The 72,089-nt window shown below is 34.1% G+C and overlaps 4 protein-coding genes and 2 pseudogenes across 4 annotated transcripts in view; all 6 read right to left on the reverse strand.

Annotated features, from left to right (window-relative positions):
• Nucleotides 1-12,049, reverse strand: part of LOC121391463 (cyclin-dependent kinase 1-A-like) — a 24,668-nt gene extending 12,619 nt beyond the window's left edge. The window contains exons 1-3 of the mRNA XM_041523091.1: nucleotides 11,984-12,049; nucleotides 11,874-11,942; nucleotides 881-941 (exon numbers count right to left, since the gene is read on the reverse strand). Coding sequence (XP_041379025.1) covers nucleotides 881-941; nucleotides 11,874-11,942; nucleotides 11,984-12,049 — 196 coding nt within the window. The remainder of the gene's footprint in view (nucleotides 1-880; nucleotides 942-11,873; nucleotides 11,943-11,983) is intronic.
• Nucleotides 12,050-27,065: 15,016 nt separating this feature from the next.
• On the reverse strand, nucleotides 27,066-36,828 carry LOC121391465 (annotated as a pseudogene).
• A 2,191-nt stretch (nucleotides 36,829-39,019) lies between these two features.
• On the reverse strand, nucleotides 39,020-46,265 carry LOC121391466 (cell division control protein 2 homolog B-like). The gene is given in 10 exon segments (XM_041523092.1): nucleotides 39,020-39,031; nucleotides 39,948-40,046; nucleotides 40,097-40,238; nucleotides 40,286-40,490; nucleotides 40,573-40,613; nucleotides 40,615-40,677; nucleotides 42,035-42,180; nucleotides 42,305-42,407; nucleotides 43,085-43,165; nucleotides 45,988-46,265. Coding segments are annotated over 10 exon segments (1,170 nt in total).
• A 3,681-nt stretch (nucleotides 46,266-49,946) lies between these two features.
• Nucleotides 49,947-54,150, reverse strand: LOC121391467 (annotated as a pseudogene).
• A 2,906-nt stretch (nucleotides 54,151-57,056) lies between these two features.
• LOC121391468 (ras-GEF domain-containing family member 1B-like) lies at nucleotides 57,057-60,376 on the reverse strand. Its single transcript, XM_041523094.1, has 10 exons — nucleotides 60,221-60,376; nucleotides 59,907-59,957; nucleotides 59,565-59,624; nucleotides 58,548-58,685; nucleotides 58,114-58,179; nucleotides 57,996-58,064; nucleotides 57,863-57,946; nucleotides 57,712-57,814; nucleotides 57,156-57,196; nucleotides 57,057-57,101 (listed from the first exon to the last, which is right to left on the reverse strand). Exons 1-10 carry the CDS (start codon nucleotides 60,374-60,376, stop codon nucleotides 57,057-57,059), a joined length of 813 nt encoding a protein of 270 aa, XP_041379028.1.
• Nucleotides 60,377-64,961: 4,585 nt separating this feature from the next.
• On the reverse strand, nucleotides 64,962-70,018 carry LOC121391469 (2-amino-3-ketobutyrate coenzyme A ligase, mitochondrial-like). The gene is given in 13 exon segments (XM_041523095.1): nucleotides 64,962-65,071; nucleotides 65,124-65,171; nucleotides 65,223-65,298; nucleotides 66,371-66,472; nucleotides 66,519-66,628; nucleotides 66,679-66,761; nucleotides 66,849-66,895; nucleotides 66,897-66,936; nucleotides 66,981-67,086; nucleotides 67,413-67,532; nucleotides 67,902-67,992; nucleotides 69,531-69,620; nucleotides 69,785-70,018. Coding segments are annotated over 13 exon segments (1,257 nt in total).
• Nucleotides 70,019-72,089: the final 2,071 nt, after the last annotated feature.

A 72,089-nucleotide genomic window follows, 5' to 3' on the forward strand; every position in this document is an offset into this window, starting at 1 on the left:
AGCCACGTTATCCAAGAAGAGATAGAAATGCTCCCAATCATTATGCACCTACCATTGTTCACTAGAATATACCAAATTCGGGACGAATTCTTATGGAGAGAATGGTAATGTAACAAGTGTAAACCATTGTGCTATACATTACTGTAACGATTGTATTACAACAAACCTTGCTGTTGAAACCCATTTGTATATACAATACTATATGATAATGTGTGAAATATTGTGTAATCTCTAGAACTCTCTAGAATGTTCTGTATGATTTTGTATTTAAGTAGATATCACTTGTCGTTGAATCATATATAAATCTATTATAAGTTTTTTTTCATAAGTATTACTATTTTTGAGTTTATAACAAAAGATAGTCTGCTAAAAACTCAGCTCTCAAGCGGGTTACACAGTAATGATACATAAAATATTAATGTTATAATATGTTCTTAAGACTGTACTGTATCAGGTAGACCTGACTTGTCTAAATCACTGAAATAAGGATGATTGTATAGGAGTCTTTGCTGACATTCCCTTCCAGGATTATAAACCAACAATTTGCTGATAGTAAAGACACTAGAATTAAAAAGGATCCTGAACAATAACTCACCATTAACAGGTCACAACCTGCTGCATCAAGTCGAGGACAAACTTGTTTTATTGTCTTTCCAATACATTTAGAGAAATTGGTTTAAAATTTGGTAGTTCAGTTACATTAGGCCATGTTGTATGGTGGAATATGAAAAAATGGATCAGTGTGTGGTGTGTGGTTGTGAGAGAGAGAGACAGAGAGAGAGAGTTGATATTATTTCGAGCCAATTCTATTAGTGAATAAATCACATTCTGTTCACTTCACAATACTCACACACACTCACACTCTCACTTACGTCACAACATTGGATGTTGAACTTTCCTTCACATATCGAAATCTCTCTAATAGCTGTATATGGGTACACCTTCTTCCTCACTCTCAAGACATATTTTCTTCAAGGTCACAAACTTACCAGTAGCTTTATGTCTAGCCTTTTAAAACAAGTAAGAAATATAGAGTGAAAGAAGGCTTACCTTGTAAATGACGCCATAAGTCCTTTCTCCAATCTTTTCACAATCTTTGTATAATCATCTATATACATGACTTACTATTTTTTAAATAGTATCTTCTCTAAGACTTGGCCCTGCTCAGGTAAGTACTGGCGCGTCTTCTTTGAATTCTGCTAACTGATGTAATACTCTTCTAAGTCGACCCCTCTAAAATGTGAATCTAACAACGAGGATAATAACACTAACCCCTATGATTAAGAGTTAATGAAACACCTTAGCATTAGCTAATTCTAGTTGATGTGAAGTGGTTCTAGTTCAGAGACAAGACGCTGTCCTTGTGATACTAACTTTGTGTTCTCTTTCTCTTAAACTTGTCCATCTTATTCTGTACTGTGTTAGAGGTAGGTAGCTAGTACAGGAGAGAATAAAGGTCACATGAACATTACATCATTACTCACCAATGAACTAGTGGTTCGTGGACTAGACTGTCTTGGGACAACACCTCTAGTAACAGGACTACTGGGGTGAGAGGTATGTCCACAGACAGAGGTGAGGTGGTCTTGTCCATGAGTAATGTCTACAACTGGAAACTTTTATTAACTAGAAATAATATTTTAAATTTTATAGTATAGATTTGTATACAGTTCATTATTATATAATTTATTATAATTTTTATTAAATACATTACCAATTATAGTATTGTATAAACAATGTACTTTACCAGTTCACAATAGCCAAGGAGAGTAGGCTACCACACCACACAGTACATAAAAGTTTGTTAAAAATACCTAGGGTGTGGTCTTAGTTAGTGGGGCTGAAATGGAAGAGCATCAGTTCTTTAGAGATAGATTGTGTTCACTGACTACTAATCGACGACCAGCTAAGAGACCTCAAAGGATTGTCTTAAAACTGGACTCGGTAAGTGGGAGAGAAGGTTTCTGTAGAGATGAGGTAGTCATTGTATTTAGGGTCTTGCAATGTGAAAAATGAACTTTCAAAAAACCATTCTTTTAGTACTATAAATTGATATACATACTTGATATAATACCAAAGACAACACAATAATGTAGCTCCAACTTTCTTTCTGTAGACAAATAATTTATTAACATCTGTTTGGTACACTAGTGGTTAAAATTATCTTTGCACTGCCATGTGGGCAAAAGGTGAGACGGTGAGTAGAGCTTGTGTGTCAATTATATCTGTCACTTGTCTGAGGTCAGTGTGGATACACTAGCATGTCCCTGTAGTGAATTGCGCTTTGGTTTTTTGGTGTTAACAGGTATGACTGGTTACATCTCTGCTGTCCCCATTTTCCAGAAATACAGCATAGCCTTTCTCTCACATCATAGTATTGTAGATAATGTCTGGTGTATACCTGGTAATAGGGGAAAATTGGTGCGAGTTGACTACATCTGGGCATGTAGTGATATGTGCTAGTCGCCCATATTGGAATGGGCGGTGGCTGGGGGCCCTTTGTATCATGTTTTTTTGCACTATAGGCCTCAACTATTATCAAGCTATCAAATAAAGTTCAAGATCCACCAGGTGATTTGCATGTATAATTGCTCTTGCTAACATGGTTATTACTTAGATCCCCACATACAGTGATTTGATTGTTGACTTGCTACAAGAGTCAAGAAAATTGGGTAGACGAAAGTACTAGTGTACCAGACATTTTTTTGAAAGTTTTCAGCTTGCCATCCTCATGTGAATGTCGGATGTCCCCAAGCGCTTGTACGATACAGTGAAAGTATTGCCACACCAAACCAACATCTTTAAGAGGTAGTAGTTAAAATTTGTGACCAGCTCTTGCCTTGTACAGAAGTAAAAAATGTGTACCAAGAGTTAGAACCCCTGGTCCTAAAGGTATATTGTATGTTTATTGTTTACTGCATTTTATATAAATTATGTATGTTTGCTATAGTAGGTACTGTATTTCCTTAAGGAGCTACAAGCCTATGGCCTTAATGAAGAGCTGTTGGCCGAAAGTTTTCAGTCGGGTATTAAGTGGCCAGGAACAATCCCTGGTGTGTCATTTAAGAGGAGTCCCTGATTATGGATTTTTACCAAGATTTGCACTATTTCATCACAAGATGTCCTCAAACGTCCACTTTGACAACCTAGTATCACTAGGAAAGTTTTATATTGCAATTGATACAAAATCTGGGGAAGATATTTACGTCCTGATAATGCTTATCGTTTTATTGAAAGGATTGTACATCCTAATCAACCTCGAAGTTCTATAGTAAAGTATGGTCTAGAAGATATTCAAATAAATGCAGTTCAGCGACAAGTAAAGGAATGCACGGAAACAGATTTCAAAAGTTGGTGGCTACTGTAAATGCATTGGAAGATAGAAAAATGTGAAACAAATAAAAGAATTACAATGTACACAACATGCTCTCAGAGATGTCACCAATGAAATGAAAGTGATTAAAAGCAGTATATTAGAGCTGAGGAAAGAGGCGTCATCACTGGAGACAGCATGTAAATCTGCAATCTGATTGTGTTTAGAATTGGTTGAAAATAGTTTACTGAAAGCTCTGAAAAACACTTCTTTATGCTCAATGGAAACTATCTCACAATAAATTATAAAATACTAAGCTCTTAAAACACTTCATGTTTGATAGAAATTAAATTATAACATTAATATTTTAAAATAAAAGTATTGATTTTATCCAAAGCACCAGATGGGTTTATGCATGTAGAAGAGATGGTAAAGAAATAAAACTGAAAGAAATAAAATTGTATTACAGAGTGTCAGAGGACTAGCATTTATTAAATCTCCCAATAAAATATCTCTTGAAATAGAATCAAAATAACTATTATTATCACATAATAAACAAATTGATATAGCTTTGTTGTCGAATCATAATCAACAATCTTGCCATCGTACCATACTTCTTTATGTGTAACTACAAGCTCAAGTTTTGTGACTACGAATTAATTTTCCTACTTAAGGAAAGAGGGATTACTTGATATTGAATCACACTTGTTAGCAGCTATGAAATCAGAACAACTCTGGATGATTTCCATTTATGGGGCGTGTGGTTTCCGTGGACTGAGAGAGTAAAAAAACTATACAAATATCTGGTTTCAATACTTTCTTTCTTATGTTAATCTGTGTTATTAATAGAGGTAAGCTTTCTGTGGAATTCTCTTTATCCCTACTGAGATCTTCCTTGTCTTATTTCTGACTTGCCTCACTTAATTCCTCTGGTGTTGTAATGAGGGTCTGGGGACGTCTGGATCTTTATTCTTCTGCTTTCGGAGATATCTGCTGAAGTACTTGTCTTCTGACATGTACTTTGAAGAATGTGTTCTTCTTTTTTTTTCACCTCTTCTTACGTCCTTCTCCTTACGCTCCTTCAACACTTTCCTCCCTGGCTCTACAGCCAAATCCAACACTCTTTGTTGCTTTTCCTCAGGTAATTCCTTCTAAACTATTGCATGTCTTCTTTTCATGGACTTCAAATAAGATTAGATCTTGTCACACTTGATGCATGTTTGGGATTGCAGTGCTCAAATAATCATTAAGTGGACATAGTATGGATTCAGATATCATTACTGGGCTCCAACTTATTGAGAATAGCTTTTATGTTTGACTCTGGGTCCCAATAGATACCACCAGGTAACTGATGGTGAGCATAAGTGGAACAGCTTTTCTCCATAGCAGTGGTGAGGTGGTCTTGTCCATGAATAATAATTACACATTGGAACTTTATTAACTAGAAAAGAATATTTAAATTTTATAGAGAATAGATTTTGTATAAGTTCGATTATTAGATACAATTTATTAATATTTATTTTAAATACATTACCAATATATAGTATTGTATACAACAATATACTTACCAGTTCACAATAGCCAGGAGTAGGCTACAAACCACACAGTACACAAAGAGTTAAAAATATCTAGGGGTGTGGTCTTAGTTAGGTGGGGCTGAAATGGAAGAGCATCAGTTCTTTAGAGATAGACTGTGTTCACTGTCTCCTAATGGACGACCAGCTAAGAGACCTCAAAGGATTGTCTTAAAACTGACTCGGTAAGTGAACAAGAAAGTTTCTGTAGAGATGAAGTAGTCATTGTATTGTAGACCATAGTTAGTTTCACAGCAACAAGGACAAACATCTTTATTACAAACTAACTTTGGACATGAAACGATAAAAATTCCAGCGCAGTTCTTTATATACTTCAAGCCCTCGACCAATCAGATTCGATATTTGTCCGCTAGCAATCTTTAAATAACAACAATTCGCGCTTTTATTTATTAGCAGTAAAATTAATAGATTCATTAATTAGATCATTGTTAATAATATTCTCATAGTAACCTCAACTCCTCCACTGTTTATACTATTGAAAAACCAAAGAAATCTCATTGTATTGGTAAGTAATATAGTGAAAAGTCTTGAGAGATTATAATTTCAGGTTTAAGACAATGCTTGGTCTCACGGCCACCTCTTTCTCTGGAACAAATAGCAACACCTTCTCCTGTACCTATTGATGTCCGACCATCTTCCTTTAAGTAGTAAAGGTCCATTATGTTGGATATCAACCATCGTATTAACAGTATGTCCTTTATTACTATGTTTAAATTGATAATGTTGTCATAGTAACAGGTAAATCCCTTCCAATTACGACCACAAAATTTATGGATTTATCAAACTAAACAGGACAGGGAACAAGTAATTTTATATAATTTAGTTATAATTTTATTAAATCTATTTAATTTTAGAATACTACTCCATGTTCTATAATATACCTCATATAATTGGACGTTAATCTTTAACTACAAGGACAGCACCATCTTATTCTATGAGAATTAAAACAACTCTACCTCTTGGTAATAAAAATTGGAATAAATTCATAAGTCTGAAGTTCAGGACACTTGTTTGTAGCCCATACTAATAATACTTTAATGACCTTTATATTGTGGACACACCTCTACTAATGACATTGTCCTAAAGAAGTACAGTGTGACAGTCTGAGATCACCATATTTTAATACTGATCCTATCACTAAACCTTAAACATTAAGTATGTGGCTTAAGGTTCAGACTGTCACACTAGACTTCCATAGTGCCATTATAGAGATGTTCCATTTAAGTATGATCTTATATCTTCTAATAGGCTCAACTATTCAACCAGCTCCTAACAGTTACAACACACTAGAGGCCACTAATATTAAACTGACATCTATCCTTCTTACATTATACCACATTTACCATCTCGCACAAAAGATCAAGTCAGCATTATCTTTAAAACTATAATATTAATGTTCTATTTAAACAGAATCTACTCCAGGACCAGCTCACTATCATCCTAATATAGACATCTGTACATTAACAAGTCCAGCATATACTATATAAATAACATTATATTTTATATTGTTAATACAACTGTATGTCAGTCAACATTTGAGATAAAACTTTCTGTATGAACACTCCTCTATCTATATATAGTCTAGCATTGCCTTCTCTAAGTGAAAGGGCAGAAATGCCAGTTATAATTCATACATTCACTTCTCTGCAAAATGTCCATATATGGTAATATTATTATAATAATCACACATAGTACAATAACTAAACTAACTATTATAATAACCTTACTACTAAAATTATAACACACACTAGTATACTATTAAATGGTTTCATTGAAGTCAGTTATGATCTCTGACATTGTTGGACGTTCTCTACGACTCTCTTTCAAACATCGTTCAACAAGAGCTTTAAACGCTTGTCGTCTAATACTGTTAATATGAAGTTGTCTCTGAGCTACCTCAGGAATACGACAGATCATCATTTCAATCAAGACAACACCATAACTGTAAAACATCCATTGCAGGAGAATGGTCTTTTGGTACACCAGCTTCTGGAGCAGAATAAACTGGATTACCTGGATTGACTGTACGACCAATCATTGGTTGAAGATTAGCTGAACCATAGTCTGATACCTTGGCTCTCTCCAACTGTAATGACCACGAGTAAGAAGGACATTAGCAGTGCTGACATCTCTATGTAGTATAGGGTCTGGTTTAAAGAGGTGGAGATAGTTTGAGACCACAGGCTATATCTTTGACTGATAGCTAAAACAGCATGATAGGGTAGAGGAGCCAGTTTCTAGCTCTTTTCGAAGACTAGTTGGCATTAGTTCTGAGAGGATGATAGGACTACCCACTTTAGTGGCTCCTATGAACTGAAGGAGATTAGGATGACGTATTCGAGCAGCAATCTCCATTTCTCGTGTAAAAACTGATATGTTATATGGTGACAGGATAACTTCATGAAGACATTTGGCAGCTACTCTAAGGCCAACAAAATTTAGCCACCTTGACTTCTCCCCAACCTCCTTTCCCAAGGATCTCCTCAGTTATCTCAATCTCCTCCTCCTCACTACCCAGTGAGACTGTTCTTGTAACTGCTGAACTTGTTCTTGAAGAGTAGCATTAGCTTGACGTGTTTGTGAACAGTAGAGGTTGACTCTGAAATTGTTGACGAAATTATCACGTTCTTGAAATAGTTGTCTTTTCTCTCTGTTGACTATCCCTGTAAACTGTCGTCTTTCTCTGGTCTTCTTCTTCTCTTCTTGTTGTAGTTGTTGTTGAAGTAACCTTTCTCTATTTCTGTGCTCACGTTCAAGAGTAGCTTGAGTTTGTTGTTTCTCTTGAAGTTCTTGATGTAGTTGATGTAGTTGTCTTTCTTTTGTTTGAAGGTCCTCTTGAAGAGCTCTTGTCATATCTATCTGCTGTTTGTTTGGTATCTTGTAGCTCTTTGTTGGTAACTTCAAGTTGTGTGTGTTAAACGTTGAATTTCTCTATCTTTCTCTTGTAATTCTTGACGTGATGAAGATGAAGGTTGAAGACGTGTAGGAGATTGGACAGTAAGTTGAGGTTGTCCATGTCTCTTCTGTTGTAGCTTAAGTTGATATTCTTCAGTAGACGTCAGGTTAGTTATTACATCTCCTACAGTCCACTGGTATCATTACATACTACAGTGAGAGATATAGTATGTTACAATAGTATTGAGTTATGAGACTAGTTTGTAATATAAACAGTTAGTGTGTCAATACTCCTATATCATACTGTGATAATACTGATAATGTGTGTGTGTACTATATAACAAATACTATCATCAATAGACAGTACTTACTAAGTTCTATCACTGCAGTATCATTACCAAAGCATCCTCCAAATTGTATTACCCATACAGTGGTAGGTGACACATTCCATACTGAGAGGGAGTGGTTCCTTCTCTTAGTCACTGAATCTGGTATATTGAGCTATAAGACGGAATATAGTGTACTATATGACATTATAATAATGATGTTATGATTATTATTACTACAAAACTAGTCATTATACATGTAACATCAGTGGATACATGTACTCTAGTAACAGACTATAACTTTGTATGAACTGGTAGAGTGACAGTTACAATACTTTTAAAACATGAACATAAGTACTTATGTACAGTCTTTAATAACTGACTTATAACTATAAACAAATCAGATATATCAATAGACTATACTATCATAAATGTTAACATACTATAGTGTCAGGACTACAGGTATAAAACCAGGTCATAAAAACAATAAATATTATTAATTATAAATTTTCTATAGATGAGGGTTATTTTCAGAGGTCAAAGTTCAAATACTCACACTTTATTATATCTCCTCATATTATACATCATAGGCATTAAACTCACTTATTGTTAGTGTTAGGTCACATGATAACTATAGTAACTAACCTTTGTCCATGTCTTTGTATCAATGTTAATAACCAGCTGTCATATGTATATGGTCCACCCACCATCATCACATGTAGCTCACCGATAATAGTGGTAGCATGATAACATCTACTCTGAGGCCAATTCACTGATTTGTGAAGTGGTTCACTTATCTTCTCCCAGTGCTGGGTAGATAATATTCAAGTTAACATATTATACATTAACATAGCAGTAATTAATACCTGTATACTGGGAAATGTTTAAGAATATTCTTCATTTTATAGTTTATATGGATTTTAATTTAGTTACAATATTTCCTTTAATAAGACCTGGGACATCTATTTTAATATTGAACAACAATAGGGAAATTTACTATTTGAGGTCACTATTTAAAATATAATTGTGAATTATTAAAGTTTCTAGAGTTAGAAGTGATTCTGAACACCCCTGATAAACAATAGCTTTAAACTTTGTGTATCAGTTAGTAAATGATAGATCAAGCATTGACAGAAATTTTAAACAAATATTACCTCTTGTGAAACTCATTTGTTTAAGGACTTTATCAAAATACAGTTATTTCCTGACTGAATAAACATTTTAAAAAATAAAAATTATCTTTTTTTTGTCTTTTTTCACTTAACAGAACAACTTAATATTAATTATTATAATATTATACATATTATTATTATATATATAATAGTAATATTGATAATCAATTATAAATTATCAATAGACAATTTTGTTAAGCAGTCATTGTATCATTTATTCAAGCTCATCATCAATTTCACTGATATACAAAAAGGGAGGCTACTATTCAAGAGTGACATTTAGTCAATGAAATATGGTATCACTATATAGTTGACTAAAAGAATGTTTCAGTTATAAATATAACCTCAAAGTTGATTAAAGAAATATTAACAAAAAATAAATCACTTGTTTATTAATAAAACAGTTCCTAATAATAATAAAAAGACATTATATACTATAAATTTAGTTCATTTAATATCAAACTTTAAACTTGATTACTCCACAATATTATACAGTAACTAAATACTTTAACTTAATACATATTGTACTCACCACTGCAGTCTTTGTACACTGAGCAATATACACAGTGTTAATATAACCATTAGGAGTATAACCACCAAATAACAGAGCTCTGTTATTAGGTAGTGATGTAAGAGTGAAGCCATAACAAGGAGGTGGGCATTCTCCAGTAATTTCTGGTATTATCCATTGACCTGAAATACAAACAGTTATAAAATTGTACTTGATATATAATGCATTAATAACATGATATATTGATCTTCTTACCACTGGATAACTGATAATAGTGGTGTTCATTAGTACGATTATTACTATACTGAGCACCAGATTGTGGAGAGGTAGGATGTAGACCATATCCACCAACTATCAGTAAATAATCCACTTTATTGAATGTAAGTGATATCATCCCACAGTATGACTTCATCATTGGACCCATACTTGGATTAGTAGGAAACAGTTCATTCCATGTAAGTGAATCTGTTATTAATGAGTTGACACTATTGTGACGACACTGGGCATGATTACAATCTCCTCCAAAATAGTAGATCCTGTTACTGATAACAGTGGAGGCATAGCTCAAGACACCCAGTGGAGGTTTTCCATTAGTAGGTCGTTGTTCCCATCTACCATTTGGTAAGTGAAATGCATCAATAACAGAGGTCATCTTCAGTTTGACTTCATTATCATGTACTCTAGGGAGACCATCTATATAAACCACCCCACATGTAGAGGTAGTCACCCACTATATGTGTGGAGTGACCATAACTCTTTGTAGGTACATAATAATCTGTAGAACATGACACACACACACATACATAACAATTGATAACTATTATAATAATATAGTCAAACCTGATCTAGACGTAGCCAGCTTTTCTTTCAAATTAGACACGCCCTTAATAATGAGTTCTTAGTTATTATAATTGAGGAAAACTCTCTACTTACAAGTTCCATCATTATAATATAAAATGTACTTTTATAATTAATACTCAATAACAAAATGACAACAGTAACAAAAAATGTACAGTAAATTTTAGTAGCACATACTGACACACTTCTATGATATTATAATTTAGATTACATACTGCTATTGTTATTAAACTACATATCAGATATAAGGTTATATAAATCAAACATAATCAGTTTTATGAGATAGATTTAAAACAATTGTATTATATGGTAAGAAATCAAGTATTAGTCATCTTCATTATCGAGTAGTGATTCTCGTCTCATTACTACTGATACTACAGTCACTGAACTAGTTTCACATATTGAAGCAGGGGATCCAGGACACATTAAAGGAACTTCCACCTCATCAATAGTAGGATCTAATTGAGGCTTCTTAAATACATTCCTAATTTTCGCAAGCGGTTGTTTCAAACAAGATTTAGACAGATGATCCCAAACATGATAGAAGATAATACCACAGAATACTATAAATGATACTGATACTAAAGCAACACTTAACACTTGCCTTGAATTTGATGTTTTGTAGGTTTGTGCATTCACATAAGCTATAATCATGAGATTAAGAAAAAAAAGACATCTCTAGACAAGCCAAAGGTAAATGTTGATATATTCCTGTCAAAAGGAAGTACATCGATATAATAACAAATAAAAGAGATGTTAACACATCCAAACTTATAATAGTCTCAATATCTAGAGACACAACTAGTGCTAAGACATGAACAAGTAGTAAAAATCCAGTCCAAAAACAACACTTGTCCTTATATGGACCTCCATATGAATCAACTTACAAGTTCCATCATAAAACAAGTAATCTTAGACTATACAAGTTATTTTATTTATTATAATTTATTCCATTCAGATGTATTAGTGTATGTTAATACAGTATACAGTTAATGATACATAAAATATTAATGTTATAATATGTTCTTAAGACTGTACTGTATCAGGTAGACCTGACTTGTCTAAATCACTGAAATAAGGATGTTGCATAGCAGTCTTTGCTAACATTCTCTTCCCAGGAGAGAGAGAGAGAGAGAGAGAGAGAGAGAGAGAGAGAGAGAGAGAGAGAGAGAGAGAGAGAGAGAGAGAGAGAGAGAGAGGTACACCTTCTTCCTCACTCTCAAGATGTATTTTTTTCAAGGTCACAAACTTACCAGTAGCTTTATGTCTAGCCTTTACAACAAGTAAGAAATATAGCGTGAAAGAAGATTTACTTTGTAAACGACGCCATAAGTCCTTCCTCCAATCTTTTCAATCTTTGTATAATCATCTATAGACATGACTACTCTTTTTAAATAGTTTCTTCTCTAAGACTTGGCCCTGCTCAGGTAAGTACTGGTGCTTCTTCTTTGAATTTCTGCTGACTGATGTAATACTTCTTAAGTCGACTCTCTAAACTGTGAATCTAATGACGAGGATAGTAACAACAACCCTATGATTAAGAGTTAATTAAATACCATAGCAGTAGCTAATTCTAGTTGATGTGAAGTGCTTTCTAGTTCAGAGACAAGACGCTGTCCTTGTGATACTAACTTTGTGTTCTCTTCTCTCAAACTTGTCATCTTATCCTGTACTGTGTTAGAGGTAGGTAGCTATACAGGAGAGAATAAAGGTCACATGACAATAACATCATCACTCACCAATGAACTAGTAGCTCATGGACAAGACTGTCTTGGGACAACATCTCTAGTAACATGACCTACTGGAGGTGAGAGATATGTCACAGAGAGAGATGAGGTGGTCTTGTCCATGAATAATGACTATATAGAGTATTGACAATAAATGTAAACTAACTCTATATTTAGAACACACAAACCAGAGAGAAAGAGAGATAAAAACACGAACACAATAACTAACTGAACTAAAATTACAGAAAAACCACATTTATACATAGTCACTATTCCACATGGGCTTGAGATTAAGTGAGGTGTGGCTGAATGCGTGGGATGTAAATACTACAGGACACTACATAACTCCCCCACCAGTGAGGAAACGAACAAAATAGTAAGGTTAATATCAAAGATCAAGACGAGTAGGAAAATGAACTTGTCGTCCAGAACGAGTAACGAATGGCAGATGGGAGTTGACTGAACTACTAGAGTTGTCCTTACTGTTTGAATTAGAAGAACCACTAGGGTCGTTATTATTGTTTGTATTAGGAGAATTGACTGTAGATGAATTAAAGTTACCAGGTAGAGACAAATAAGCTGGTTTAAGGCGATTGAGAGAAATAACCTTATGTTGTCCATTCACATTAACTGTAAAATGCTTCTTTTGACGTTTAATAACTCTGTATGGTCCATCGTAAGGACGTTGTAGTGAAGATCGTACACCGTCATAACGAATAAAAACATGAGTACATGTAGAAAGAGCTGAGTTAATGTAACTCTTACGTTCCTGTGATCGAGGAGGTACAGCTTGTAATGAATTCATGACTGTTCTTAGACTAGTAACAAAATTAGAAGGATCGTCATTGGATTTCAAAACAGATGGTGATAGAAATTGTCCTGGGATACGTAGTACAGTTCCATATACAAGTTCTGCTGCTGTATATCCTATGTCTTCTTTCAAGGTAGTCCTTATACCTAGGAGTATTAATGGTAGGGCATCGACCCAGTGTACAGAAGATGGGAGTACTTTCAAACGCCGATTTCAATTGTTGGTGAAAACGTTCGACAAGACCATTGGCAATGGGATGATACGCTGTCGTACGAATACGATGAACTCCTATGATTTTAAATAAGTCAGCCCAGAGAATGGATTCAAATTGGCGACCTTGATCCGTAGTGACAGTAGCTGGTACGCCAAACCTAGAAATCCAGTTTGCAATAAAAGCTTTTGCCACTTCTTCAGCTGTAATCTTACGGAGAGGAACGGCCTCTGGCCACCGAGTAAAACGATCAATGATAGTTAGTAGATAAGTGTAGCCTTGTGAGACTGGGAGTGGGCCGACCAGATCGAGATGAAGTTTACTAAATCTGTTGTCAGGGGTAGAGAAAGAACTAAGAGGAGTAACTGTATGACGCTGTATCTTAGATGATTGACATGCTACACACGTACGAGTCCAATTCTTAATATCTCTGTACATGCAAGGCCAGACATATCGACCGGCTATGAGTTTTTGAGATGCTCCTATGCCTGGGTGCGAGAGACCATGAAGTACGTCAAACACTTTACGACGAAAAGGGGTCGGTACAAATGGGCGTGGTGTACCATTTGAAACATCACAAATGATAGTGGAGTCTGAGAACGGTAATGGTACTGGTTTCAGATCTAATGATGAAGATGTAGATACCAGATATTCCTTAAGTTCAGGATCATTAGTCTGAGCTGTGGCCATACCCTGGAAATCAAGGCCTGGAAAGGTATTCTGGGAGAGTGTGTTGATATTAGCTCATGATAACGCATCAGCAACTGAGTTGTCACTGCCTTTGACATGTCGTATGTCAGAAGTAAACTGAAGGATGTAGTTGAGGTGACGAATTTGACAAGGGGAGTGCCGATCGGGCGGGATGAGAGTGTAGCAACATGTATTAACGGTTTGTGGTCTGTTAAAACATGGAGTTTCTGTCCTTTGAGGAAATGTCGAAAAAGTTTGATGGACTGGTGAATTGCCAAGAGCTCTCTATCAAAAGTACTGTATCGACGTTCTGTAGGAGTGAGAGTCCTGGAATAATATGATATAGGTTGCCACATACCATCAACATACTGTTGTAACACGGCACCAATAGCGGTATCGGAAGCATCAGTTGCTAGAGATAATGGAGCATCTGGTTTAGGATGGTTGAGAAGTGTAGCTTCGGCTAACACCTCTTTGATTTTGTGAAAAGCTGTAACGGCATCTGGTATCCACTCTATTTCCTTAGTATTCTTAGTGAGTAACCTATGGAGAGAGGAAAGAACATGGGCACATAATGGTACAAAACGATGATAAAAATTTACAAAACCTAAAAAACTCACGCAACTTGCGATGAGTGTGCGGTTGTGGATAGTCAATAAGAGTTTGTACTTTCTCAGGTAACGGACGTATACCATGACAATCAACGAGATGTCCGAGAAAGGTGAGCTGTGGAACTCCAAGTTCACACTTGGAGAGGTTAACAATAATACCATGCTCTGTGAATCGTTGTAAGACTGTGCGTAAGTGTTCCTGATGTTCTTCTGGAGTAGCACTGGCAATAACGACATCATCTATGTATGCATACGTGTTCGTAACACCGTGAAGAACTTGGTCAATAAATCGCTGAAATGATTGTGCTGAGTTATGTAGACCGAATGGCATTTGAACAAATTCAAATAGTCCGAACAGGGTCGTGATGGCTGTTTTAGGAATGTCACTAGGTTCCACTGGTATCTGATGGTAAGCATGTACTAGGTCCAGCTTAGAAAAGATAGTAGAACCATGCAGGTTTGCTGTAAAGTCCTGTATTTGAGGAATGGGGTAGCGGTCTGGGGCTGTCTTGTTATTCAGGGCACGGTAGTCTCCACATGGGCGCCAGTCACCAGGTTCTTTCTTAGGGACCATATGGAGAGGAGAAGCCCAACTGCTAGAAGAGGGTGGATTATTCCTAATTGCAACATGTGGTCGAATTCCTGACGAGCAATACGCATACGGTCTGGGGATAGACGACGAGGAGAACAATGTACTGGAGGACTTTCAGTAGAGATATGATGAGTCACAGTATGCTTAATTGGGGTATTATAATTATAAGGTTGGATGACTGAGGGAAACTCCTGGAGGAGGGCTTGGTAACTGTTCTGTGGTTGATTAGGCTGATGTGTGGGCTGAAGGGAGGGCTGAGTAGAGGTGATCCCATTAACCTTTAAGGAGGTCAGACTGTCTGTGAGACACCTCTTTCCCATGTCCACTAATAATCCATAATGTCTTAAGAAGTCTGCACCTAAAATTGGAGTTTTGACTTGTGCTATGATGAAAACCCAATGAAATACTCGACGTAATCCTAAGTCTAAAGTGAGAGAGCGTCTACCATAGGTAGTGATGGATGTGTTGTTCGCAGCTTGTAGCTGGAGACTATCGGGTTGACGTAGTCGATCGTACTTAGAAGGAGGAATGATGCTGACTTCAGCACCTGTATCAATAAGAAAACGTAGTTTAGTTGAAGTGTCTGTAATGTAAAATAGGCGACTAGAGATGAGGCCAGCTGACACTTGTCGCCACTAGTGACTGGCCGGGTTGTTTCCCTGATAGCTGCAGTGCTGTCCTGCACTTCTTGGCAGCCTCAAAAAGTTTCTTGAGATGATACCAACAGAGAGTAGGCTGGGTGGTTGTAGGATGTCGTGATGTAGTGTAGTGAACATGGACTCAGTCCTGGGAGCGAGACTGGCTTTGTCCACGGTAGGAAGAGTGTAAAAAGTTTCTTGAGATGATCAATCTCTTCCCGAAGTTGAGATAATTCTGATTTGACCTCTGGAAGAATACTAATTGGAGACACAGTGGGTTGAGTTGGGTTGATGTGGCAGTTCGACCAATAAGGGCAGTCTTTAGCTTGTCATAGGGGTTTGTGTCGGGTACTGTTAACACCAAGTCTCGTACCTCGGTAGCAAATTCTGGACCGAGAGAAGCGACTATGTATTCATACTTCGTCTTTTGAGAGGTGATGTTCCTCGTCTGGAACTGTGCTTCGACCTGTACGAACCATATCTGGGGGTCGGCAGGCCAAAATGGAGGTATCTTGAGCGACACAGAAGCAACTGAGGCGGTTGGTGTGGGTTGATTTTCATCGCCGGTTGACATGTTTCTTGATCGAGCGTCGGGTCACCAATATAGAGTATTGACAATAAATGTAAACTAACTCTATATTTAGAAAACACACAAACCAGAGAGAAAGAGAGATAAACACACGAACACAACTGAATAACTAACTGAACTAAAATTACAGAAAAAACCACATTTATACATAGTCACTATTCCATGTGGGCTTGAGGTTAAGTGAGGTGTGGCTGAATGCGTGGGATGTAAATACTACAGGACACTACAACTATAACTGGAAACTTTTATTAACTAGAAAAGAATAAATAAATTTTATAATATAGAGTTGTAAATAGTTCAGTATTAGATACAATTTATTAATATTTTAATAAATACATTACCAATTATAGTATTGTATAAACAATGTACTTACCAGTTCACAATAGCCAGTAGTAGGCTACCACACCACACAGTACACAAAGAGTTAAAATATCTGGGGTGTGGTCTTAGTTAGGTGGGGCTGAAATGGAAGAGCATCAGTTCTTTAGAGATAGATTGTGTTCACTGACTCATAATGGACGACCAGCTAAGAAACCTCAAAGGATTGTCTTAAAACTGACTCTGTAAGTGAGCAAGAAAGTTTCTGTAGAGATGAGGTAGTCATTGTATTGTAGACCATAGTTAGTTTCACAGCAACAAGGACAACATCTTTATTACAAACTAACTTAGACAAGAAATGATAAAAATTCCAGCGCAGTTCTTTATATACTTCAAGCCCTCGACCAATCAGATTCGACTATTTGTCCGCTAGCAATCTTTAAATAACAACAATTCGCGATTTTATTTATTAGCAGTAAAATTAATAGATTCAATTAATTAGATCATTGTTAATAATATTCTCTATAGTAACCTCAACTCCTCCACTGTTTATACTATTGAAAAACCAAAGACATCTCATTGTATTGGTAAGTAATATAGTGAAAAGTCTTGAGAGGATTATAATTTCAGGTTTAAGACAATGCTTGGTCTCACGGCCACCTCTTTCTCTGGAACAAATAGCAACACCTTCTCCCTGTACCTATGATGTCCAACCATCTTCTTTAAGTGGTAAAGGTCCATTATGTTGGATATCAACCCATCATATTAACAGTATGTCCTTTATTACTATGTTTAAATTGATAATGTTGTCATGGTAACAGGTAAACCCCCTCCAATTATGACCACAAATTTATGGATTTATCAAACTAATCAGGACAGGGAACAAGTAATTTTTTATATATTTTTTGTTTATAATTTTATTAAATCTATTTAATTTTTAGAATACTACTCCATGTTCCTATAATATACCTCATATAATTGGATGTCAATCTTTAACTACAAGGACAGCACCATCTTATTCTATGAGAATTAAAACAACTCTACCTCTTGGTAATAAAAATTGGAATAAATCATAAGTCTGAAGTTCAGGACACTTGTTCTAGTCCCATACTAATAATACTTTAATGACCTTTATATTGAGGACACACCTCTACTAATGACATTGTCCTAAAGAAGTACAGTGTGACAGTCTGAGATCACCATATTTTAATACTGATCCTATCACTAAACCTTAAACATTAAGTATGTGGCTTAAAGATTCAGACTATCACACTAGACTTCAATAGTGTCCATTATAAAGATGTTCCATTTAAGTATGATCTTATATCTTCTAATAGGCTCAACTATTCAACCAGCTCCTAACAGTTATAACACACTAGAGGCCACTAATATTACACTGACATCTTATCCTTCTTACACTATATCACATTTACCATTTCACAACAAAAGATCAAGTCAGCATTATCTTTAACAACTATAATATTAATGTTCTATTTAACAGAATCTACTCCAGGACCAGCTCACTATCATCCTAATATAGACATCTGTACATTAAGAAGTCCAGCATATACTATATAAATAACATTATATTTTATATTGTTAATATAACTGTATGTCAGTCAATATTTTTGAGCTAAAACTTTCTCTATGAACACTCTCTCTATATACATAGTCTGTTATTTCCTTCTCTAAGTGAAAGGGAAGAAATGTTAGTTAATAATTTAAACGTTCACTTCTCTGCAAAATGTCCATATATGGTAATATTATTATAATAATCACACATAGTACAATAACTAAACTAACTATTATAATAACCTTACTACTAAAATTATAACACACACTAGTATACTATTAAATGGTTTCATTGAAGTCTGTTAGGATCTCTGACATTGTTGGACGTTCTCTACGATTCTCCTTCAAACATCGTTCAATAAGAGCTTTAAATGTCGGTTGTCTAATACTGTTAATATGAAGTTGTCTCTGAGCTACCTCAGGAATACGACAGATCATCATTTCAATCAAGACAACACCATAACTGTAAACATCCATCGCAGGAGAATGCTCTTGTGGTACACACCAGCTTCTGGAGCAGAATAAACTGGATTACCTGGATTGACTGTATGACCAATCATTGGTTGAAGATTAGCTGAACCATAGTCTGATACCTTGGCTATCCACCCACAACTAATTGGCTGAAGAAGGACATTAGCGGTGCTAACATCTCTATGTAGTATAGGGTCTGGTTTAAAGAGGTGGAGATAGTTAAGACCACAGGCTATATCTTGACTGATAGTCAGAACAGCATGATAGGGTAGAGGACCAGCTTCTAGCTCTTTGCGAAGACTAGTTGACATTAGTTCTGAGAGGATGATAGGAGTACCCCACTTTAGTGGCTCCTATCAACTGGAGGAGATTAGGATGACGTACTCGAGCAGCAATCTCCATTTCTCGTGTAAAAACTGATATGTTATATGATGACAGGATAACTTCATGAAGACATTTGGCAGCTACTCTAAGGCCACGAAATTTAGCCACCTTGACTTCTCCCCAACCTCCTTTCCCAAGAACCTCTTCAGTTATCTCAATCTCCTCCTTCTTCACTACCCAGTGAGACTGTTGTTGTAACTGTTGAACTTGTTGTTGAAGAGTGGCATTAGCTTGACGTGTTTGTTGAAGAGCTAGAAGCTGCTCCTCTAACTGTTGTTGAAGTAATCTTTGTTCATTTGTTGAAGTGTAGCTTGAGTTTGTTGTTTCTCTTGAAGCTCTTGATGTAGTTGATGTAGTTGTCTTTCTTTTGTTTCAAGGTCCTCTTGAAGAGCTCTTGTCATATCTATCTGCTGTTGTTTGGTATCTTGTAGCTCTTTGTTGGTAACTTCAAGTTGTTGTGTTAAAAGTTGAATTTCTCTATCTTTCTCTTGTAATTCTTGACGTGATGAAGATGAAGGTTGAACACGTGTAGGAGATTGGACAGTAAGTTGAGGTCGTCTATGTCTCTTCTGTTGTAGCTTAAGTTGATATTCTTCAGTAGATGTCAGGTTAGTTTATTACATCTCCTACAGTCCACTGGTCATCATTACATACTACAGTGAGAGATATAGTATGTTACAATAGTATTGAGTTATGAGACTAGTTTGAAATATAAACAGTTAGTGTGTCAATACTCCTATATCATATTGTGATAATAATGATAATGTGTGTGTACTATATAAGAAATACTATCATCAATAGACAGTACTTACTAAGTTCTATCGCTGTAGTATTATTGAGTTTTATCATTATAGAGTCCTAAAAGAGAACTTTGTATTCCACCAAATTGTACTACCCATACAGTGGTAGGTGACACATTCCATACTGAGAGGGAGTGGCTATCTCTCTTAGTCACTGACTCTGGTATATTGAGCTATAAGATGGAATATAGTGTACTATATGACATTATAATAATGATGTTATGATATTACTACAAAACTAGTCATTATACATGTAACATCAGTGGATACATGTACACAAGTAACAGACTGTAACTTTGTATGAACTGATAGAGTTGACATGTTACAATACTTTAAAACATGAACATAAGTACTTATGTACAGTCTTTAATAAGTGAATTATAACTATAAACAAATCAGATATATCAATAGACTATACTATCATAAATGTTAACATACTATAGTGTCAGGACAACAGGTATAAAACCAGGTCATAAAAACAATAACTATTATTAATTATAAATTTTCTATAGATGAGGGTTATTATCAAAGGTCAAAGTTCAAATAGTCACACTTTATTATATCTCCTCATATTATAGATCATAGACATTAACTCACTTTGTGTTAGTGTTAGGTCACATGATAACTAGTAACTAACCTTTGTCCATGTCTTTGTATCAATGTTAAATAACCAGCTATCAGCAATATAATATCCACCCACCATCATCACATGTAGGTCACTGATAATAGTGGTAGCATGACCATGTCTACTCTGAGGCCAATTCACTGATTTGTGAAGTGGTTCACTTATCTTTTCCCAGTGCTGGGTAGAAAATATTGAAGTTAACATATTATACAATTAACATAGCAGTAATTAATACTGTATACTGGGAAATGTTTAAGAATATTATTCATTTTATAGTTTATGTGGATTTTAATTTAGTTACAATATTTCCTTAATAAGACCTGGGACATCTATTTTAATATTGAACAACAATAGGAAAATTTACTATTTGAGGTCACTATTTAAAATATATTGTGAATTATTAAAGTTTCTAGAGTTAGAAGTGATTCTGAACATTCCTGATAAACAATAGCTTTAAACTTTGTGTATCAGTTAGTAAATGATAGATCAAGCATTGACAGAAATTTTAAACAAATATTACCTCATTGTGAACTCATTTGTTTAAGGACTTTATGAAACTACAGTTATTTTTCCAGACTGAATAAACATTTTTTAAAAATGTTTATTCAGTCTGGAAATTTAAAAAATGTGTTTTTCACTTAACAGAACAACTTAATATTAATTAATATAATATTATACATATTATCATTATATATATAATATTAATATTAATAATCAATTATAAACTATCAATAGACAATTTTGTTAAGCAGTCATTGTATCATTTATTCAAGCTCATCATCAATTTCACTGATATACAAAAAGGGAGGCTACTATTCAAGAGTGACATTTAGTCAATGAAATATGGTATCACTATATAGTTGACTAAAGGAATGTTTCAGTTATCAAAATAACCTCTAAGTTGATTAAAGAAATATTAAGAAACAATAAATCACTTGTTTATTAATAAAACAGTTCCTAATAATAATATAAAGACATTATATACTATAAATATAGTTCATTTAATAATATCAAACTTTAACTTGATTACTCCACAATATTATACAGTAACTAAATACTTTAACTTAATACATATTGTACTCACCACTGCAGTCTTTGTACACTGAGCAATATACACAGTGTTAATATCACCATTAGGAGTCCTACCACCAAATAAAGAGCTCTGTTATTAGGTAGTGATGTAAGAGTTAAGCTATGACAAGGAGGTGGGTATTCTCCAGTAATTTTTGGTAGTATCCATTGACCTGAAATACAAACAGTCATAAAATTGTACTTGATATATAATGTATTAATAACATGATATATTGATCTTCTTACCACTGGATAACTGATAATAGTGGTGTTCACTAGTATAAACATTACCAAAGTAATCATCACTATACTGAGCACCAGATTGTGGAGAGGTAGGACGTGGACCATATCCACAACTACCAGTAGATAATCCACTTTATTGAATGTAAGTGATATCATCCCACAGTATGACTTCATCATTGGACACATACTTGGATTAGTTGGGAACAGTTCATTCCATGTAAGTGAATCTGTATTAATGAATTCATACTATTGTGACGACACTGGCCATGATTACAATAGCCTCCAAAATAGTAGATCCTGTTACTGATAACAGTGGAGGCATAGCCAATGACACCAAATGGAGGTTTTCCATTAGTAGGTTGTTGTTCCCATCTACCAGTTGGTAAGTGAAATACTCAATAACAGAGGTCATCTTCCGTTTGACTTCATTATCATGTACTCCAGGGAGACCATTCATATCACCACCCACACATGTAGAGGTAGTCATCCACTATATGTGTGGAGTGACCATACCTCTTTGTAGGTACATAATAATCTGTAGAACATGACACACACACACATAACAATAGAGATAACTATTATAATAATGTAGTCAAACCTGATCTAGACGTAGCCAGCTTTTCTTTCAAATTAGACACGCCCTTAATAATGAGCTCTCAGTTATTATAATAGAGGACAACTCTCTACTTACAAGTTCCATAATAAAACAAGTAATCTTAGACTATACAAGTTATTTTATTTATTATAATTTATTCCATTCAGATGTATTAGTGTGTGTTAATACAGTATACAGTTAATGATACATAAAATATTAATGTTATAATATGTTCTTAAGACTGTACTGTATCAGGTAGACCTGACTTGTCTAAATCACTGAAATAAGGATGTTGCATAGCAGTCTTTGCTGACATTCTCTTCCCAGGATTATAGACCAAATTTGCTGATATTAAAGACACTAGAATTAAAAAGGATCATTGAACAATAACTTACCATTAACAGGTCACAACTTGCTGTATCAAGTCGAGGACAAACTTGTTTTATTGTCTTTCCAATCCATTTAGGGAAATTTTGTTTAAAATTTGGTAGTTCAGTACATTAGGCCATGTTGTATCATTAGGTGTACCCAAAATCCTACAGTGGAACTAGTTAAACCAGTTTATAAACCTGTTTGATAAACCTGAAAATTCGGAAGAGTTGATCAATTTCAGAGTCTCCTTGAAACAGAGGTTTTTTTATTAGACATTTCAGCAAATATAACAAGCTATACTCCATACATCAATGGGAAAAGAATATCGTGCTGAACCAAGTAAGACTTCAGGGGCCCTGTACCACAGTGTTACTTACTACCTGTGTAATTAACAATGGGTCAGTATGTGTGGGTGTTGTGTGTGTGTGTGAGAGAGAGAGAGAGAGAGAGAGAGAGAGACAGAAACAGAGAAAGAAAGGAAGAGAGATAGAGAGAGACCTCATGGGTATATGCAAAAACTGGTATACCAAAGCTGGTCCAAGTCCAATTTAGCAGTTTAATAGCTTCTTTAGCATCAATTAACAGTGATTTGTGGTTTTTTAAGTCACGATGAATAATATGTCGACAATGACAGAAAACAGTACCTTGAGGATCTGGTAAGTATAACTCTTATATATATAGAAATAATGAAGTAAATATATATCTTTATTAACAATAGAACATTTACAATAAATATAACTAATATAATGTATGGTCATTGTAGATTGGTCATAGGTTCATCATTTCCATTTATCTATTGATCCATGGATCCATTTGTCAATCTATGTATCCATCTATCAAACTATGTATCCATTATTACTGTGTACTCATTACCTTTAATAATACTGGATCAATATATTGTCCAGATGGAATAGTATCAAGATATTTCTTTAAATCCATACTAATGAATTCAAAAACAAGATAGAACTAGAATCTGATAAATTATCTCCTCAAGTCTGTATGAGAGAGAGAGAGAGAGAGAGAGAAGACTTGGCCCTGCTCAGGTAAGTACTGGTGCTTCTTGAATTTCTGCTGACTGATGTAATACTTCTTAAACGACTCTCTAAACTGTGAATTAATGACAAGGATAATAACACTAACCCCTATGATTAAGAGTTAATTAAATACCTTAGCATTAGCTAATTCTAATTGATGTGAAGTGCTTTCTAGTTCAGAGACAAGACACTGTCCTTGTGATACTAACTTTGTGTTCTCTTCTCTCAAACTTGTCATCTTATCCTGTACTGTGTTAGAGGTAGGTAGCTATACAGAGAGAATAAAGGTCACATGACAATGACATCATCACTCACCAATGAGCTAGTAGTGTTCGTGGACTAGACTGTCTTGGGACAACACCTCTAGTAACAGGACCTACTGGAGGTGAGAGATGGTCACAGACAGAGGTGAGGTTGTCTTGTCCATGAGTAATGACTACAACTGGAACTTTTATTAACTAGAAAAGAATGTTTAAATTTTGTAGAATAGATTTGTATACAGTTCATTATTAGATACAATTTATTAATATTTTATTAAATACATTACCAATTATAGTATTGTATAAAACAATGTACTTACCAGTTCACAATAGCAGGAGTAGGCTACCACACCACACAGTACATAAAGAGTTAAAAATGTCTAGGGTGTGGTCTTAATTAGGTGGGGCAGAGCATCAGTTCTTTAGAGATAGATTGTGTGTTCACTGACTCCTAATGGACGACCCAGTAAGAGACCTCAAAGGATTGTCTTAAAACTGACTCTGTAAGTGAGAGAGAAGGTTTCTGTAGAGATGAGGTAGTCATTGTAGTGTAGACCATAGTTAGTTTCACAGCAACAAGGACAACATCTTTATTACAAACTAACTTGGACATGAAATGATAAAAATTCCAGCGCAGTTCTTTATATACTTCAAGCCCTCGACCAATCAGATTCGACTATTTGTCCGCTAGCAATCTTTAAATAACAACAATTCGCGCTTTTATTTATTAGCAGTAAAATTAATAGATTCAATTAATTAGATCATTGTTAATAATATTCTCTATAGTAACCTCAACTCCTCCACTTTTTATACTATTGAAAAACCAAAGACATCTCATTGTATTGGTAAGTAATATAGTGAAAAGTCTTGAGAGGATTATAATTTCAGGTTTAATATAATGCTTGGTCTCAGGCCACCTCTTTCTCTGGAACAAATAGCGACACCTTCTCCTGTACCTATGATGTCCGACCATCTTCTTTAAGTAGTAAAGGTCCATTATGTTGGATATCAAACCATCATATTAACAGTATGTCCTTTATTACTATGTTTAAATTGATAATGTTGTCATAGTAACAGGTAAAAACCCCTCCAATTAGGACCACAAATTTATGGATTTATCAGACTAATCAGGACAGGGGACAAGTAATTTTTTATATAATTTTATTTATAATTTTATTAAATCTAAAAGTTTAGAATACTACTCCATGTTCCTATAATATACCTCATATAATTGGACGTCAATCTTTAACTACAAGGACAGCACCATCTTATTCTATGAGAATTAAAACAACTCTACCTCTTGGTAATAAAAATTGGAATAAATTATAAGTCTGAAGTTCAGGACACTTGTTCTAGGCCCATACTAATAATACTTTAATGACTTTATATTGAGGACCCACACACTCTACTAATGACATTGTCCTAAGAAGTACAGTGTGACAGTCTGAGATCACCATATTTTAATACTGATCCTATCACTAAACCTTAAACATTAAGTATGTGGCTTAAGGTTCAGACTGTCACACTAGACTTCCATAGTGTCCATTATAGAGTGTCCATTATAGAGATCTTCTGTTCAACATTTAAGTATAACAGTTATATCTTAGAGGCCACTATCTTCTTAATATGCTCAACTATTCAACCAATTACTCCACACAGTTATAACAAACTACTAGAGGCCACTAATAGTATTTTTATATAATTTTGGTTTTATCCTTCTTACACTATATCACATGTACCATAATGTACCAATAAAAGTCAATCAAGGTCAGCACCATTATCTATGAGAATTAACAAACTATAATATTTAATGTTCTATTTAACAGGAATCTACTCCAGGACCAGCTCAATATTAATCCTTAATATAGACACAACTAATGACATTGTCTGTACAGTTAAGTCTGAGTCACCATATTTTATACTATATAAATAAACATTATAGTTTGGATTAATTGTGTCACACTAGACTTCCATACTGTATATCAGTCAACATTTTGAGATAAAACTTTCTCTATGAACACTCTAACACACTATATATATATTACACTGACATCTAGCATATATCACATTTACCATCTAAGTGAAAGATCAAGGCAGAAATGCCAGTTATAATTCATTAACATTCACTTCTCTGCAAAATAGTGTACATTAAGAAGTATATATGGTAATATTATTATATTTTAATAATCAACATAGTCAGTCAACATTTTGAGATAAACTAACTATTATAATAACCTCACTACTAAAATTATAACACATTGGCCTTCTCTAGTATACTATTATAATGGTTTCATTCTGCAAAAGTATGTGGTAATATTATTATGATCTCTGACATTGTCAATAACTATACGTAATCTCTACGATTATAACACACTATTATTAAAACATTCGTTCACTTTGACAAGAGCTTTAAATTCTATTTTAAACATGGTCGTCTTAAACATTGGTGTTAATAATATGAAGTTGTCTCTGAGCTACCTCAGGAATACGACAGATCATCATTTCAATCAAGACAACACCATAACTGTAAACATCCATTGCAGGAGAATGGTCTCTTGGTACACCAGCTTCTGGAGCAGAATAAACTGGATTACCTGGATTGACTGTACGACCAATCATTGGGTTGAAGATTAGCTGAACCATAGTCTGATACCTTGGCTCTCCACCCACCAATAATGGGCAATAGAAGGACGTTAGCAGTGCTAACATCTCTATGTAGTATAGGGTCTGGTTTAAAGAGGTGGAGATAGTTGAGACCACAGGCTATATCTTGACTGATAGTCAGAACAGCAGGATAAGTAGAGGACCAGCTTCTAGCTCTTTGCGAAGACTAGTTGGCATTAGTTCTGAGAGGATGATAGGAGTACCCACTTTAGTGGCTCCTATGAACTGAAGGAGATTAGGATGACGTACTCGAGCAGCAATCTCCATTTCTCGTGTAAAAACTGATATGTTATATGGTGACAGGATAACTTCATAAAGACATTTGGCAGCTACTCTAAGGCCACGAAATTTAGCCACCTTGACTTCTCCCCAACCTCCTTTGCCAAGAATCTCCTCAGTCATCTCAATCTCCTCCTTCCTCACTACCCAGTGAGACTGTTCTTGTAACTGTTGAACTTGTTGTTGAAGAGTAGCATTAGCTTGACGTGTTTGTTGAAGAGCAGAGGTTGACTCTTGGAGTTGTTGACGAAGATCTTGTTCAATATTGTCATGTTGTTGACGATAATCATCATGTTCTCGGTAAAGATCATCACACTCTTGACGTAGTGCTCTTTCTCTCTTGACTATCTTGTAACTCTTTGTTGAAGTATAGCTTGAGTTTGTTTGTTTCTCTTGAAGTTGTTTTCTTGATGTAGTTGATGTAGTTGTCTTTCTTTTGTTTGAAGGTCCTCTTGAAGAGCTCTTGTCATATCTATCTGCTGTTGTTTGGTATCTTGTAGCTCTTTTTTGGTAACTTCAAGTTGTCGTGTTAAACGTTGAATTTCTCTATCTTTCTCTTGTAATTCTTGACGTGATGAAGATGAAGGTTGAAAGACGTGTAGGAGATTGGACAGTAAGTTGAGGTTGTCCATGTCTCTTCTGTTGTAGCTTAAGTTGATATTCTTCAGTAGATGTCAGGTTAGTTATTACATCTCCTACAGTCCACTGGTCATCATTACATACTACAGTGAGAGATATAGTATGTTACAATAGTATTGAGTTATGAGACTAGTTTGTAATATAAACAGTTATTGTGTCAATACTCCTATATCATACTGTGATAAATACTGATATAATGTGTGTGTGTAACTATATAACAAATACTATCATCAGTAGACAGTACTTACTAAGTTCTATCACTGTAGTATCATTGAGTTTATTATATATAATCCTCCAAATTGTATTACCCATACAGTGGTAGGTGACACATTCCATAATGAGAGGGAGTGTCTCCTTCTCTTAGTCACTGAGTCTGGTATATTGAGCTATAAGATGAATATAGTGTACTATATGATATTATAATAATGATGTTATGATATTACTACAAAACTAGTCATTATACATGTAACATCAGTGGATACATGTACTCTAGTAACAGACTATAACTTTGTATGAACTGGTAGAGTTGACATGTTACAATACTTTAAAACATGAACATAAGTACTTATGTACAGTCTTTAATAAACTGAATTATAACTATAAACAAATCAGATATATCAATAGACTATACTATCATAAATGTTAACATACTATAGTGTCAGGACTACAGGTATAAAACCAGGTCATAAAAACAATAACTATTATTAATTAGAAATTTTCTATAGATGAGGGTTATTTTTCAGAGGTCAAAGTTCAAATAGTCACACTTTTTATTATATCTCCTCATATTGTAGATCATAGACATTAATTCACTTTGTGTTAGTGTTAGGTCACATGATAACTAGTAACTAACCTTTGTCCATGTCTTTGTATCAATGTTAAATAACCAGCTGTCAGCAATAATGTGAGATTCCAATAATATCCACCCCACCATCATCACATGTAGGTCACTGATAATAGTGGTAGCATGACCCATCTACTCTGAGGCCAATTCACTGATTTGCGAAGTGGTTCACTTATCTTCTCCCAGTGCTGGGTAGATAATATTCAAGTTAACATATTATACAATTAACATAGCAGTAATTAATACTGTATACTGGGAAATGTTTAAGAATATTCTTCATTTTGTAGTTTATGTGGATTTTAATTTAGTTACAATATTTCCTTTAATAAGACCTGGGACATCTATTTTAATATTGAACAACAATAGGGAAATTTACTATTTGAGGTCACTATTTAAAATATAATTGTGAATTATTAAAGTTTCTAGAGTTAGAAGTGATTCTGAACATTCCTGATAAACAATAGCTTTAAACTTTGTGTATCAGTTAGTAAATGATAGATCAAGCATTGACAGAAATTTTAAACAAATATTACCTCATTGTGAACTCATTTGTTTAAGGACTTTATGAAACTACAGTTATTTTCCTGACTGAATAAACATTTTTAAAAAATAAAAATTATCTTTTTTGTGTGTTTTCACTTAACAGAAACAACTTAATATTAATTAATATAATATTATACATATTATTATATATATATAATATTAATATTAGTAATCAATTATAAATTATCAATAGACAATTTTGTTAAGCAGTCATTGTATCATTTATTCAAGCTCATCATCAATTTCACTGATATACAAAAAGGGAGGCTACTATTCAAGAGTGACATTTAGTCAATGAAATAATATGGTATCACTATATAGTTGACTAAAGGAATGTTTCAGTTATCAATATAACCTCTAAGTTGATTAAAGAAAATATTAACAAACAATAAATCACTTGTTTATTAATAAAACAGTTTTCCTAATAATAATATAAAGACATATATACTATAAATTTAGTTCATTTAATAATATCAAACTTTAAACTTGATTACTACACAATATTATACAGTAACTAAATACTTTAACTTAATACATATTGTACTCACCACTGCAGTCTTTGTACACTGAGCAATATACACAGTGTTAATAGTACCATTAGGAGTATTACCACCAAATAACAGAGCTCTGTTATTAGGTAGTGATGTAAGAGTGAAGCTACTACAAGGAGGTGGACATTCTCCAGTAATTTCTGGTATTATCCACTGACCTGAAATACAAACAGTTATAAAATTGTACTTGATATATAATGTATTAATAACATGATATATTGATCTTCTTACCACTGGATAACTGATAATAGTGGTGTTCATTAGTACGAACATTTACCACCATAACATCACTATACTGAGCACCAGATTGTGGAGAGGTAGGATGTGGACCATATCCACCAACTACCAGTAGATAATCCACTTTATTGAATGTAAGTGATATCATCCCACAGTATGACTTCATCATTGGACCCATACTTGGATTAGTTGGGAACAGTTCATTCCATGTAAGTGAATCTGTTATTAATGAGTTGACACTATTGTACGACACTCATCATGATTACAGTAGCCTCCAAAATAGTAGATCCTGTTACTGATAACAGTGAGGCATAGCTCAAGACACCCAGTGGAGGTTTTCCATTGGTAGGTCGTTGTTCCCATCTACCAGTTGGTAAGTGAAATACCTCAATAACAGAGGTCATCCTCTGTTTGACTTCATTATCATGTACTCTAGGGAGACCATCTATATTACCACCCCACATGTAGAGGTAGTCACCCACTATATGTGTGGAGTGACCATACCTCTTTGTAGGTACATAATAATCTGTAGAACATGACACACACACACATAACAATAGATAACTATTATAATAATGTAGTCAAACCTGATCTAAGATGTAGCCAGCTTTTTTTTCAAATTAGACACGCCCTTAATAATGAGCTCTCAGTTATTATAATTGAGGACAACTCTCTACTTACAATTCCATCATAAAACAAGTAATCTTAGACTATACAAGTTATTTTATTTATTATAAGTTATTCCATTCAGATGTATTAGTGTGTGTTAATACAGTAATACAGTTAATGATACATAAAATATTAATGTTATAATATGTTCTTAAGACTGTACTGTATCAGGTAGACCTGACTTGTCTAAATCACTGAAATAAGGATGTTGCATAGCAGTCTTTTGCTGACATTCTCTTCCCAATATTATAAACCAACATTTGCTGATATGAAAAAGACACTAGAATTAAAAAGGATCATTGAACAATAACTTACATTAACCAGGTCCAACCTGCTGCATCAAGTCGAGGACAAACTTGTTTTATTGTCTTTTCCAATCCATTTAGGGAAATTTGGTTTAAAGAAATTTGGTAGTTCAGTTACATTATGCCATATATGTATCATTAGGTGTACCAAAATCCTACAGTCCAACTAGTTAAAAACCAGTTTAATAAACCTTTTGATAAACCTGAAAATTTGGAAGAGTTGATGTGGTTTCAGAGTCTCCTTGAAACAGAGGTTTTTTTTTATTAGACATTTCAGCAAATATACAAGCTATTACTCCATACATCAATGGGACAAGAATATCGTGCTGAACCAAGTAAGACTTTCAGGGGCCCTGTACCACAGTGTTACTACCTGTGTAATTTAACAATGTAATCAGTATGAAGGAAAGAGAAGAGAGAAGCAGAGGTGGAGAGAGAGAGACTGGATACCTCATGGGTATAGCAGAACTGAACTGGTATATCCATAAGGCTCGTCCCAGTCCAAAGTCAGCCATTTAATAGCTCCTTTAGCATCAATTAAACAGATTTTGTGGTTTCAAGTCAAACGATGAATAATACGTCGACAATGACAGAAAACTGTACCTTTGAGGATCTGGTAAGTATAACTCTATTAATATAAGAAATAATGAAGTTAATATAATATTATTAACACTATAGAACATTTACAATAAATATAACTACTATAATGTATGGTCATTGTAATTGGTCACTAATCTATACATCCATATAATCATTCATATGTTTGTTTTCCATTAATCAATTTATCTATTGATCCATGTCTCCATTTGTCAATCTATGTATCCCATTTATCAAAACAATGTATCCATTATTACTGTGATCATTACCTTTAAATAATACTGGATCAATATACTGTCCAGATGGAATAGTATCACAAGATATTCTTTAAAAATCCATACTAATGAATTCAAAAACAAGATAGAACTTAGAATCTTGATGAATTATCTCCTCAAGTCTGTACAGAGAGAGAGAGAGAGATCAGAGAAGAGGAGAGAGAGAGAGAAGAGACTAGTATGAGAGAGAGAGAGGGGGGACCTTAGAAGAGTTGATTTATTTCTAGTCATTTCTTATTATGTAAAGTAAATCACATTCCATTCACTTCACAATAGACACTTTCACTTACCATCACAATATTAGATTTTGAACTTCCTTCAATAATATCCAAAATTCTCTCTATATAATAATTGTTCAGTATCTATTTTTTTAATACGACCTAATTCACTAAGAAAGAATATATTATATTTAGTAAACAATATCTACATTTTATTATGACACTAAATAACAAAACAATTACTTCTAATGTTAATTTTTTGTATTAACATTATTTTTGTCTGTATTTTTATAGATTCAATTATCACTGATATCCACAACATGACCACAATGACAATGATTATACATTCATGACATTCATAACAATATATATCACTCTATTAATCTGTACATTTTACTCTAGTGATCCATAATTAACATAGGTATTGGTACTCATATCTAGTGCTAATTTTTTCTCATCCATGCATGACTGTCCCTTTCTCCTTTACCCCCATTTCTTCTAACCTCCTCCAATTCTCTCTGATTTCTCCAACCCTTGAAGATATCAATCACTGTCACCATACCAGCTTGTCTATCACTATGAATGAATGCTGTGTCTATACTACTATTTTTTTATCACAACTGGTCCCCCTACCTGCTAACTACACAACTGATGTGTTTCTCTATCATGCGCTGTATTTTCTCCTTAAGTCTACTTTAACAGAAATGAAATTTAGTATATTCAAGAAGAAAAACTGACTCTAAAACAAACATTAATTCTTTCTTACCTGCTGCTCATCTGGAACTACTGACAAAACACCTCTCATGCTTAAAAATACTGTAAAATACTTTAGAGAATGCTTCCATTTTAATAAATGAGAGTGCTCCTGTTCAAATAAGTAATGATGAGGTTAGATATTGATTGAATTGATGGTCCATCAATTAGATGATATTACTATTCATGTATTTTTTCCTGCATTAGTTGAAATCATCTCATCCTTTGAATACATAATCTTGTCAACCTAAGTTGGTATCTTTCTACAATAGCCTTCTCCTCCTCCATCTCCCAATATGTGTTGATCCTATTATAACGTCAACTTGATGTTTTCAAAAAATTTAATAAATTAGAGAGAGAGAGAGAGGTTATGTTTATGTATTAATCTTTAAATGATTACTTTTTTCACATGTGGATCTCTCTGAAGTCTGGTCTTCTCTGTCCTGTCTCTCTGTCTTCTCTCTCTGATCTCTCTCTCTGGTCTCTCTCTGTCTTCGTTCCTCTCTCTCTCTCTCGGTCTTCTCTCTCTCCTCTCTCTAGGTCATAGAGTCATAGCAAAAGCACAAGATTGATGACAAGAACCAATAAATGCTTTTAAACTTTATCAATACTAAAGAGATTTTATTGATTATTTCATGACCGTTTATCACTTCTCCTACTACCCTTACTTAAATTTTAACACAAAGATCAGTGAGCTTTTAGTCTCTTGTACCAGCAATAATGCAAAACTATTTGTAATCTAGACATAGCCAGATACCACATGTACTTGCAAACTAGGTAAAAGGTCAATAAATTAACAGAAAATCTCGGTCATGCTAGCCACCACCTCCTAGTATATTAGTTCAATATGTTAATTATGTGGTCCACTGTTGAACAGCAAACCTAATTATAAAAATGTATGAAAAGATTTCCTTTAACTAGTGTATCATTGTTTAGAAAGCAGATTAATCATAATGGATATCATAGTGAATTATGTTTATTACATATATTCACTGATTAGTTTACTATTACATCACAGACTCTCCATTATTTCCTTCTATCATTTATACAATTCATATTATTATCTTATTCATATTATCTATTATTATCATATTATTATATTATTTCATGATGCCGAACATTTATACTCTCAGAAGATTGTGATATGAAAACAACAAATTATAATTTGTAGAACATCCGCATTAGTTACCTTGAATACTAGAAAACCCTTCTATTGATATTTTCAAGACTACCTCTTCCTAGTTATGAGGTAGGTGGATCATGTATAATATTGTATGTATGTTGTCTTTATTCAAATTCACTTTAATTTAAAAAGTATATTAATTAAAATAATAATAATAGGTGTAACCTACTACATATTTTTTTTGTTTGTTATAAATATTTACATTGTACATACAAATTGTAATAATTATCACATTCTTATACTAGTTTCAACATTCCTTTACTATACATTTGTATATATTTATATATCATGTAAACTGATATCCTGTCATAGTTGTTAAACAATTAACTTATCATTAGGTATCTAATCTCTTTTTTGAAAAGTGTTACTTTGTACTTTTTATTGATTTAAACATATATTTTCATATCAGAATGGTTTTGAATCTTATATAGGGAGGACAAAACTTCATGGAAATCTAAACCATGTGACTTGTTAGACAGCTTTTTGGCAACATTATAAACATCCCTCCTAATTTATAAGAAATGAAAATTTGTAAATGTATTTTAGATGAATCCACGACAAATAAATGGTCCTGATATTGCATTTCAACCCATCAGGTTTAACAGATGATTTTATAGTATGTTTAAATTATCAAGTTTGTACATCAGATAAACAATATCCTGTTAAAAATCATGTTTATGCCTGTATGTAGTCAGGTCTGATATAACATTTCTAATTTTATAAAATCAATTCCATCCTATATTTTACTTCAAATGCTACCATAATTAATACAAAGCTAATAGTAACTAACCAATTATTGTAATTATTAATATACCTCATATAATTGGAGTCATCTTAACTACAAAGTGTTCAGCACCATCCTAATCTATGACCAATTAAAAGACCTCAACCTCTTGTCTAAAATTGACTAAATAAGTAAGTCTGAAGGTTTCAGTAGAGATGTTCTAGTCCCAGTATAATAATACTTTATTTCACAACAACAAGGACAACCTCTATATTGACACTGTCCTAAAGAAGTACAGTGAAAACAGTCCAGCGCACCATATTTTAATATGACTCCTATCACTAAACCTTATCAGATTTAAGTAGGTGGCTAGCTTCAGACTTTAAATAACTAGACTTCCATAGTGTCCATTATAGAGATTAGCATTTTAAGTATGATCTATATCTTCTAATAGGTAACTATTCAACCAGCTCCTAACAAGTTATAACACACTAGTAACCTAATATTACACTGGACATCTATACTATTCTTAAACTATATCACATTTACCATCTCACAACAAAAGATAAGTCAGCATATCTTTAACAACATATTTATTATGTTCTCCTCATAAAAGAATCTACTCCAGGACCAGCTCACTATCATCCTAATGTAGACATCTGTACATTAAGAAGTCCAGCATATACTATATAAATAACATTATTTTATATTGTTAATATAATGTATGTCGATAGTCAACATTTGAGATAAAACTTTCTTATGAACACTCTCTCTATATTATAGTCTAGCATTGCTTCTCTAAGTGAAAGGGAGAAATCCAGTTATAATTCAAACATTCACTTCTCTGCAAAAATGCCATATATGGTAATATTATTATAATATACACATAGTACAATAACTAAACTAACTCTTTATAATAACCTCACTACTAAAATTTATAACACACATAGTATACTATTAAATGGTTTCATTGAAGTCTGTTAGGATCTCTGACATTGTCGGACGTTCTCTACGATTCTCTTCAAAACATCGTTCAATAAGAGCTTTAAACGCTTGGTCGTCTAATACTGTTAATATGAAGTTGTCTCTGAGCTACCTCAGGAATACGACAGATCATCATTTCAATCAAGACAACACCATAACTGTAAAACATCCATTGCAGGAGAATGGTCTCTTGGTACACCAGCTTTGGAGCAGAATAAACTGGATTACCTGGATTGACTGTACGACCAATCATTGGTTGAAGATTAGCTGAACCATAGTCTGATACCTTGGCTCTCCACCCACTGTAATGGCACGAGTAAGAGGACATTAGCAGTGCTGACATCTCTATGTAGTATTGGGTCTGGTTTTAAAGAGGTGGAGATAGTTGAGACCACAGGCTATATCTTGACTGATAGTCAGAACAGCAGGATAGGGTAGAGGACCAGCTTCTAGCTCTTTGCGAAGACTAGTTGGCATTAGTTCTGAGAGGATGATAGGACTACCCACTTTAGTGGCTCCTATGAACTGAAGGAGATTAGGATGACGTACTCGAGCAGCAATCTCCATTTTCTCGTGTAAAAACTGATATGTTATATGGTGACAGGATAACTTCATAAAGACATTTGGCAGCTACTCTAAGGCCACGAAATTTGGCCACCTTGACTCTCCCCAACCTCCTTTCCAAGAACTTCGTCAGTCATCTCAATCTCCTCCTTCCTCACTACCCAGTGAGACTGTTGTTGTAACTGTTGAACTTGTTGTTGAAGAGTGGCATAGCTTGATGTGTTTGTTGAAGAGCAGTAGTTGACTCTTGGAGTTGTGACGAAGATCTGTTCAATATTATCATGTTGTTGACGACGTAGTACTCTTTCTTTGATCTTGACTATCTTGTTAGTACTCTCTTCTCTCTCTTGATCTTTGTAGCTGTTGTTGAAGTATAGCTTGAGTTTGTTGTTTCTCTTGAAGTTCTTGATGTAGTTGATGTAGTTGTCTTTCTTTTTGTTTGAAGGTCCTCTTGAAGAGCTCTTGTCATATCTATCTGCTGTTGTTTGGTATCTTGTAGCTCTTGTTGGTAACATCAAGTTGTCGTGTTAAACGTTGAATTTCTCTATCTTTCTCTTGTAATTCTTGACGTGATGAAGATGAAGGTTGAAGACGTGTAGGAGATTGGACAGTAAGTTGAGGTTGTCCATGTCTCTTCTGTTGTAGCTTAAGTTGATATTCTTCAGTAGATGTCAGGTTAGTTATTACATCTCCTACAGTCCACTGGTCATCATTACATACTACAGTGAGAGATATAGTATGTTACAATAGTATTGAGTTATGAGACTAGTTTGTAATATAAACAGTTAGTGTGTCAATACTCCTATATCATACTGTGATAATACTGATAATGTGTGTGTGTACTATATAACAAATACTATATCATCAATAGACAGTACTTACTAGTTTCTATCACTGTAGTATCATTGAGTTTACTAAACCACCTTAGAATCCTCCAAATTGTATTACCCATACAGTGGTAGGTGACACATTCCATACTGAGAGGGAGTGGCCAATCTCTTAGTCACTGACTCTGGTATATTGAGCTATAAGATGGAATATAGTGTACTATATGACATTATAATAATGATGTTATGATATTACTACAAAACTAGTCATTATACATGTAACATCAGTGGATACATGTACTCTAGTAACAGACTATAACTTTGTATGAACTGGTAGAGTTGACATGTTACAATACTTTAAAACATGAACATAAGTACTTATGTACAGTCTTTAATAACTGAATTATAACTATAAACAATCAGATATATCAATAGACTATACTATCATAAATGTTAACATACTATAGTGTCAGGACTACAGGTATAAAACCAGGTCATAAAAAACAATAACTATTATTAATTAGAAATTTTCTATAGATGAGGGTTATTTTCAGAGGTCAAAGTTCAAATAGTCACACTTATTATATCTCCTCATATTGTAGATCATAGACATTAACTCACTTTGTGTTAGTGTTAGGTCACATGATAACTAGTAACTAACCTTTGTCCATGTCTTTGTATCAATGTTAAATAACCAGCTGTCAGCAATGTACTGAAGAGTCCATCCACCCCATCATCACATGTAGGTCACTGATAATAGTGGTAGCATGACCATCTCTACTCTGAGGCCAATTCACTGATTTGTGAAGTGGTTCACTTATCTTCTCCCAGTGCTGGGTAGATAATATTCAAGTTAACATATTATACAATTAACATAGCAGTAATTAATACTGTATACTGGGAAATGTTTAAGAATATTCTTCATTTTATAGTTTATGTGGATTTTAATTTAGTTACAATATTTCCTTTAATAAGACCTGGGACATCTATTTTAATATTGAACAACAATAGGAAATTTACTATTTGAGGTCACTATTTAAAATATAATTGTGAATTATTAAAGTTTCTAGAGTTAGAAGTGATTCTGAACATTCCTGATAAACAATAGCTTTAAACTTTGTGTATCAGTTAGTAAATGATAGATCAAGCATTGACAGAAATTTTAAACAAATATTACCTCATTGTGAACTCATTTGTTTAAGGACTTTATCAAACTACAGTTATTTCCTGACTGAATAAACATTTTTTAAAAAATAAAAAATTATCTTTTTTGTGTTTTTCACTTAACAAAACAACTTAATATTAATTAATATAATATTATACATATTATTATTATATATATAATATTAATATTAATAATCAATTATAAATTATCAATAGACAATTTTGTTAAGCAGTCATTGTATCATTTATTCAAGCTCATCATCAATTTCACTGATATACAAAAAGGGAGGCTACTATTCAAGAGTGACATTTAGTCAATGAAATATGGTATCACTATATAGTTGACTAAAGGAATGTTTCAGTTATCAATATAACCTCTAAGTTGATTAAAGAAATATTAACAAACAATAAATCACTTGTTTATTAATAAAACAGTTCCTAATAATAATATAAAGACATTATATACTATAAATTTAGTTCATTTAATAATATCAAACTTTAAACTTGATTACTCCACAATATTATACAGTAACTAAATACTTTAACTTAATACATATTGTACTCACCACTGCAGTCTTTGTACACTGAGCAATATACACAGTGTTAATAGGACCATTAGGAGTATAACCACCAAATAACAGAGCTCTGTTATTAGGTAGTGATGTAAGAGTGAAGCTACTACAAGGAGGTGGACATTCTCCAGTAATTTCTGGTATTATCCATTGACCTGAAATACAAACAGTTATAAAATTGTACTTGATATATAATGTATTGATAACATGATATATTGATCTTCTTACCACTGGATAACTGATAATAGTGGTGTTCATTAGTACGAACAATACCACCATAGTCCATCACTATACTGAGCACCAGATTGTGAGAGAGGTAGGACGTGGACCATATCCACCAACTACCAGTAGATAATCCACTTTATTGAATGTAAGTGATATCATCCCACAGTGTGACTTCATCATTGGACCCATACTTGGATTAGTTGGGAACAGTTCATTCCATGTAAGTGAATCTGTTATTAATGAGTTGACACTATTGTGACGACACTGGTCATGTGATTACATAGCCTCCAAAATAGTAGATCCTGTTACTGATAACAGTTGAGGCATAGCCAAGACACCCAGTGGAGGTTTTCCATTAGTAGGTTGTTGTTCCCATCTACCAGTTGGTAAGTGAAATAACCTCAATAACAGAGGTCATCTTCCGTTTGACTTCATTATCATGTACTCTAGGGAGACCATCTATATTACCACCCCACATGTAGAGGTAGTCACCCACTATATGTGTGGAGTGACGAGACCTCTTTGTAGGTACATAATAATCTGTAGAACATGACACACACACACATAACAATAGATAACTATTATAATAATGTAGTCAAACCTGATCTAGATGTAGCCAGCTTTTCTTTCAAATTAGACACGCCCTTAATAATGCTTCTCAGTTATTATAATTGAGGACAACTCTCTACTTACAAGTTCCATCATAAAACAAGTAATCTTAGACTATACAAGTTATTTTATTTATTATATTTATTCCATTCAGATGTATTAGTGTGTGTTGTTAATACAGTATACAGTTAATGATACATAAAATATTAATGTTATAATATGTTCTTAAGACTGTACTGTATCAGGTAGACCTGACTTGTCTAAATCACTGAAATAAGGATGTTGCATAGCAGTCTTTGCTGACATTCTCTTCCCAGGATTATAAACCAACATTTGCTGATATTAAAGACACTAGAATTAAAAAGGATCACTGAACAATAACTTACCATTAACAGGTCACAACCTGCTGCATCAAGTCGAGGACAAACTTCTTTTATTGTCTTTCCAATCCATTTAGGGAAATTTGGTTTAAAATTTGGTAGTTCAGTTACATTAGGCCATGTTGTATCATTAGGTGTACCCAAAATCCTACAGTGGAACTAGTTAAACCAGTTTATAAAACCTGTTTGATAAACCTGAAAATTCGGAAGAGTTGATCAATTTCAGAGTCTCCTTGAAACAGAGGTTTTTTATTAGACATTTCAGCAAATATACAAGCTATACTCCATACATCAATGGGACAAGAATATCGTGCTGAACCAAGTAAGACTTCAGGGGCCCTGTACCACAGTGTTACTACCTGTGGAATTTAAAAATGGGTCAGTGTATGTGTGTGTGTGTGTGTTGTGTGTGTAGTGTGTGAGAAAGGCAGAGTGAGAGAGAGAGAGACTGAGAGAGACAGAGTATATGCATGAAGAGGTATACCAGAGAGAGTCCAGTCCAAAGTCAGCCAGTTTAATAGACAGCATCAATTAAGAGATTTTGTGGTTTCAAGTCACGATGAATATACGTCGACAATGACAGAAAACTGTCCAAGGAAGTCCAAAACTCATTAATATTAATAATAGAACAATAAATATAACATTTACAATAATGTATGGTCATTGTAATGTATGGTCATTTTATCCATACAATACATCCATATGTTATGTTTTGTCCATTTATCTATTTATCTATGATCCATGTATCCATTTGTCAATCTATGTATCCATTTATCAAAACCATGTATCCATTATTACTGTGATTGTTACCTTTAATAATACTGGATCAATATACTGTCCAGATGGAATAGTATCAAGATATTTCTTTAAATCCATACTAATGAATTCAAAAACAAGATAGAACTTAGAATCTTGATGAATTATCTCCTCAAGTCTGCACAGAGAGAGAGAGAGAGAGAGAGAGAAGAGAGAGAGAGAGAGAGAGACAATAGAGAGACAGTCAGGACTCTCAGAGTCAGAACAAGAGATAGAGAGAGTTGAGAGAGAGAGAGAGAGATTGAGAATCGAGAGAAGAGAGAGCTGTAGAGAGGTACACATTTTCCTCACTCTCAAGACGTATTTTCTTCAAGGTCACAAACTTACCAGTAGCTTTATGTCTAGCCTTTAAAACAAGTAAGAAATATAGCGTGAAAGAAGACTTACCTTGTAAACGACGCCATAAGTCCCTTCTCCAATCTTTTCAATCTTTGTATAATCATCTATAGACATGACTGCTCTTTTAAATAGTTTTCTTCTCTAAGACTTGGCCCTGCTCAGGTAAGTACTGGCACTTCTTCTTTGAATTTCTGCTGACTGATGTAATACTTCTTAAGTCGACTCTCTAAACTGTGAATCTAATGACAAGGATAATAACACAACCCCTATGATTAAGAGTTAATTAAATACCTTAGCATTAGCTAATTCTAGTTGATGTGAAGTGCTTTTCTAGTTCAGAGACAAGACGCTGTCCTTGTGATACTAACTTTGTGTTCTCTTCTCTCAAACTTGTCATCTTATCCTGTACTGTGTTAGAGGTAGGTAGCTATACAGGAGAGAATAAAGGTCACATGACAATGACATCATCACTCACCATCTAACTGTGCAAGTAACTTTGATACATTATCTGAAAGTAGCTTAGCCTCACTCTGACTCCCTACCAAAAACATCCATTACATATACAATTATAGAGAAATAATAGTTACTTTAAGTGATGTTCTAAGTTTGGAGTTTTCTTCATCTAACTTTACCTTGTCACTTTTAAGACGATGTAACTGTGTCTCCAAATCATTACATTGTTCAGTATGTAATGCTTTAATACGACCTAATTCACTAAGAAAGAATATATTATATTTAGGAGAAACTAAAAAAAAACATTAGCAATAGATAAACATGACTATATTATACCTAGCTGCCTTCTCTTGTGATTGATGGGAACTGATAGCATGAGTGGCTTTCTCTTGTGCTAGTAAGGACCTCAGTTGTGTCAGGTCCTCAACGTGAGTTTCTGATAGTTTTGTTTTCTCTTGTAGTTGCTGTTCTAAAACAGTTACCTAATACAAATGAAAAGAGATGAATGTCATGTGACAATTATGTAATCACTTTAAGTAAGACAAAACTAGTCACATGATAAGAGGAAGAAGTCACATGACAATTCCAGTAAATGCACTAACTGACCTCTTTTTCCAATTTTCTGATCTTTATTTTTGCTCTCTCTAATTCTACAGCTGAACTAGATCCAGTACTATCAAGGACACTGGAGTAGGCAGAACTGAATGTACTAAGTGTGGAAAATGTGAGAGGTTCTCTAGCAGACTTAACACTGGACAAACTGGTATTACTACCTGATAATGACCGTCTAGACCTGTTTCACGAGGGTAGCTATTTCCACCAGTGAGGATTGGTTTTGATAAGAGAGAGCTGTAAGCACTTTTACTTCCACTAACAGTTTTATAATTGGAGAGAATATTTTCAGTTTTATTAGAATGTCTAGTGTAAGTGCTAATACTAGTTGATGGAAATCCTCTACAACTTTGTGATGACAAAGGCTAAAAGAAATAATACCAATAAAATAAATTATTAATAATATACAGTAAATTCTAACTAATTATCTTAATTAAAGGGGCATTCTTTCTTTAAAGAGGCTTATCAGTACTAGTTCAATTTACAAGGGATGTCTTTAATAGTGAGGTTTTATTGGAAGATGTAACTACTGATAGTCTCAGATCTTGGTGGTATAATATAGTCATCATATAGTGGTCTAGAGTTGTATATAGATAGCATCACTGACTATCATATATATATGAACTATAGTAGTAGATACACGGTTTATTCACTAAAGTTGGAACATGGAGATATCCTCAATATAGAGGTTGTATAATACACTAAAGTATTAGTATGGGACTAGAACAAGTGTCCTAATATAGAGATATGTCCTAAATTACAAGTATAACTTACTCTGTCTGGTAATTACAAGTATCTGCTCTCTTGCTCTTTGTTGTTCTTTGTTCAGCTTCAACACAAGCATCTCTTAATCGCCTACACACATCAACATAACCATATATGGTAATACTAATATAACATTATAATACCTGCATTCTTCCTGTACATCTAATAACTGATCTTGTAAGACTTTCTGACGAGTACTCCATTCTTGTCTCTCTCTTCTCTCAGTTGAAGTTGATTTGAAGGTGCTTGGGGGTGTGGTTGAGGTGTGATTGAGTCTGACTTTTTAAGTCGACCCTCTAAATTATGAATCTAATGACGAGGATAATAACACTAACCCCTATGATTAAGAGTTAATTAAATACCTTAGCATTAGCTAATTCTAGTTGATGTGAAGTGCTTTCTAGTTCAGAGACAAGAGACTTGTCCTTGTGATACTAACTTTGTGTTCTCTTCTCTCAAACTTGTCATCTTATCCTGTACTGTGTTAGAGGTAGGTAGCTATACAGGAGAGAATAAAGGTCACATGACAATGACATCATCACTCACCAATGAGCTAGTAGTTCGTGGACTAGACTGTCTTGGGACAACACCTCTAGTAACAGGACCTACTGGAGGTGAGAGATATGTCACAGACAGAGGTGAGGTGGTCTTGTCCATGAGTAATGACTACAACTGGAACTTTTATTAACTAGAAAAGAATATTTAAATTTTATAGAATAGATTTGTATATAGTTCATTATTAGATACAATTTATTAATATTTTATTAAATACATTACCAATTATAGTATTGTATAAACAATGTACTTACCAGTTCACAATAGCCAGGAGTAGGCTACCACACCACACAGTACATAAAGAGTTTAAAATATCTAGGGGGTGTGGTCTTAGTTAGGTGGGGCTGGAATGGAAGAGCATCAGTTCTTTAGAGATAGATTGTGTTCACTGACTCCTAATGGACGACCAGCTAAGAGACCTCAAAGGATTGTCTTAAAACTGACTCGGTAAGTGAGAGAGAAGGTTTCTGTAGAGATGAGGTAGTCATTGTAGTGTAGACCATAGTTAGTTTCACAGCAACAAGGACAACATCTTTATTACAAACTAACTTGGACAAGAAATGATAAAAATTCCAGCGCAGTTCTTTATATACTTCAAGCCCTCGACCAATCAGATTCGACTATTTGTCCGCTAGCAATCTTTAAATAACAACAATTCGCGCTTTTTTTTATTAGCAGTAAAATTAATAGATTCAATTAATTAGATCATTGTTAATAATATTCTCTATAGTAACCTCAACTCCTCCACTTTTTATACTATTGAAAAACCAAAGACATCTCATTGTATTGGTAAGTAATATAGTGAAAAGTCTTGAGAGGATTATAATTTCAGGTTTAAGACAATGCTTGGTCTCACGCCACCTCTTTCTCTGGAACAAATAGCAACACTTTCTCCCTGTACCTATGATGTCCGACCATCTTCTTTAAGTAGTAAAGGTCCATTATGTTGGATATCAACCCATCATATTAACAGTATGTCCTTTATTACTATTTTTAAATTGATAATGTTGTCATGGTAACAGGTAAAACCCCTCCAATTACGACCACAAATTTATGGATTTATCAAACTAATCAGGACAGGGAACAAGTAATTTTTATATAATTTAGTTATAATTTTATTAAATCTATTTAATTTTAGAATACTACTCCATGTTCCTATAATATACCTCATATAATTGGACGTCAATCTTTAACTACAAGGACAGCACCATCTTATTCTATGAGAATTAAAACAACTCTACCTCTTGGTAATAAAAATTGGAATAAATTATAAGTCTGAAGTTCAGGACACTTGTTCTAGGCCCATACTAATAATACTTTAATGACCTTTATATTGAGGACACACCTCTACTAATGACATTGTCCTAAAGAAGTACAGTGTGACAGTCTGAGATCACCATATTTTAATACTGATCCTATCACTAAACCTTAAACATTAAGTATGTGGCTTAAGGTTCAGACTGTCACACTAGACTTCCATAGTGTCCATTATAGAGATGTTCCATTTAAGTATGATCTTATATCTTCTAATAGGCTCAACTATTCAACCAGCTCCTAACAGTTATAACACACTAGAGGCCACTAATATTACACTGACATCTTATCCTTCTTACACTATATCACATTTACCATCTCACAACAAAAGATCAAGTCAGCATTATCTTTAACAACTATAATATTAATGTTCTATTTAACAGAATCTACTCCAGGACCAGCTCACTATCATCCTAATATAGACATCTGTACATTAAGAAGTCCAGCATATACTATATAAATAACATTATATTTTATATTGTTAATATAACTGTATGTCAGTCAACATTTGAGATAAAACTTTCTCTATGAAACACTCTCTCTATATATATAGTCTAGCATTGCCTTCTCTAAGTGAAAGGGCAGAAATGCCAGTTATAATTCATACATTCACTTCTCTGCAAAATGTCCATATATGGTAATATTATTATAATAATCACACATAGTACAATAACTAAACTAACTATTATAATAACCTTACTACTAAAATTATAACACACACTAGTATACTATTAAATGGTTTCATTGAAGTCTGTTAGGATCTCTGACATTGTCGGACGTTCTCTACAATTCTCTTTCAAACATCGTTCAATAAGAGCTTTAAACGCTTGTCGTCTAATACTGTTAATATGAAGTTGTCTCTGAGCTACCTCAGGAATACGACAGATCATCATTTCAATCAAGACAACACCATAACTGTAAACATCCATTGCAGGAGAATGGTCTTTTGGTACACCAGCTTCTGGAGCAGAATAAACTGGATTACCTGGATTGACTGTACGACCAATCATTGGTTGAAGATTAGCTGAACCATAGTCTGATACCTTGGCTCTCCACCCATTGACAATGCAGTAAGAAGGACATTAGCAGTGCTGACATCTCTATGTAGTATTGGGTCTGGTTTAAAGAGGTGGAGATAGTTGAGACCACAGGCTATATCTTGACTGATAGCTAAAACAGCATGATAGGGTAGAGGACCAGTTTCTAGCTCTTTGCGAAGACTAGTTGGCATTAGTTCTGAGAGGATGATAGGAGTACCCACTTTAGTGGCTCCTATGAACTGAAGGAGATTAGGATGACGTACTCGAGCAGCAATCTCCATTTCTCGTGTAAAAACTGATATGTTATATGGTGACAGGATAACTTCATGAAGACATTTGGCAGCTACTCTAAGGCCACGAAATTTAGCCACCTTGACTTCTCCCCAACCTCCTTTCCAAGGATCTCCTCAGTTATCTCAATCTCCTCCTTCCTCACTACCCAGTGAGACTGTTCTTGTAACTGTTGAACTTGTTGTTGAAAGTGGCTATAACTGTTGTGTTGTAGAGTAGATATAGCTCTTGAGTTGTTGTTGAAGAGCAGTGGTTCAATCTTGGAGTTGTTGACGATAATCATCATGTTCTCGGTCTTGTCATCACACTCTTGACGTAGTACTCTTTCTCTCTTGACTATCCTGTAACTGTTGTCTTTCTCTCTCTTCTTGATCTTGTAGTTGTTGTTGAAGTAACCTTTCTCTATTTCTGTGCTCATGTTCAAGATTAGCTTGAGTTTGTTGTTTCTCTTGAAGTTCTTGATGTAGTTGATGTAGTTGTCTTTCTTTTGTTTCAAGGTCCTCTTGAAGAGCTCTTGTCATATCTATCTGCTGTTGTTTGGTATCTTGTAGCTCTTTGTTGGTAACTTCAAGTTGTTGTGTTAAACGTTGAATTTCTCTATCTTTCTCTTGTAATTCTTGACGTGATGAAGATGAAGGTTGAAGACGTGTAGGAGATTGGACAGTAAGTTGAGGTTGTCCATGTCTCTTCTGTTGTAGCTTAAGTTGATATTCTTCAGTAGATGTCAGGTTAGTTATTACATCTCCTACAGTCCACTGGTCATCATTACATACTACAGTGAGAGATATAGTATGTTACAATAGTATTGAGTTATGAGACTAGTTTGTAATATAAACAGTTAATGTGTCAATACTCCTATATCATACTGTGATAATACTGATAATGTGTGTGTGTACTATATAACAAATACTATTATCAATAGACAGTACTTACTAAGTTCTATCACTGTAGTATCATTGAGTTCATCCCTTAACTAGATTTCTTCCAAATTGTATTACCCATACAGTGGTAGGTGACACATTCCATACTGAGAGGGAGTGGCTCTTTCTCTTAGTCACTGACTCTGGTATATTGAGCTATAAGATGGAATATAGTGTACTATATGACATTATAATAATGATGTTATGATATTACTACAAAACTAGTCATTATACATGTAACATCAGTGGATACATGTACTCTAGTAACAGACTATAACTTTGTATGAACTGGTAGAGTTGACATGTTACAATACTTTAAAACATGAACATAAGTACTTATGTACAGTCTTTAATAACTGAATTATAACTATAAACAAATCAGATATATCAATAGACTATACTATCATAAATGTTAACATACTATAGTGTCAGGACTACAGGTATAAAACCAGGTCATAAAAACAATAACTATTATTAATTAGAAATTTTCTATAGATGAGGGTTATTTTCAGAGGTCAAAGTTCAAATAGTCACACTTTATTATATCTCCTCATATTGTAGATCATAGACATTAACTCACTTTGTGTTAGTGTTAGGTCACATGATAACTAGTAACTAACCTTTGTCCATGTCTTTGTATCAATGTTAAATAACCAGCTGTCAATGTATATGTATCCATTCCACCACCATCATCACATGTAGGTCACTGATAATAGTGGTAGCATGACCCCATCTACTCTGAGGCCAATTCACTGATTTGTGAAGTGGTTCACTTATCTTCTCCCAGTGCTGGGTAGATAATATTCAAGTTAACATATTATACAATTAACATAGCAGTAATTAATACTGTATACTGGGAAATGTTTAAGAATATTTGTTCATTTTATAGTTTATGTGATTTTAATTTAGTTACAATATTTCCTTTAATAAGACCTGGGACATCTATTTTAATATTGAACAACAATAGGGAAATTTACTATTTGAGGTCACTATTTAAAATATAATTGTGAATTATTAAAGTTTCTAGAGTTAGAAGTGATTCTGAACATTCCTGATAAACAATAGCTTTAAACTTTGTGTATCAGTTAGTAAATGATAGATCAAGCATTGACAGAAATTTTAAACAAATATTACCTCATTGTGAACTCATTTGTTTAAGGACTTTATCAAACTACAGTTATTTCCTGACTGAATAAACATTTTTTAAAAAATAAAAATTATCTTTTTTTGTCTTTTTCACTTAACAGAACAACTTAATATTAATTAATATAATATTATACATATTATTATTATATATATAATATTAATATTAATAATCAATTATAAATTATCAATAGACAATTTTGTTAAGCAGTCATTGTATCATTTATTCAAGCTCATCATCAATTTCACTGATATACAAAAAGGGAGGCTACTATTCAAGAGTGACATTTAGTCAATGAAAAATGGTATCACTATATAGTTGACTAAAGGAATGTTTCAGTTATCAATATAACCTCTAAGTTGATTAAAGAAATATTAACAAACAATAAATCACTTGTTTATTAATAAAACAGTTCCTAATAATAATATAAAGACATTATATACTATAAATTTAGTTCATTTAATAATATCAAACTTTAAACTTGATTACTCCACAATATTATACAGTAACTAAATACTTTAACTTAATACATATTGTACTCACCACTGCAGTCTTTGTACACTGAGCAATATACACAGTGTTAATAAGACCATTAGGAGTATCACCACCAAATAACAGAGCTCTGTTATTAGGTAGTGATGTAAGAGTGAAGCTAACTACAAGGAGGTGGACATTCTCCAGTAATTTCTGGTATTATCCACTGACCTGAAATACAAACAGTTATAAAATTGTACTTGATATATAATGTATTAATAACATGATATATTGATCTTCTTACCACTGGATAACTGATAATAGTGGTGTTCATTAGTACGAACATTATTACCATAATCATCACTATACTGAGCACCAGATTGTGGAGAGGTAGGACGTGGACCATATCCACCAACTACCAGTAGATAATCCACTTTATTGAATGTAAGTGATATCATCCCACAGTGTGACTTCATCATTGGACCCATACTTGGATTAGTTGGGAACAGTTCATTCCATGTAAGTGAATCTGTTATTAATGAGTTGACACTATTGTGACGACACTGGTCATGATTACAATAGCCTCCAAAATAGTAGATCCTGTTACTGATAACAGTGGAGGCATAGTTCCAAAACACCCAGTGGAGGTTTTCCATTAGTAGGTGTTGTTCCCATCTACCAGTTGGTAAGTGAAATACCTCAATAACAGAGGTCATCCTCTGTTTGACTTCATTATCATGTACCTAGGGAGACCATCTATATCACCACCCCACATGTAGAGGTAGTCACCCACTATATGTGTGGAGTGATCAGACCTCTTTGTAGGTACATAATAATCTGTAGAACATGACACACACACACATAACAATAGATAACTATTATAATAATGTAGTCAAACCTGATCTAGACGTAGCCAGCTTTTCTTTCAAATTAGACACGCCCTTAATAATGAGCTCTCAGTTATTATAATTGAGGACAACTCTCTACTTACAAGTCCATCATAAAACAAGTAATCTTAGACTATACAAGTTATTTTATTTATTATAATTTATTCCATTCAGATGTATTAGTGTGTGTTAATACAGTATACAGTTAATGATACATACATAAAATATTAATGTTATAATATGTTCTTAAGACTGTACTGTATCAGGTAGACCTGACTTGTCTAAATCACTGAAATAAGGATGTTGCATAGCAGTCTTTGCTGACATTCTCTTCCCAGGATTATAAACCAACATTTGCTGATATTAAAGACACTAGAATTAAAAAGGATCATTGAACAATAACTTACCATTAACAGGTCACAACCTGCTGCATCAAGTCGAGGACAAACTTGTTTTATTGTCTTTCCAATCCATTTAGGGAAATTTGGTTTAAAATTTGGTAGTTCAGTTACATTAGGCCATGTTGTATCATTAGGTGTACCCAAAATCCTACAGTGGAGCTAGTTAAACCAGTTTATAAAACCTGTTTGATAAACCTGAAAATTCGGAAGAGTTGATCAATTTCAGAGTCTCCTTGAAACAGAGGTTTTTTATTAGACATTTCAGCAAATATACAAGCTATACTCCATACATCAATGGGACAAGAATATCGTGCTGAACCAAGTAAGACTTCAGGGGCCCTGTACCACAGTGTTACTACCTGTGTAATTTAAAAATGGGTCATTGTATGTGTGTGTGTGTGTGTGTGTGTGTGAGAGAGAGAGAGAGAGAGAGAGAGAGACTGATACCTCATGGGTATATGCACGAACTGAGTATACCAAAGGCTCGTCCAAAGTCCAAAGTCAAAGTCCAGTTTAATAGCTCCTTTAGCATCAATTAACAGATTTTGTGGTTTCAAGTCACGATGAATAATACGTCGACAATGACAGAAAACTGTACCTTTGAGGATCTGGTAAGTATAACTCTATTAATATAAGAAATAATGAAGTTAATAATAATATTAACAATAGAACATTTACAATAAATATAACTACTATAATGTATGGTCATTGTAGATTGTATGTTCATCCATTTATCCATACAATACATCCATTCATTTATATGTTTGTCTATTAATCCATTTATCTATTGATCCATGTATCCAGTTATCAATCTATGTATCCATTTATCAAACCATGTATCCATTATTACTGTGATCATTACCTTTAATAATACTGGATCAATATACTGTCCAGATGGAATAGTGTCAAGATATTTCTTTAAATCCATACTCATGAATTCAAAAACAAGATAGAACTTAGAATCTTGATGAATTATCTCCTCAAGTCTGCACAAAGAGAGAGAGAGAGAGAGAGAGAGAGAGAGAGAGAGAGATATTATTTCTATTAGTGAAATAACCACATTCCATTCACTTCACAATACTCACACTCTCACTTACGTCACAACATTAGGATGTTGAACTTCCTTCAATATTGAAATCTCTCTAATAGCTGTACTGGGTACACCTCTTCCTCACTCTCAAGACGTATTTTCTTCAAGGCCACAAACTTACCGCTAGCTTTATGTCTAGCCTTTACAACGAGTAAGAAATATAGCGTGAAAAGAAGACTTACCTTGTAAACGACGCCATAAGTCCCTTCTCCAATCTTTTCAATCTTTGTATAATCATCTATAGACATGACTACCCTTTTTAAATAGCTTATTCTCTAAGACTTGGCCCTGCTCAGGTAAGTACTGGCGCTTCTTCTTTGAATTCTGCTGACTGATGTAATAATAAACGCATGCGCATACAGAAAAGGGCGTGGTCAACACAAAATAATGGCACGCCTACTAATTAACTATGTTTATTTTAAAATAATAACATTATAATATTTCACACAAGAACAAATAAACAGAAAAGAGTATTTATAAATAATTTACATTGTTTTATTAAAATGGAACAAAAAACATTATTAATATTAATACAATAACTATTATAAGTATAACAATACAAATTATTTGACAACGATCTAGAGAGAGAGAGAGAGAGAGAGAGAGAGAGAGAGAGTAATCTACATAATATACAATGTATATATAAACTTACCACTTGAGTTTCTGATTGCTTTATTACCACGTTTTGTCAGAGCCACAAGTCGAGTATTCAGTCTTTGAATATCATCATCGATATCATCAATCATTCTAAAAATAATAAAAACATTAAAATACATATTCTTAACAAAAATAGACTAACTTATTTTGCTCATCTAATTCTATTCCAATATCTTGACCCATTTTATGTAATACTCCTATTGTTCCGCTAACTTTATCAATTTTTTGATCTTGTTGTGTGAGAAGCATCTAAGAGTCAAATGGACATATAACAGTATTGCAATAGATGAATGAATAGACAATGGATGATATGAATATGTGAATGGATGGATAGACAAGTCGATAGATGAATGGATGGTTAATGGATGAATAAATAACAAGGAGATGGACAGATATAACACAAAATGGACAGATAGTTACTTGTTGCTGATGTTGCTGTTGATCAATATAATCTTGATTAGAACGTTCTAACTCCTCCTCTAATTTCTGATATCGTCCACGAGGCTTTCTCTGTGAACTACTAGTCAATAATTGCTATATATAAGAGACACAATAATCAGTTTATAAGGAATGAGCATACAAGGTACAAGTTCATTTTATTTATTTTAGGTAAAACATTTATCAACATTGTCTTACTAGTATAACTGCCAAGTAAGTTGAGGACACAATAGGATAGCTATTAGGTTAATTGTTATAATTACAGGGACATCCTCTCTTTTGTGCTGTTCATTAACACTAATCCGAGAGATATCCTCAATATAGAGGTTGTATAATACACTCAGTATTAGCAGGGACTAGAACAAGTGTCCTTAATATAGAGAGTGTCGTTAATGCAGTATATCTACATGATAACTTTAATAGTGTATGAGATATCTATACAAAATTCATTATTAATAATAATAACATTCATGATGTCACATGAACCCATTCAAATATCTGTTGCTACGACAACCACAGTTTACCGGGGAACCCACAAAAGCACGGAACAGACAAAAGTTATGACATCAGTTACTATAATCAATAGTAAAGGGAAGTGACCACAGAATAGAGGATACTACATTATACTACATGTCCGCTATACATGTACATGTCCTTATGTTATCACATAATGATGCAACACATGTCCCTGTCAACAAAAACAGAACAGCACTATTCCCAAATGGGGAAACACACATGTGTATATATATATATGTTATCTACACTGTATGGGGTCGTGTTAATTCAAGGGCTTCCTCTTGTTATGGGATAATCCATAAGGATCTTAAACAATGTCCTTAAAGTGAGGTCACCTTATATAAAGAAGTTTTTCTCACAACGAAACTATATATTGAATTGATACCCTCTATATTGAGGACACTCCTCTAGTCCCATACTAATACTTTAGTGTATTATACAACCTCTATATTGAGGACACTTGTTCTAGTCCCATACTAATACTTTAGTGTATTATATAACTCTATATTGAGGACACTTGTTCTAGTCCCATACTAACACTTTTAGTGTATTATACAACTCTATATTGAGGATACCTCTATAGTAAGTACAATGACACAGTCTAATATAGAAAGCTTCCATAAATAGATATTATTAACTTACTTGTCTCTTCATATTTTCCATAACTCCTTGTGCCTGGGCACTAGTCATGTGTGTTTAATTTTCTATAGTAAGAGATGTAGGCAGTAATACCAGTTACCATTATCAAAGCATTAGATAAAAGGTCATTACATTTACAAAGCACTTTGACATTGGGATAGGCTGATGGACATCACTAGCCACCCATATGGACTTAAATGGTCACAAGACACACAACAGATGTAATAACACTAACACTTTAAAATAATTTAGTCTAGTATATATTACATTATGTTAACAAACATATATAATGTTAACAAGTTGAGTTAGTAATACTTACATCAACAACGTGTCTAGTATCACGAATAAAATGTTTTCTAGTTTCTAGTTCACCGACACTTAATCTAAACTTTTGAGGGTTAGTTTCAGCAATACCTATACCAGAATAGTCGTAAAATACAGAGATTTCATTGACTGACTTATAGTCTCTTCTAAGTCTTGTAAATCCCATTCTATGCTTTTATACATGATCTCAAGTCTGTTGATGCTGTTTGGAGTTTGTCTAAGTCAGACTGGTCCTCTAATAACATACACCATTGAGAATATAACTTTTGGGCGTTATTTAGTGAATCACGAACATCGCTAAAGGACAAAGACACTAATATTCAATATTACATCAGGAGATGTTAACTTACTCTCTTACGGTATAAAAGGGGTCTTCAAGTGACATAGTTGATGACAGAGAAAAGGTTAGAGGATATTAACAAGGAAAAAGCGTGACTAGATTATTGTAATGATCAACTAGGATCTGCGTCAGCCTCTTTTATGAATCACAAAGTTCACTTTAGTTCTTGTGAGGTCACGAGCTATCATAATAGCCACGCCCATCATCAATGAATAACTTCTCTTTAAGACGGCATGGCTACACTTGAGGAGACTATTATCCACTCGAACGAAATGCCATCTTCTGCTAGCGAATTAGACAATAGATATTCTCCTATAGAAGAATCTCCTACTCGTGTTATGTCTAACGGAGAGCGACCAAGTCGAGAAGAACTGATCGATATGGTAAGAAAAGCCGGTATACCAGTGACAACAACAAGTGAACACAAGTCCTCGATATCAGAACCGTCTTCTCCACGGAAAGTTTTGGGTTGGCTAAACAATGTCCCTTTGAACACAATCAAAGATAATTCTAGTTGTAGTAGCAGTACTTTAACCTCCGAGGACGGTCATGTCGACTCACTTGACTGTTTACCTTCTTCGAAACCTGGAAGAAGTGATAGTGACCCATTGAAATCATCCATTCCTGAGGTTGTAGTCAACGATAGCACAGACAACAATTTACAAGAATTTCGTGGACGTTCTGGTTCTCAATTTTATCATGAAAGTTTTACTCCAAAGACCAATACTTACAAACCAGTCATGTACATACCAGCTAGTCAAAGTGCTCAACAGCTAACTGTTTCTTTAGATAGGAAGAAAAAAGGTCTATTTTCACGACTTAGAAACAGTTTCCGTGGCAACAAGCACCGCCCAGTTGGACGTACAGTATCAGACAAGAGTGTGATGTTGAGCGGAAAAAAGATGGATAGATTACGAAGAAGAACTTGACCCTGTTAGTCGGCCATCTTATTTTCGTCATATTGGACATGTTATAACAACTGGACCAGGTACTATTAAAACTATAGAACTAAACCGTCCAGCTCATGGAAAATTTGGAATATATATAGCCCAGGGATTTGATCCCGAATCTACTTCACAAAAAAAGAGCATATTTGTGTCACGATTTTATCAAGAAAATATGAATAAATTTTATGCTAGTTTACTTAACCCAGGCGATGAAATTGTAGCCATAAATGGACATATTGTACGTGATCTCTCAATAACTGAAGTATCCTCATTACTTGAAGGAATACTAACTGTCAGATTAACACTATTACCTGTAACAGAATCAAAAAATGACCCAAGTTAAATCATTATATTTTATCACCTTTTCATTCTTGTATAAATATATTTGACCATCTGTTCATTTATTATATTATGATTCCACATTTCCTTTGAGGTTTGTAACATTAATTTGTAATCAACGATGTATAGTTGTAGCAGCCATAGCAGTATTAGTGCCTGTGGTTGAATTATTCATCAGTTGAGCAATTGGTGTAGTGGGTAGAGTAGTGGACCTTAACCCTAGAGTTCAAATCCCATAAAGTTCCTTTATACATAGTTCTTTTTCAGTATAATGCAATACTATGAGAATATATAACAATGTGTGTTTATCATACAAAGTTGTTGTGTGTGGCATATATAACATAATGTATTAATAATTTGTGGTTCTAGCTAGTTGTTGTCTTTCTTCACTGGATAGGCTGTGAATGTTGTTGAAGGAAAAGCACTAGAAACAGAACCACCTTGTTTACCAATACAACGAGCATAAGAACCTAGTTGTTTTCTGTGAGAGAGGGTGAAAAAGGAGTAAAGAGATACAGTAGGGGGAGGAAGAAGGAGAAAAGAAGGGTTCAAGGAGGGGAGAAAAGTCAAACAGAATTAGAGAGGAAGAGGAGAGGGGACAAGAGAGGGTAAAAGGGGATAAAGGAGAGAGGGGGAGATGAAGGAAGAAAGAAGGAGAGGGGACAGAGGGTAAAAGAAAAAGAGGGGAGATGAAGGAAGAAAGAAGGAGGAGGGGACAGAGGGGGCAAAAGGGGAGAAAGGAGAAGAAGAGGAGATGAAGGAAGAAAGAAAACATAAAAGGGGGGACACCGGAGAGAGAAGAGGGAACCGGAATGAGATGATAGGAAAAAAACAAGAAGAGAATGAGATGATAGGTATCATCTCGAGAGTGATAGACTAACTTTAATTCTTGATAGTGTATTTTTTCTCTTGGAGTATCTGGTGGCTCAACTTCATAAGATACTAACAACAATTCTAGAGAGAGAGAGAGAGAAAGAAAGACAGGTCATCTGTCCATCCATCTCTATAAACTAACCATCATCAGTATGAATAGGAACAGTCATTAAATAATTCAATGTCAACCTGTGTCTTTCATAAGGTAACTAACAAAGGCACAAACCATCATATTATATAATACAATCAATAAATGACACTATAACTTACAACAGTCTCCTTCCAAGTCAATAATGGTGATACTAGTCTAGCTATACTAAGACATTTCTATGATAAATAATACATTATATTGTGAATAGTGTAAGTATATACATTACCTCAAATTTTATGACCCGCTAGGAGTCCTGTAAAGAAAATAAAATGAGCTACCTCTCTATATGAACATTTTAAATGTTGGACACTGTCCTTAGACATGTCCTCAATATAGTAGTTAAATAAGCATAGAACAAATGTCATAAATATAGAAGGTGTCCTTAATTCAGACTATTCTCTATAAGATATTCTACTACTATAATTCATTATGACTTACTTGTCTGGCATAGTCTGGTTTTGAAAGTATAGATCTTTGACTATTAGTGAGAAGAAAGGCACGACACAAGTGTGTTTTGTTCTCTTTTCGTGCTCTCATCATGGCTACCTCTAGTGATGTTCGATATATCTTGAAATTTTCAGTAGGATCAAGGTAATGCTATTAGAGAGAGAGAGTTCAGTTACAGTCATAATAATAATAACTCATACTTCGAGTTCTTCAAACTTGTCACTGCTCAATTTTGCTCTCTGAAATTACAAATATATGACATTTTTATTTCTCAATATAATACTAGAACATACTGTCTTTTTGAGACGTACAACTGGACTCATGTACAGGCCAGCTAAAGAAAGATAGGATAGATATAATTTCATTTATTAATGCATTAAATGGAAGCTCTCTATAGTGGACAATGCAGGACTTAAAAATTGTCCTCAATATAGAGGTTGTATAATACATTACAGTATTAGTATGGGACTAGAACAAGTGACCTCAATATAGAGGTTGTATAATACACTAAAGTATTCGTATGGGACTAGAACAAGTGTCCTCAATATAGAGGTTGTATAATACACTAAAGTATTAGTATGAGACTAGAACAAGTGTCCTCAATATAGAGGCTGTATAATGCACTAAAGTATTAGTATGGGACTGTCCTCAATATAGAGGTTGTATAATACACTAAAGTATTAGTATGGGACTAGAACAAGTGTCCTCAACATAGAGGCTGTATAGTACACTAAAGTATTAGTATGGGACTGTCCTCAATATAGAGGTTGTATAATACACTAAAGTATTAGTATGGGACTAGAACAAGGTTGTCCTTAATTAAAAGTGCCTTTAATAGTATTTACTTACCAGCAATAGCCATAAAAGAATTAAAATTATTTAAACCCAAACACTGAATTGCTGTGTCAACAAAAAACTCCAATAATCTGACTCTATTCCTTTCTCTATCAGACTACAATATAATATTATATTATTATTAACAAAATGAGTAGGGGCTTACCACACAAATCTCAGTAGCTACTAAATAACTTAATCTGTTAAACCATTCAACATAAGCTTCTATATTACTGGTCTTTTTAACCTCCTATAAATAAATGTAATGTTTTAAAATTATATATAATAATGAATAATACCCCAGAATCTGCTGGGGATTTTATAAATGTCTGCACAAATTCTTCCGGTCCAATATTATTGAGCCTTTCCTTTAAAAAGAAAGTTAAATATTTTATGAAGAGGGTGGAATTATTGTACCAGCTCAATGTGTGTTAATTGTTGTGCTAAAATAAGAGGATTATCACAAGTTCTTAATATGTCCACCTGAAAATAATATACAATAAAATTAATGGGTTTATTTTAATTCTCTTCCTCTCTCTCTCTCTCTCTCCCTCTCTCCCTTCCTCCCTCTCTCTCTGTCTCTGTCTCTCTGTCTCTCTCTCTGTCTCTCTCTCTGTCTCGTCTCTGTCTCTCTCTGTCTCTCTCTCTCTCTCTCTCTCTCTCACTTGTGTTCGAGGATCTATCAATTTCTGCAAGGCTACAGCATTAACTTGACTTAGCACATGTTCATATCTGTCTAATGTTGAAAGGTTCTGAATAAGAGTCGATTGTAATTGGCCCACTTCTCGTCTTTGCTCCTATTAATAACAGTATTAATGAGATAAATCATGAATTAAATTAAATTAAATTACAGGAGATAGAGTTGCACAGATCTGAGTAATATCTTTTAATGCACGCATCATTTTTTCATCACGGAAGTCATAAGGAAACGTCTCTGTCCACTCTCTAATTAACTGTACAAAGTGAGGGACCGGACTCTTACGACCAGGCTAATAAATTAGTAAATAATTATAGGGACTAACTCAATACACTCATACTTTCTTTGAAGTTGTAGATTGTTTGTTGTATAACTTGAAATATCTACATAACAGAATTTAAAAGCATTTATTTATCAGAGTTAGCTTACTCTTGAGAATCTTGTTAGTAACTGATGAGGCTGTATAAACATTCTTGAGCACAAAATGAAAGCAAATATGAACGTTCTCTGTAAACAACAAAAAATAATAATAATTTGTAATGTTGATCTTTATATTGGACACTATTGAACAGTATAGAAGTGTCCTCAATATAGAGTACACTGAAGTATTAGTATGGGACTAGAACAAGTGTCCTCAATATAGAGGTTGTATAATACACTAAAGTATTAGTATGGGACTAGAACAAGTGTCCTCAATATAGAGGTTGTATAATAGACTAAAGTATTAGTATGGGACTAGAACAAGTGTCCTCAATATAGAGGTTGTATAATACACTAAAGTATTAGTATGGGACTAGAACAAGTGTCCTCAATATAGAGGTTGTATAATACACTAAAGTATTAGTATGGGACTAATCCTAATATAAAGGATGTCGTTTATAATATTTCTATTAATATTAATATCTTACCTCAGGATAATATGATTCAGTTGGAATTAATAGTTGTATCAATGCATCTAAAGATCCAGCCACTACAACACCATCTTTATATTCTATTTCCTATACAAAAAGATCCAATGATAACACTATAAGTTAGAAACATACTTCAGCTAGTTGCTGTGGAGAATACAACATTGACTTAGCATCATCACTGCGAAATCTGTAATCATCAGTTTTTTTATGCTGAGCAAGCTAGTACAAAAGTTTAATTAATGCTTAATGAAGGAGCTTACCTCATCCATTTTGGCAGCATATAGCCTCTCCTTTGGGACCATACTATCAAACACTGAGGGCTGAAGAAGTAATAGTTCATAATGAGACAATAATTCTACTTAATAATGACACAGTCTGATATGGGCTATCCTACCATTAATGCAAAGTACAGTGGAACATCTCTATAGTGGACATGTTGGGAACTTAGAAAATATCCTTAGTATAGAGGTGCCCTCAATATAGAGTTTATAGAATATGCTAAAGCTTTAGTATGGGATTAGAGTATCCTAAATAAAGAGGGTCTCCTTTGTCCTTTATAAGAGGTTCCACTATAAGAGTTATTGGTCAATGCTAGCACTTACCCTTCTCTTAGGAGTCTGTTTCATACCGATGGCTGGTAAACTACGAGATACCTATATTAAATCAAGAAACATTAAAAACTAACATCATTGATCGATTTGTGGTAATACCTGAATTTTCCTCTTATGTATCATACCCATTGACTGCATTTCCTGCACTAATCGTTGATATTGTGATCGTATCCGCCTACATACAAATATATTATCTATAAACCTGATATAATGTTACTGACATCAGTGTATTCTCTTGTGTCTCCAACTCTTTGTCCTTCAATTTCAATGTAGAGAATAAAGATAGTCAGGTTATAGAGCCTTACCTTGTTGTCTTTAACAGCATTATGTCCTCCTCCAGTGTGTTTAGCTAGTTCTATTTCTGTTTTTAAAAGCCTCAATTTCTGCTCTTCAGCTTCAAGAAGGCGCTCTGTGACCTGCAAAGGCAAAGGGGTAACGCCCCCTCCCTTTATTGTGTTCATCTCAAGATAAGCTTGGTATGAGTTTCTTTTATTTTAAAAGTGACATTTTTATTTGGTTTTTCTCACCTCTAGTTGAATATGAAGGATATCTTTTAACTTGTTTGAGGGTAAGTCTTCTCTCGCTTTTTCTGATGCCATGTTAGTCGCGTACTTGGCCTCCAGCAGTTTGTCAACATTATTCACAGTCTCTCAGGTCAGGGTGTGGCTCAGAGCATTACACTTTCAAGTGAGAAGTAACTTGTTAATTAATAATCGAACAGAGAATCTGTTATGGCAGAAGCTTATCATTATGAAGCTTTAAGGAAGCAGCGAGTCCTAGATAGAGCTGCTGAGGCTAGAAGCAGAATGGAGGCTCAGAAGAAAGTAAGTTGATTCCAGCATTCATTTATGGGATATCGTTAAACTCTTTACAGTGGACAAATGGATATTGTCCTTAATATAGAGGTTGTATAATACACTAAAGTATTAGTATGGGACTAGAACAAGTGTCCTCAATATAGAGGTTGTATAATACACTAAAGTATTAGTATGAGACTAGAACAAGTGTCCTCAATATAGAGGTTATATAATACACTAAAGTATTAGTATGGGACTAGAACAAGTGTCCTCAATATAGAGGTTGTATAATACACTAAAGTATTAGTATGGGACTAGAACAAGTGTCCTCAATATAGAGGTTGTATAATACACTAAAGTATTAGTATGGGACTAGAACAAGTGTCCTCAATATAGAGGTTGTATAATACACTAAGTATTAGTATGGGACTAGAACAAGTGTCCTCGATATAGAGGTTGTATAATACACTAAAGTATTAGTATGAGACTAGAACAAGTGTCCTCAATATAGAGGTTATATAATACACTAAAGTATTAGTATGGGACTAGAACAAGTGTCCTCAATATAGAGGTTGTATAATACACTAAAGTATTAGTATGGGACTAGAACAAGTGTCCTCAATATAGAGGTTGTATAATACACTAAAGTATTAGTATGGGACTAGAACAAGTGTCCTCAATATAGAGGTTGTATAATACACTAAGTATTAGTATGGGACTAGAACAAGTGTCCTCAATATAGAGGTTGTATAATACACTAAAGTATTAGTATGGGACTAGAACAAGTGTCCTCAATATAGAGGTTGTATAATACACTAAGTATTAGTATGGGACTAGAACAAGTGTCCTCAATATAGAGGTTATATAATACACTAAAGTATTAGTATGGGACTAGAACAAGTGTCCTCAATATAGAGGTTATATAATACACTAAAGTATTAGTAGGGGATTAAAACAAGTGTCCCCAATATAGAGGTTGTATAATACACTAAAGTATTAGTATGGGACTAGAACAAGTGTCCTCAATATAGAGGTTGTATAATACACTAAGTATTAGTATGGGACTAGAACAAGTGTCCTCAATATAGAGGTTGTATAATACACTAAAGTATTAGTATGGGACTAGAACAAGTGTCCTCAATATAGAGGTTATATAATACACTAAAGTATTAGTAGGGGATTAAAACAAGTGTCCCCAATATAGAGGTTATATAATACACTAAACTATTAGTATGGGACTGTCTAGAATATAGATGGTCATACATTATTAAAATATATCTTGATGTGTGTATTATTTAGAGATATGCTGACAAAGCAGTACAGGTAGACGGTGATTTAGGCACAGCCACTTCAAAACAATCTCCATGTAAACAGTCAAAGAGCTCACGTAGAGGAACACACTTACAAAAGAGGGCTGAGACCATCTTGAGAGACTTACACAAGTAAGAATTATTGATACTTCTTGTTCCTTTAAAGTTCCAATATTCTCTATTTATTGCGACTCCCAAAAATCTCTTTACTATATATATATATGTATTCATATTGAAAAGAGGAGTACCCTAATAATTAAGGGCATATTAACAATGTTGTTTAGATAAGATTTAACTATAGGGGATATTTATAGAGAGTTATCGATTCAATTAGGAATCAAATATTGCGTAATATAATGAAATATAGTAGTATTTTGTAAACATTGACAACATGAATAATAGCAAGGACGTCCTGTCAGTACTATAAATTTCTTCTAAGAACATAGTTGGGACAAGTTTTTGGTAAAGTTTCTCAGCAAGTTCTCTCAAAGTATTTGTATACTAATAATAGGGGGAGTACCCTAATAAGTAAGGGTATTATTACTATTATTAGAATAGGGGGGGACCTGGGGGGCCATGCCCCCCCCCCCCCCAACCAAATACATAATCATTTTATTTTATGTGACACACAAAATAATAATATACAGCATATATATGCATGTGTCAAACTAAGTAAATAATAATGCCCCCCCTCACCCCCCCCCCCCCCCCCAATAAGAAATTCATTCTTACACCTATGGTATAGGACTAGAAATGTTCTAAATATAGAGTGTCCTTTTAAAGATATTTCATATATTAAAATATTAACATTTTTATAGACAAGAAATGATTCTTCGCGATAGTAATCTTGTTATGGGACCTATATCATTGGAGGAAGAACTCAAGTTAATTGAATCAACAAAAAGAAAACACCATAATAAAAAGAAACAATGACTTGAAGATTTAGCTGACTTTGCATAAATTATTGTTTATTCTAAAAGACATCCAATAATAGTTTGGCTACGAATGAATTCCATAAAAGCATATTTTAAATTCCTTTCTCTAATAAACCATGTAACCACACCCACTTAATTACTTATCTTTATTATAAAGTTGTTGGAAGAGAATTTTGTCAGCACTCTAATATTTTGTAAGCTCCAATTCTCCGACTTCATAATATGGCTGCCAAGTTTCTCCTAGTGTGTGTCTGGCTGTGCTAGTGGTAGGAACAATCGGCTCCCACAAGAACGATCTAACGCCTACCTTGGTGTATCGTCCCACTTGTGATCGGTACTTTCATAAGATGAAGTACACAAACGACAAAGGTTGTACTGGCGAGACCATTGTCTTATCGTGTACTGGACTCTGCTCCTCGTACGAAGTGTCCTTAATAGCGACAACACGGTACGCACAATTGTATAGAGAACGCCTTTAGAACATTAAATCTATATTATTAAGAATATTTCTATACTAAGGACGGTGTCCAAGTTTTTAGTGATAATCGGAATTAATTTAGGCATATTATTTAAATTTTTCACAACCAAGCTTCACTTCTAGTTATGACAATGTTAATGACACATATTACATTATATTTATTTTTCAGGTTTAGCGTAGACGACATCCCAAAATACTTGAAGACAACTTGCAATTGTTGTAAGCCTGTTTACAATACTAACGAACCAAGAATTCGAAAAATTAACATTAATTTTAACTGTCAGGACCAGAATGGTAATTATACTGAACAAGAACAACGCAATGTACCTTATATCACAAAATGTCAATGTATGGCTTGTTAAAAAGAAGGAATTGAGACTTTTATTGTTTTTTTTTTCCTTTTCCCAATAAAATGATCATTTTTCATTAATTTTCAATACTTATTATGTATGTATAATAAAACATATTATGAAAACATTTCTGCAAATATACTTTATTGTAATAATTTTATTAAACTGTTGTTATAATGTTAATATATTACTAGAAATATAGACGTTATATAATACACTAAAGTATTAGTATGGGACTAGAAACAAGTGTCCTCAATATAGAGGTTGTATAATACACTAAAGTATTAGTATGAGACTAGAACAAGTGTCCTCAATATAGACGTTATATAATACACTAAAGTATTAGTATGGGACTAGAACAAGTGTCCTCAATATAGAGGTTGTATAATACACTAAAGTATTAGTATGAGACTAGAACAAGTGTCCTCAATATAGAGGTTGTATAATACACTAAAGTATTAGTATGGGACTAGAACAAGTGTCCTCAATATAGAGGTTGTATAATACACTAAAGTATTAGTATGGGACTAGAACAAGTGTCCTCAATATAGAGGTTGTATAATACACTAAAGTATTAGTATGGGACTAGAACAAGTGTCCTCAATATAGAGGTTATATAATACACTAAAGTATTAGTATGGGACTAGAACAAGTGTCCTCAATATAGATGTTGTATAATACACTAAAGTATTAGTATGAGACTAGAACAAGTGTCCTCAATATAGAGGTTGTATAATACACTAAAGTATTAGTATGGGACTAGAACAAGTGTCCTCAATATAGAGGTTGTATAATACACTAAAGTATTAGTATGGGACTAGAACAAGTGTAGAGGTTGTATAATACACTAAAGTATTAGTATGGGACTAGAACAAGTGTCCTCAATATAGAGGTTGTATAATACACTAAAGTATTAGTATGTGATTAGAACAAGTTTCCTCAATATAGAGGGTGTTCTTAATTCATGTATGCCCATAACTAATAAGGAGGTTTCTATAGGGAACAATACTACAACACAGTCACTATAAAATGTTACACAAGATACCACAATAACTCAATAATTACATACTGACATGACAAGGTTGAATAAACATTCATAAACAACACCCTCTTTCACAAAATACAGACATTATAATGAAATCCCAAGACAACCAACGAATAAGTCAAGCATTCAAACTATTTAAGTACACCTTTCTCTCTACCAACATCAATAAACGCTTGAATACATTTATCAATATCTATTATATCATGCACTGCTGACAACTGGACACGTATTCTAGCTTCTCCTATTGAAATACATAAGAAACATTAGACAAAATAAAAAAAAAATTTCTATACCTTTCGGAACCACAGGATAACTGAAACCAACAACATAAATGCCTTTTTCTAATGATAAAAGACAATATGGTTAGGCCAGCTGCAACCCCAAAGCCTTACCAAGCATTTTATTAGCAAACTCTGTGGCTAGTCGAGCATCACCCAACATAACTGGTACAATAGGATGTTGATCACCCTGTTATGAGAAATATAGGAAACAGCTGTGTATGCTACCTTTAAATTCTATTATAATACCACAGTCTAACATGAAAGGATTCTACAATATTCTAAACAAGATCATAGACTGTAAAATATGATAATAAAGACGTGAGACTAGAGTCGAATATGGACTTAGACGATTTACGCATTATAGTAAACAAGTGTCCAAGAACACATTGAATTTACGAGACTTTACTATATTTTACTGAAATATCTATTATTCTGAATATTGTTAACCTGAATGTTTGTATTCATTTATCCATCTATTTAACAGTAGGCTGTCCATTACAATAACATACTATACGCTAATGTTGTTTGTTAGAAGGTGTTATGTGTAACATATCACAAGACTAATACAATGTAGTTAGGCTGCACCTCACATTAAGGGTTCTGTAGCGATAACTAAATCCTTAATAGGCAGATAACGCAATAAAAATGATTTAATATTTGGTAATAATATCAGTGCTTGATTGTGCTTGCATATAATAATGTGTACTTGTAAGTCTTGCTAAAAAACATTGTCACATGACGCATATCACTATATGTACTGTTGGAGCTGTGACTGTCCCTTTGTATAGATATGCCTTCAATATAGAGGTTATGATCTCCTAAATATGGAGAGTATCTTTATGGGAGAGTGTCCTTTATGATAAAATTTATTGACATCATAAGCTATTCTGAGAAAAAGGTGGGATAATTTCAAAAGAATACTCGACTTTAAACATTCAATAAAAAAATAATTTTTGGCTATAAAATATACCAAATAAGGTAATATAGATAACTTGAACAATACCGTCAAAAATAACTTGGACAGCTTTCCAGAACAACCACTTAACTTCAAGGATTCAAGTGGAACAACACTCATTCTATTAAGGACACTTGTTCTAGTCCCATACTAATACTTTAGTGTATTATACAACCTCTATATTGAGGACACTTGTTCTAGTCCCATACTAATACTTTAGTGTATTATATAACCTCTATATTGAAGACATCTCTATACTAAGGACAGTGTTCCATAGTGTCTACTATAGAGACAAATCTCTTACTTTCAATGTAAAGCCAGCTTCAGTCATGCACTCCCTAAAATACTTAGTATTCTGTTGTAACTTCTCACACAAGTCTGATCCATCCATTAACAGATCAAAAACCTATTAGTAACCATAGCAACATAATGACATCATTACGACATCATACTTTACTAGCACCAGCCACTACAGAAGGTGGAAGTGTATTAGAAAAGAGGTAAGGCCTTGATCTTTGCCGCAATAAATCGATAACTTCTTGTGGCCCAACGGTATAACCTCCTATTGTAATAAGAGAGATATAGTTTAGTAATGGGAGGAAAAGCACTGACCAGACGCTCCTCCGAGTGCTTTTCCAAGAGTAGAATTTATTATGTCTACTCTTCCTTCACAGTCCAGGTGTTCTTCTGTGCCTCTGAAATAAGAGAAGGGTACAATCATAATCACAAGTGTCTCATTTTACTAATAACAACACTTTAAAAATGTAATATTAGTGGAATACCTTCCAGTTTTCCCCATAAAACCAGTTGCATGGCACTCATCCACAAAAAACCATAGCATTGTACTTATCAGCTAAGTCACAGAGACCTCTGTTAGAGACAAAACATTTGATCGTATTTTGTGATGTGCTTACTGGAGTGGAGCTACGTTGCCGTCCATACTAAAAACACCATCTGTTACAAGTAATTTCATACGAGAATTTGTGTCTGCCTGTAGCATGCCTTCTAACTCTGTTAGATCTGAAAAAAGAGATGGATATTCTCTTGCTTTCCCTCCTTCATCCCCCCCCCTCCTCTCTCTCTCTCTCTCTCTCTCTCTCTCTCTCTCTCTCTCTCTCCCTCCTTTCCTCTTACTCTCCCCCTCCCTCTCTCCTTCCCTCCATCACCCCACCCTCTCTCTCTCCCTCTCTCCTTCCTTCCATCCCCCACCTCTCTCTCTCTCTCTCTCTCTCTCTCTCTCTCTCTCTCTCTCCCTCTTCCTCTCTCTCTCTCTCTCTCTCCTTCCCTCCATCACCCCACCTCTCTCTCTCCCTCCCTCTCTCCTTCTCCCACCTCTCTCTCTCTACCTTTATGCTTATAGCGATGTTTCTGAGCTTTACAGAGGCGGAGTCCATCAATGATGGAGGCGTGGTTAAGTTGATCACTGAATACAGCATCTTCAGGCTGCATCAAAGCTTCAAATACACCTAGAGTGTTGTTAGTAAATTATTAGTATATTATCAGTAAATAACCAGTAAATTATCAGTATATTATTAGTAAATTGTCAGTATAATTATTATCAAGTAATTGTTAGTAATACTAATGGCACCTCACTGTTAAGGACATCAGTCCTTTGTGGATTGTCCTAGTATTATCGAACTTTAAAAGAGGATGCCCCTTAATTAGAACAATTATGTCAATTAAATAAAGATAAAAGGCTTCACCCTACCACAATGTACAGTGATAATTACTCTATTGTTGGGATAGCAGTAACATGATACTTCAACAATGGATTACCCTAAGGGTACTACGCATACATCACAGTTAAATGAATATATTTAAATATGACTACTAACCAGCATTGGCGTCAAAACAAGCAGCATAGAGTATTGCGTCGTCTCTGTTATGGAAACGAGCGATTTTCTGTTCAAGTTCCTTATGAATGGTCTACAAGGAATGAAAAAACGAGATGTCATACTAATATTATGAATACTATCTAAAAAATTTATATTACAACATAATGATGTCATTCTTTTAATATGAGCATCATTTTGGAACACAATTGTATATAAATCTTTTTAGAATATTTCTACTTGGACATTCTCAATAATAACATTCAGAATCATATATAAACTATATATAATACATGTTAATACACATATATATATTTTTTACTGTAAGAGTCAGAATAATGGGTGCGACTGATCAGGTAACAATATATCCTTGAATACAGCTTCAGACAACCCTCTCCTCTTCACGCATATAATTACAACACTATAATAACTGATGTACATCAAACAATCATAAAATAATAGTTACACGCCAGACGGTCTAACATTATCTCAAATCACATTGGACACACAAGCTCTATACAAATTTAATCTATAATTCAGACTTTCCCTTATCTATGCTTCTCCTATTACCAGAGCATATCAAACACAATATAAAAAGCACTCTAATCTGGCGTTGCTGACCCTTTGGTAAGAGATGAAAGTCTGGAGATAAGCAGTAGGAATGCAGATGTGGGTAGACTATTCTTAGATCTGAGTACATATTAAAGGAGTGAAGTACTTATAGTAGCTGATGTGTGACATACTGGTTGTGGCGATGATCTTTCAAATAAAAAAAATTAGTAAACCATCTTGTACTAACATGTACTAACTGCTTTAAGAGCAGAGTTTAAACAGCTTCAAGGACTTTAGTAGACATCGTCGCCACATAGAATAGGTGCTTAATAAAAAGAGGAGTTTGTAAGTACATGAGATGTTTTCTGTGGCCTGCAAGATTCTTGCAGGCTAACAAGTCCAATATGCTATTGTTCCCTTTCCGTTCTTAGAGAAGGGTTGGTGATACCAGACCAGTAACAGTCCATGTCTATTAGCTTATACATTTCTCATAAGTTATAGCAACAAGCATGAATTCTTTTTTCTGACAAGGAGAGTCATTCATGTCAGACAAATTTGAGTCAGATCCTACAAGACTGCTTAAATAAAATGTTCATTGTACATGAGAAAGGTTCAGAAAAGCCAAACTGTCATTTTTTCTCAGCGATTTATGAACTAATCACAAACAATATCACATGAATGTCACATGACTTAACATATCATGTTTCCTAAAAAAATGAGTTGTGAGCCATTTCTGTACCTAACTGCATAGGAGGCTGAGGGGTGGGGGCGAAGGGGGCTGATGCCCCCAACTTTTATAAAGGGGGGCAGAGCCCCTCCCCCCCCCCAACTTTTACATAGAGTAACCCATTTTGCATGGAAAGCATTCATTACTTAGTAATACAAAGTTTGTTGAAAGAAATGATGGGCAAAGAAAATATTTTGATGTATTTTAATTCTCGTTTTAAAAATGTTTACCAAATATGTCCAGCCCCCCCCCCCCTCCCAACTTTATTGAGCTTCCTCTGCCTATGCTAAGTACATGTACATAAAAATTCGTATTATATTCATTCTACAATATTTCTTTCTAATTATAAGTACCTGTGTTCCACAAATAAAACGAACTGAACTAAGACCAGCTCCATAATCTTTAAGAGCTTGTCTCCCTGCTTCTATAACTTCTGGATGGGACTATAAAGAAAGGTATGTTATCAATTAATTATTAATGATGAAAGTGGGTGTGGTTACAGTTAATTAATTTTATAGACTTTAATTAATAATAATTATTAATAATGTCAAGTTGCCATGTGTAGATGAAATTAGTGTTATTAACTATGTAATATTAAGGGGCATACCGATAATCCAAGATAATTATTAGCACAGAAATTAAGGATACTTCGGTCATCACCCTCAACTTTAATGTAGGCGGCTTGAGGTGTCGTAATGACTCGCTCAGATTTCCAAGTACCAGCTTCTTTAATAGAATTTAATTCATTTTGCAATACTTTACGAGCTGTAGTCCAACCAGAAGATGCTCTAACTAAATTTAAAGATGGCCACCTTTGTAATGTTCTTAAAGAAACTGCCATCCTTTGTTCTGCAAAAGGGGTGGAGCTAATAAAGGTGGAGGCCTTGTTGCGTCATATATTTCATCACGTGATTACATTGCACAACAAGTGATCAACAATGGCTGTTAATAGTAGATGACAGCAAAGGTTTCTCTTTCATTTTATCAAAAAAAGACACGTGTATAAAGTTGTCAAGATGCCTAAAGGTGGTAAAGGTAAAAAGAAGAAGGAAAAAAAACAAGTCCAAGATGGTGAGTTATCACGTGATTACAATAGAACCTCTATAAAAGGACACATTTGTTCTATACTAATACTTTAGTGTATTATACAACCTCTATATTAAGGACACTTGTTCTAGTCCCATACTAATACTTTAGTGTATTATACAACCTCTATATTGAGGACACTTGTTCTAGTCCCATACCTAATACTTTAGTGTATTATACAACCTCTATATTGAGGACACTTGTTCTAGTCCCATACTAATACTTTAGTGTATTATACAACCTCTATATTGAGGACACCTCTGTACTAAGGACAGTTTCAAGTTCTCAGTGTTCATTATTGGAAAGTTCCACAATAAAAAATAAATCATTGTTATGATATGATATCTCTCTTTTTCTCCTCACAGAGGGTGCTACTGGACTGTTAACTGTACCACAGACTTGTCTCGGAGATGATAGTGATAGTGTATGTAGTTCTATTCCAGATAGCATACTGAGTGACGAATGTAAGTAGATAATCGATGGATGTGGTCAATTTTATCCCCTTTTAGTACTTTCCGAAGGTGCCACTGAAGAGTCTGATAGTGACTCAGAACTCCAGTTTCAACTTTCAGAGCATATAGATCACCTTAGTGATAAAAAGTGAGTTTTAAATGACCACACCCATTTAACCACGCCTCTTAGTACACAGACAAGACTGTCTGCTTTATCCTGTCTCACCGAAACTCTTTAAACATAAATGGTCACACAATTATTGTCTGGAAGGTATGTACACCAATGATGTCATAGTGATGTTATTATGATGTCATCAAATAGGGTGGAGGGACTTATTGATATTTTAATCAAAGGAGTTAAAAAAAGTCCGTGGTCAAGAGAGACATGATCTTCTCTCGCTAGTGTCTTTAGTGGCATTGCAGTTTGGTGATGAACATCCTGAACTTTGTGTTGCTCTTCATCCTGGTTTAGTCTCATTACTTCATGACCCTACTGTAACGAATATGGAGAGAAGTGCTGTAAGTATTATTATAAATTAATTATTTTATAAATAACGGGGGTTTTCTCTTTTAGGCATTGTCTACTTTAACATTATGTACTTTTTTGATGTGTCAGGATATGAAGGTAAAAAATGGAAGCTTTTTGACACACACATAAACTCTCTGTCTCTCTGTCTCTGTCTCTGTCTCTCTCTGTCTCTCTCTCTGTCTCTCTGTCTCTCTCTCTCTCTCTCTCTCTGTCTCTATCTCTCTCTGTCTCTCTCTCTGTCCCTCTCTCTGTCTCTCTGTCTCTCTCTCTGTCTCTCTGTCTCTCTGTCTCTCTCTCTCTCTCTCTCTCTGTAGCAAGTAGAAACAATAATGCATGAATGTGAGGCTGTCTACCACACCATTAAAATTGACAATATACTCACAGCTGCTGTCAAAGGCTGGGCTCTCCTACTGTCTATTGTACCCGACCATGCTATTCCAAATATCTTTGCCAGGTATGACCTTTAGCTACAGAAAAGACCTTTTATAATGGACATCCTCTATATTGAGGACATTTGTTCTAGTCCATACTAATACTTTAGTGTATTATACAACCTCTATATTGAGGACACCTCTATACTAAATATAAGTTTGTGACATGTCTCCTGTACCAGACATTAATATCATTTTGTATTAATTAACCTTTATTAAAGGAAATACCCTTTAAACTTTAACCTTGTAGGTTGTAATGTTCCTATATTATTATATTATATTCTATCATAACATTTAACTAACTAGGGAAAAATATTTTTTAAACAATTATGCATAATAGAGTGTTAGTAACTTTGAATGATACACTATTGTAGCCCCTGGATAATTAATGTTAAGTTATTAAAAATGCTAATA

This window comes from Gigantopelta aegis, unplaced genomic scaffold, assembly GCF_016097555.1.
Source record: "Gigantopelta aegis isolate Gae_Host unplaced genomic scaffold, Gae_host_genome ctg2497_pilon_pilon, whole genome shotgun sequence".
NCBI classification, from domain to species: Eukaryota; Metazoa; Mollusca; class Gastropoda; order Neomphalida; family Peltospiridae; genus Gigantopelta; species Gigantopelta aegis.

What these genes read in the sequence shown, in the direction of transcription:
- LOC121391468 (XM_041523094.1), bottom strand. Translation starts at nt 60,376, where the DNA reads ATGAACACAATAAAGGGAGGGGGCGTTACCCCTTTGCCTTTGCAGGTC. An exon ending in AACAGACTCCTAAGAGAAGG is followed by an intron (nt 59,625 to 59,906) that starts GTAAGTGCTAGC and finishes TTACTTCTTCAG; the next exon opens with CCCTCAGTGTTTGATAGTAT. An exon ending in TAGCTACTGAGATTTGTGTG is followed by an intron (nt 57,815 to 57,862) that starts GTAAGCCCCTAC and finishes ATTATATTGTAG; the next exon opens with TCTGATAGAGAAAGGAATAG.